The sequence below is a fragment of the Odocoileus virginianus genome, chromosome 33, assembly GCF_023699985.2.
Source record: "Odocoileus virginianus isolate 20LAN1187 ecotype Illinois chromosome 33, Ovbor_1.2, whole genome shotgun sequence".
In the NCBI taxonomy this organism is placed as follows: domain Eukaryota; kingdom Metazoa; phylum Chordata; class Mammalia; order Artiodactyla; family Cervidae; genus Odocoileus; species Odocoileus virginianus.
In genome coordinates this window covers 26,359,986-26,421,086 of record NC_069706.1, presented here as the reverse complement: position 1 = coordinate 26,421,086, position 61,101 = coordinate 26,359,986, and the positions used below count along the sequence as shown (strand labels likewise).

Genomic DNA, 61,101 nt, shown 5'->3' with positions numbered 1-61,101 from the left:
TCCTTTGTCTGTTGCTTCGTTTGCTATTATTTTCTCCCAATCTGAGGGCTGTCTTTTCACCTTGCTTATAGCCAAAGTAACCTCAAATAGCCAAAGTAACCTTGAGAAAGAAGAATGGAACTGGAGGAATCAACCTGCCTGACTTCAGACTATACTACAAAGCCACAGTCATCAAGACAGTATGGTACTGGCACAAAGACAGAAATATAGATCAATGGAACAGAATAGAAAGCCCAGAGATAAATCCACGAACCTATGGTCACCTTATCTTTGACAAAGGAGGCAAGGATATACAATGGAAAAAAAGACAACCTCTTTAACAAGTGGTGCTGGGAAAACTGGTCAACCACCTGTAAAAGAATGAAACTAGAACACTTTCTAACACCATACACAAAAATAAACTCAAAATGGATTAAAGATCTAAATGTAAGACCAGAAACTATAAAACTCCTAGAGGAGAACATGGGCAAAACACTCTCCGACATAAATCACAGCAGGATCCTCTATGACCCACATCCCAGAATTTTAGAAACGAAAGCAAAAATAAACAAATGAGACCTAATGAAACTTAAAAGCTTTTGCACAACAAAGGAAAATGAGTCTTTAAAACGTGAATTGCCTTAATTTAATTCCATTGTACATAGACATAAATAACACTTTCCCTTTTCCCAGTTAGAAGACATGTATCATATACCTATTCAATGTGACTCAACTACCTGTGATGAAGATCAGACAGTATGGTACTGGCACAAAAACAGAAATAAAGATCAATGGAACAGGATAGAAAGCCCAGAGATAAACCCATGCACCTATGGTCACCTGATCAATGACAAAGGAGGCAAGAATATACAACAGAGAGAAGACAGTCTCTTTGTTAGGTAGGTTGAATAGGAAACAGGAGTCCAGAGTGGCGGTGGGGAAAAGACAAGGAAGGGAAAAGCCCTGCGAAAATAGAACAAAGGAAAGTCCAAGGACCAGAGTGAGGACCTCAGGTAGAACAAACAGCACTCCTGGCTGGCCCAATTTACATAGGGCGTCCAGGGGGAAGGAAAAAACATATAAAAAGAGGAGACTAAGGGCCAGGCTTCTTTCTCTCCCGCGCGCTCGCACGCTTTCCCTCTCTTCGCGTCTTTGAGTCTGCATGCCCTCATGCCTCGAGGATGTATTTTCCTGCTATTTTCTAAATAAAATTGAGCTGTAACACTGATCTGTCTAAGAGGTATAACACAGTCTGTCCAAGACCCGAGAGCTATAACACAGTCTGTCCGAGAGCTATGACACGCCGAGGGCTCTAACGTCCATCGCTTCAAATTTTTGTTGAGACGAGACAGAACCAAGGAGAATACACTCGCCTGACATCTTCAATACATGGTACTGGGAAAACTGAGCAGCTACATGTAAAAGAATGAAATTAGAACACTCCCTAATACCATATACAAAAGTAAATTCAAAATGGGTTAAAGACCTAAATATAAGACAGGACACTATAAAACTCTTAAAGGAAAACATACAAAGAATACTCTTTGATATATCAGAGCATGAGATTTTTTTGACCCAGCTTCCTAGAGTAATGAAAATAAAAACAAAAATAAGCAAATGGAACTTGATTAAACTTAAAGGCTTTGGCACACCAAAGCAAGCCATACATAAGATGAAAAGACAATCCTCAGAATGGGAGGTATTTGCAAACAAAGCAACTGACAAGGAATTAATCTTCAAAATATACAGACAGCTCATGCAGCTCAATATAAAAAAAATAAGCAACCTAATAAAAAAATGGGCTGAAGACCTAAGCAGACATTTCTCCAAGGAAGACATACAGATGGCCAAGAGGCACATTGAAAGATGCTTAACATCACTAATTATTATTATAGAAATGCAAATCAAAACTACAATGAGATATCTCCTCGCACTGTCGGAATGGGCCATGATCAAAAAATCTACAAACAGTAAATGCTGGAGAGGGTGTAGAGAAAAGGGAACCCTCTTGCACTGTCAATGGGAATATAACAGTCACTATGGCGAATACTACAAAGGTTCCTTCAAAAACAAGACTAGAGCGATGATATGACCCAGCAATCCCACTACTGGGCAGATATCTTGAGAAAACCATAACTCAAAAAGGCATATGCACCCCAGTGTTCACTGCAGCACTATTTACAATAGCCAGGACATGGAAGCAAACTGAATGCCTACCAACAGAGGAACGGATAAAGAAGATGTGGTACATAAACACAAAGGAATATTACTCAGCCTGCTCCAACAAAAATAGAAAGGAGTTTTATTTTTTTCTTTTCCTCCTAAAAAACATGGAAAACAAAGGGAACAGTGAACAGGCTAGAGAAGAAACAAAAAATGGCCTGAAAGAGCTAACCAATCTTAGTTTTATTTTAACTATTACTAATCTGTAGTGTGTATAACTAGATTTGTCCATCTCAAAGCTTACCTCCTATCACCCCTAATATTATGTAAATTACCTCCTGCACCTGGTATTTCCTCTCCCTCACTCTCTAGCAGATCACCACTTATAGTTGTTTGCCTTTCAGAAAGAAGGTTGCAGGCCAATAAGCCAGAGATGAATGGACCCAATTGCAGGGCTGTTAGACCCAAGTACCAGGCCACCTGATACCAAAAGTGGTTTGTAATAATGCCCACAGAAGAAGAATGCAAAACCTTCACCACCTTTTTCCTTATCACATACCCTGGACTACAAGTTTCCACCTATAAAACCCCATGTAATTCCCCAGGAAGGGGGTCACAGTTCTTGAGGTGCTAACCCATCAAGTTTCCCTTTTGCCGGGCAAACTAAAGCTACTCTCATTTATTTCCTCCAAACTCTATCTACATATTTTTAAATTTGGCCTCAATAGACAAGTAGCCAAGATTTTTGGCAGCAAGCTATCAAAAGAAACAAAATTGGGTCATTTGCAGAGACATAGATGGACCTAGAGACTGTCATTAAGAGTGAAATAAGTCAGAAAGAGAAAAACAAATACCGTATATTAATGCATATGTGTGGAATCTAAAAAAGTGGTACAGATGAACCTATTTACAAAGCAGAAATAGAGACACAGACATACAGAACAAACAGAGACGTACAGTATGGATATTGAGGGGGCTGGGAGGAATTGGGAGATTAGAAATGACAAGTATACACTGCTATGCATGGAATAGATAATTAGTAAGAGACTGCTATATAGTGAGGGGAGCTCTCCTCGATGCTTTGCGGTGATGGGAGGGAAATCCAGAGGGGCGGGGATATGTGTACACACATGGCTGGCTCACGTTGCTTTACTGCAGAAAATAGCACAAGACTGTGAAGCAACTGCACAGCAATAAAAAACGATCCTAGGATGAGTCATGCATCATTTCATTTTTCCCGTTTAATTAATTCACTAGAGTGTGCGGTGCTTAGTTGCTCAGTCGTGTCCGACTCTTTGCGACCCCATGGACTGTAGCCCGCCAGGCCCCTCTGTCCATGGGGATTCTCCAGGCAAGAATACTGGAGTAGGCTGCCATGCCCTCCTCCAGGGGATCTTCCCAACCCAGGGATCAAACCCAGGTCTCCATAATGACATAAAATAAATTGCAAATATTTAAAATATACAGGCAATAAAAGAAGTAGAGGACTTTCTTAGGATGATGTCAATAAGACAACAATAAGGAACTTTCTACCATCTGTCCCCACCCAGAAAGAGCAAATTGATAATTATATAATTAAGATAATGATATCCATAATTATAACTACTCTATATATGTATCTATATAATTTTAGTACATGAAAGAAAATGGCCATACCAATATAGAGGCCCAGATTTATCTGTCATGAAAGGCTTAAAAATGTTGATTTACAATGTTGTGTTAGTTTCAAGTGTACAGAAAAGTGATTCAGTTATACATATACGTGTATATATATATATTTTATTTCAGATTATTTTCTCTTATAAGTTATTACAAAATATTGAGCATAGTTCTCTGTGCTAAACAGTAAGTCTTCATTGGTTATCTATTTAATACATAGGAGTGTGTGTATGTTCGGAGAAGGCAATGGCAACCCACTCCAGTACTCTTGCCTGGAAAATCCCATGGATGGAGGAGCCTGGTGGGCTGCAGTCCATGGGGTCGCTACGAGTCGGACACGCCTGAGCGACTTCACTTTCACTTTCCATTTTCATGCATTGGAGAAGGAAATGGCAACCCACTCCAGTGTTCTTGCCTGGAGAATCCAGGGAGCGGGGAGCCTGGTGGGCTGCCGTCTATGGGGTCGCACAGAGTTGGACACGACTGAAGCGACTTAGTAGCAGCAGCAGCAGTGTGTGTATGTTAATCTCAAACTTCTAATTTATCCCCCACTTTTCCCCTTTGGTAACCGTAAGCTTGTTTTCTATGTCTGTGAGTCTATTTCTGTTCTGTATGGAAGTTCATTTTTCTCATTTTCTTAGATTCCAAATATAAGCGATATTATATGATTTGTCTTTCTCTGTCTGGCTTATTCCACTTAGTGTGAGAGGCTACTGAATTGGGAATTCTGGGTACCATTTCTACATTCTTAGAGACAAGATAATACATTTGGCTGGTGTGAGATGTATTTGTTGTTGTTCAGTTGCCCAGTTGTGTCTGACTTTTTGCGACCCCATGGACTGCAGCACGCCAGGCCTCCCGTTCCTTCACCACCTGACAAGTTTGCCCAAGTTCATGTCCATTGCATCAGTGATGCCATCCAGTCTTCTCATCCTCTGATACCCTTTTATCCTTCGGCCCTCAATCTTTCCCAGCATCAGGGACTTTTCCAATGAGTCAGCTGTTCACCTCTGATGACCAGAATACTGGAGCTTCAGCTTCAGCATCAGTCTTTCCAACGAATATTCAGGGTTGATTTCTCTTAAAATTGACTGGTTTGATCTTCTTGCTGTCCAAGGGACTTTCAGAAGTCTCCAGCACCACATTTCGAAGCCAATTCTTTGGCATTCTGCCTTCTTTATGGTCCAGCTCTCACAACCGTACGTGACCACTGGGAAGACCATAGCCTTGACTATATGGACCTTTGTCTGCAGAGTAATGTCTCTGCCTTTCAACACACTGTCTAGGTTTGTCATAGCTTTCCTGCCAAGAAGCAATCATCTTCTGATTTCTGAACTTCTGGAGTTATATTTACTCCTCACCTAATCAGTAAGCCTGGGAATGGAAAAGGCATGGTAGTAACAGCCCAGAAGACCATGGTTGGATGTGTGCGTGTGTGTTTGGGTGTTTGTGTACCTTGTGGGATGAAAACATCCTTAAAGGCAGAAATGTTGTTGAGTTGCTAAGTCATGTCAGACTCTTTGAGACCCCTGGACTGTAGCTCACCAGGCTGCTCTGTCCATGGGATTTCCCAGGCAAGAATACTGGAGTGGGTTGCCATGTATTTCTCCAGGGGGTCTTCCCGGATTAGGGATTGAACTCGGGTCTCCTGTATGTGGCCTCATAATTCCAAGGTGACTCTTACATTATAGACACCAGAAATAAACCAATAGGTTGTACTAAAGAGGCAATTCAGGGGAGGCCCTTGCAAAAAATTTAAGAGTGTGGAAGAGGACCATAGTGTGGATGAGGGATTCCCTCTGGCTTCCTTTCAGCAGCAGCAGGGAAGCCACCTGGTTCCTCAGATTTTTCTAACACCATCTCTCATTATGCGCCTTCTTGATCACACTTCTCTGACATACCCCATTCCTTTGGAGCCTTGATTTTTCTGAAATGAGCACGTTTCTCAGAGCTGTTGTGCTGGCTATTCCTGCATTGAGGCATACACTTCAGATAACTTCCTGGATCCAACCCTATCTTCTTTGAGATCTGTGTTCAAATGTGGGACCTCCCTGGGGTTCTAGTGGTTGAGACTCAGCGATGCCACTACAGAGGGCACTGGTTCAATCCCTGGTCCGGGAACTAAGATTCCGCATGCCAAGCAGTGTGGCCAAAAAACAAAAAAAAAGTCGCCTTGTTTGCTGATGTTACCTAAACACTCAGTAAAAAAAAAGAAACAAAATCACACTCCTTGTCTACTGTCTCCTTTATAACTGATTTCTTCACCTTGGCAGCACTCACCATCTGACATGTTATATGCAGTGTCTTCAGTTAGTGTGATAATTTCTAGGTCCGTCACATTTCCTTGATTTTTAAATAGCGTTTGTAGGTATGTGCCTCTGCTTTCAGGTTAGAATTCAGGTTACAAATAGAAACTTCCTTAACTAAGCTTTTAAGCCTTCCGTTCTTAACCATTCAACAGGCAGGCTGTTAGAATCCTTTCTTTTGTTTTCCAGAAGGTGGCGCTACAGCCCGTTTGTATTTTCTCCCTTGCCCTGGGCTCCCTCCGTGTCCACTAGGGCTCACTCTGGCAGAGGAGCCGGCCGCAGAGTACAAGGATGTACGGGTTTAGCCCTTGGGGCTCTTGGGGTGCCCACAGTTTGTAGGGGTTTCCTCGGGTGAGGTTCTCCAACCGGTTCATGGGCAGACTTCTCGCGGAAGTACTGGAGGACAGCAGGAAATGAACAATTAATGCCATGTGACAGTCTTAGGTTTCCTTCCATTTTTTCCTCTCTCCCCTCAGTGATGGAGATCCCTCTTCGGAAATCTGGGTCCTGCTGGAGACAAATGGGTTTCTCCAGTTGGAATGTGCGCAACTGGGGATGGGGGGCAGTCACTCACCCCTTGCGCTTCCCACCCACTCTGTGCGAGGGGTCACCGCTTTCCACCTCCTTTGCCTGATGGGGGTCACCCCTGCTGCTGTGAAAAGCTCAACGTTGGTGGAGTCGCCCTGGGAAAACGGGCCACCTTGGCAAGTTCCTTCCTCTCGCCTCCAGACTCATCCTCACCTTGCTCTAAGGACATGCTGAAGTCCCCTCCAGGCAGGCTGGACTTCCACAACGTCTCTATCTCCAGAAGGGTCTCTGGGTCTCTTCCCAGTTTGCCATCTCCAGGCTTCACCCCTCCACCCCCTGCCCCCTTGTGACCAGTGGAGATAGAGGAGATTTGTATCTCCCTTGGATCTGCAGCCCTTACTGAGGTCCTATTCGTTAATTTTCAGATACACAGGTGGGTTAGAAACCTCCTGGGTTCCTTGATGGAGTGTGCAGAGGCACTTTTGTTCCATTATGGATGTCTACTTAGTTGTTTAAAAAGGGAGAAGGGGGACTTCCCTGGTGGTCCAGTGGCTGAGACTCCGAGCTCCCAATGCAGGTGGACTGGATTTGATCACTGGTCAGGGAACTAGATCCTACATGCCACAGCTAAGAGTTTGCATGCTGCAACTTAGACCTGGTGCAGCCAAATAAATAAATCTTTAAAAAAAACAAAAAGGAGGAGGGGGACAGGGAGGGAAAAGAGGAGCAACTTAACCCACCCGCTATATGCCATCATCACACCAAGTCTGTCTGTACTGATATTTCTAACTCCAATCCATTACCACGTAGATTATTCTAACCTCCCCCACACCACTTTGCCTCTCCCTAAATTCCCACTCCAACATTGAGAAACCCAACTCCCGTTATCCACCATGTATTTACACCTATTGTTCAATTCCAATGAGCATGTGCAACAGTATCAGAATTATTAACCCATACTAGGGCACAGTGTTTGTATGCAGTAATTTGTGGCTTAGTCTTAGAGATTCCATCATTTCCACAGTCCGATATGTTAGTGCATTTCATTCCCCAGCCCCCTACAGCGAGGATATCTTGTACTTTTGTCATAGTTTGATTCTCTTGTCACATGCTGCAGTGTAGGGTAAACAAGACTGGGAGATTCCAAAAACTTTCTTCTAGACAGCATGTCACAGGACCGTGCTTTCTGGTGAGCCGCTATCTCCCCCTTTTTGTCCCCTTCCCTGTCCCTCAGCACTTACTCTTTAGACTGTCGGCTGGCCCCTCCTTCAGGCTATTTTAGTACTTCCCGGTGGTTACTTAAGGCTGCAAACCTCTGCTCTAAGAGGTTTGATCTTCAAGACCATATTTAGGAAGCAGGGCTGAGGGAAAACTGTCTCCACGATTCAGGGATCGGAACCAAAGAAAAGCCAAAGAGCCAGGAAGACCATCACAACCAGAACTGGTCTTTATTGAGGTGTCAGGGTGCAGCAACTCCACGAAGGAGCAGAGCCCAAGGACTAGAGCACAGAGGCAGCATTTAAGTGTTTCTTAGACTTGCAGCCTGCGTCTCTGGGCTAGGAGAAAGGCAGCGTGTGAGGGGGTGCTCATGAGGACTTCAGGAAGTTCCTATATTTGTCCAGGAAAGAGGCAGACAGGGTATCGAGCTCTTGCCGAAACTCCTGCAGAGCCTTGTCCTGCTCCTCTTGCTCCCCCGACATCTGCTTCTTGTAATAGTTGATGTAGAAGTTCACCCAGTCGTTCACCACAGTCACCATGGCTTCTTCAGAGACGGCAGGATCACTGAAGACCTGGGGGGTGGGGGGAGGTGAAGGGTGGGATTGGGGTGGGGGGCGATCAGAATTTGGCGAAGGAGACCCGGCTCAGACATGTGGTTCAGGAATATCCACAAACTCTGACATCCATTTTTCTCTGATTTATATTCCTGGTCTCTCATGGTTTCCATCAACTCCACCATTACCCTCCCCGCTCCAAGTTATTCTCCTTTCTCTGTCCTTGCCCACCTCCCAACACTTCAGGCCTGTCCTCTGAAATAGAGCACCAGTCTTACCTGCTGATTCAGCAGGCCGTTGAATTCCTTTATTCCTTTAGAAATGAGATCCTTATTGGTCTGAATAAGGGCCATCTGCTTGGTTAGAGAAAGAGATGAAATTTAAGTATCCTTTTCTCCCAATCTCCTCACTCCCCTCTGAGGATCCCCGGTGCCCTGCAGGGTCACCTCCCCGGCACCACCCTTCTGAGCCTGAACTGCCCTGAGATCACATTTCTTCCCGGCTGGCTCACCTTCAGGTCCAGCGGTGCTGTGTAGGTCTCAGCCACACTTTTCAGTCTCTGGCTGTCCCTCTGTGCCAAGCTAGATGTAGACAAGGGGTTCAGTGTCAGCCAAAGAGGGAAACGCCCTGCATTTCGGTCCTGAGGGAGGGTGATATGTCAACCAGGGGAGGGGAAGGAGGGAGAGGTTCCCCTGAAATTAGGAAGATAGCAAGGCTAAAAGAACAGATAAGTGGAGAGACCCAGAAAACCACACCAGGGACCGCCTTGCCCTCCCTGCCACATCCCAGAAGCCAGGTTCCAAAGCTCACAAAATTAACAGTGACTGATCCCCCATTGCAAGACAAGCACTTTAAAAATCATCCCCCTGCAAGTGATGGCAATTATTCTTCCAGTTCATAGATGATATATTCATAGAAGCTAACATTACAGTTATGCTTTGTGGGAGGCATTGTTTCAAGCAAGTATTAAGGTATTTATTCTTGGGAGTTCCCTGGAGGCCTAGTGGTTGGGATTCAGGGCTTTCAATGCTGTGGCCCAGGTTCAATCCCTGGTCAGGGAACTGAGATTCTGCAAGCCACACAGCATGGCATTAAAAAAAAAAAAAAACTCACAAAGTATGTATTATTATAAAAGCTTCCATTAGGCAAGTTCCAATAACAGTCATTTTTCAGATGAGACATTTATAAGATGGGAGGACTGGACACTTCCAGGCTGAGTTCCACTGGAATGGACACACATTTGTCTTACTCTCTACCATATCATCAGGTACTTGACAAAGCAAAAATACCTTTTTTCATCTTTAAAAATATTTTCCTAATGGTTTCCATTTTAATAGATTTTTTTCAAATTTCTAAATCACCATATACTAATTGAAATAAATGAAACATTATAAAAATACACACTGAAAAAGTGGATCATTTTTCTCCTTCCCCCGACAAACTAGCCAGCATTGAAGAGATATGTATTTTCAGTCACATCTTTCTCCATTCAAAAGCAACGTTCAGGGACTTCCCTGGTGGGCCAGTGGTTAAGACTTTGCCTTCCAATGCAGGGGTTATGAGCTTCATCTCTGGTTCAATTTTTGGTGGGGGAGCTAACATCCCATATGTCTGGAGGCCAAAAAATGAAAACATAAAACAGAAGCAATTCAAAAACAATAACAAATTCAATAAAGATTTAAAAAATAGTCCACATTTTTAAAAAAATCTTTTTTTTAAATCTTAAAAACAAAAACCAATGTTCACTGTCACCTGTGCACTCAGTTTGTTGATATGCTTTTTGTTTATTCCATTATCCTAATTAACATACAGCAAAATTAACTTCCTTTTAGTATACAATGTATGGATTTTAATATGTAGATTCATGTAACTACTACCACAATCAGGATACAGAACATTTCCATCACCCCCAAAACTCCTTCGTGCTACCCCCACTCTGATCCCCGGTGGTGGTTTAGCCGCTAGGTCATGTCCCACTCTTGTGACCCCATGGACTGTAGCCCACCAGGCTCCTCTGTCCATGGGATTTTTCAGGCAAGAATACTGGAGTGGGTTGCCATTTCCTTCTCCAGGGGATCTTCCCAATCCAGGCATCGAACCCAGGTCTCCTGCATTGCAGGCAGATTCTTTACTGACTGAGCTATGTGGTTGTCCCCTCTTATCCCTAAACCCTGCCAGCCACCGATCTGTTTGCCATCACTACAGTTCAGTGTTTTTGAGGACGTCAATGCAGGAGACCAGGGTTAGATCCCTGGGTTGGGAAGATCCACTGGAGAAGGGAATGGCTACCCACTCCAGTACTCTTGCCTGGAGAATCCCCATGGACAGAGGAGCCTGGCAGGCTACAATCCATAGGGTTGCAGAGTTGGACATGACTGAGCGACTAATACACACTATGATGGAATCATACAACATGTAACCTTTGAGACTGTCTCCTTTCACTCAGAATAATGCCCTTAAGCTCCATCCAAGTTGTTGCAAGTAACAGTGAGTTAGTTGTTCCATTCCATTGCTAACTGTGTGCTGCAAGGATGCACTCGATCTTGTTTATTCATTGACCCACTGGAGGATATTTGGATTGTTTGCAGTTATTGGTAAGCATCAATAGAATAGCTATAAATATTTGTGTACAGGTTTTTGTGTGAACGTGTTTTTATTTATTTAGGATAGAAAGTATCTGTTGCCACAAGGAGGAATAGTCACAATGGCACCTGACAAAGAACATGTATACAGAATTTAAAACGAATTCTGATAGTTCGATAATAAGACATAGCAGCTTTTTAAATGGCCAAAAGATTGGAACAGGCACTTCACAAAGAAGATATGCAAATAGCCAAAAAGCACATAAAGAGATATTCAACACTATTACTCACCAGGGAAATGCAAATGAAAGCTACAGAGTGATACCACTACATACCAACTACAATGACTAAAAGTTTAAAAGACTGATTAAGTATTGGTAAGGATCTGAGAGAACTAGAATTCTCATACATTGCAAGTGGGAGTGTACAATGAAAAGTCTGAAAGATAATTTGGCAATTTCTTATAAAGTTCAGCATACACTGACCACATAACCCAGCAATCCCACTCCAAATGGAGTTAGTAAGAAATGACCATACAAGTCTACAAAAATACTTACATGCAAGTGCAAATGTTCATAGCAGCTTTATCACAATAACTCAAAACTGGAAACAACCCAAATGTCTAATAACCAGTGAGTACATATACAGATTGTGGCATATTCATACCATGGAATACTACTCAGCAAGAAAAAGAAACAACAGACTAATCAACAAACTACTCAGCAATAAAAAGAAACGTGTTGTACTCATGACAACATGGATGAATCTCAAAATCATTAGGCTGAGCCAAAGAAGCCAAGCATAGAAGACATATACAGTGGAATTCCATTTCTACAAAATTCTAGAATAAGCAAAAGTAATCTACAGTGGCAGAAAGCACTGTCAGTTGTTATCTGTGGCCAGAATACAAGAGTGGAGCTTAAAATGCAAATGTGCCAAAGGGAAATTTTTTAGATAGAAATACGTATCTTGACTATGATGAGCATTCTCATACACTGTTAGTAGGAGTGTAAGTTGGTAAGGCTTTTTTTCTTTTTGTTTATGCACATGGGCTTAGTAGCTCCAGGGCATGTGGGATCTTTCTGGATCAGGGATCAAAATGTCTCCCGCATTGGCAGCAGATTCTTTACCACTGAGCCACCAGGGGAGCTCCAGTATGGCTTTTTTAGAGGGATAATTTAACAATACTTGTTCAAATTAAAAAACACATAGGGTGGGGAGGGGAGAGTGAGATGAGTTGAAAGGGTATCACTGACATATACACACTACCGTCTGTAAAATAGATAGCTAGTGCGAAGCTGCAGTATAGCACAGAGTGCCCAGCTGAATGCTCTGTGATGGCCTAGATGAGTGGGATGGGGGGTGGGAGGGAGACTCAAGAGGGAGGGGATAAATGTATACCTATAGCTGAGTCACATTGTTGCTCTGCAGAAACTAACACAACGTTGTAAAGTAATTACGGGGACATAGAAACTGGCACATTCATACCAAGGCATACTTGCAACTATTAAAATAATGAGATAGCTACACATGTGCTGATAAGAAAAGGTATCAAAGATGTTAAATTAACTACAGTTAGAGCAGGCTACCTCAGGTCGAAAGTAAGGCAGTGGGCATTAAACATTAAACTAGATTTCTCTCTCTCTCTCAAATGGCAAACAATGTTTACTTCTGGGCATTGACTGGTATTTGTTGAAAATGGAAAGAGGGATAAATGTCAAGGGAGAATTTGACCTTCTCCATCTACATTATCGTTTGAATTAATTTACAGTAAGAATGTATCTTTCCATTTTTATAATACTTAAAAAGAATACAAAGTAGGGAATTCCTTGGCAGTCCAGTGGTTAGGACTCTGCACTTTTACTGCAAACAGCCCAGGTTCCGTCCCTGGTTGCGGAACTATGATCCCATAAGCCATGTGGCCAGCCAAAAAAGAAAAAAGATGATGTAGTTCTAGAACTACTAGCCTCCAGTTGGACTCCCACCTCAGAGCTCAGAAGTATAGCAGCTTCTCACTAAATAACTGTTGAATGACTAGATGAATGAAAACTTGCAGCTTTTCAGCTCTGTCTTCATCTGTTTGATGAAGTCCCATCAAACTCCAGTTTGGGTATGCAAACTCCAGTTTTCTGTTCAAATGAGAAATAAAATAATACCTACAAGGGCTACTGAGAAAATAAATTAATTCATTTCACAAAAAGGTAGTTGGTGCCTGACCCGTGTCAGGCCCTGGGACAAAGACAAAGTTCTTCTCCCCTGGGACTTTATGTTCTAGTGGGGGCAGTGAGACGATGAATCAGTAAAGGGTAAAGTCTGAGCAATGGAGCAGGGCCCAATCTACAGAGCTCTGTGGGCCATGACAAGAAGTTCATATTTTATTTTATTTATTTATTTGGAAGGCTGAAGGGCAGAAAATTTCCAGTGGAGGGTCAGAGACACCAGAAGGAAAACAAATAAACAAAAAAACTCACAAACCAACCAAGAGGGAAGCTTAAGGAGGCCTCAGTGATCATTTGGTTCAAGTTCTCAACATGCATGCATTTATTCATTCATAATGAATAATATGAATAATTATGAATATTCTATCGTTCAGACGCCTACTATGTGTTGGGCACTAGGAATAGGAGTAAAATATAGTCTCTGACCTCACAGCAGAGAAGGCGCCTGAGGCCCAGAGGGGACACTGACTTGCCCAAGGCCACACAGCTAAAAATTCTGTGACTGCACTGGGTAGCAACGCAATTCCCTAGGGACGCCCTCTTCCCTTGTCCCCATAACCGGAAATCGCAGGTCACAGCAAAGCCAGTACCTCCAGGGTCTGGCGAGTCAAAGGGCTCCCGCGGCCCCAGACAAGATGCTATAAAGAACTAGGGCGAGAAACGACCAGCCCCGGGAGGTCGATACAGGGCTGGGAGGCCAGAAGCAGGAGGCCCTTTGGCGGAGGAAGATTGTCCCTCTGCAGCCGCCGTAGTGGAGCCGGAAGTGTCTTGTGGCCACGTTTCTCTTCTTGCAGGACTGAAGGGAGGGTTTCAGGATGGCTGATGTCTTGTGCTCCGAGCAGTTCGGCTCTGGGGCGGCCCGGGGCTGCCGCGCTGCCCCCGACGGGAGCCTGCAGTGGGAGGCCTGGGGGCGCAGCTGGTGGGGATTTTCCGGGGCCTTCACAGCGAAACCCGGAGGTCGAGATGGGGGCGGAGGGGTGGCTCCCGGGACTGCCACCCCACCTCTCTCCCGGCTGTTGGCCGTGTTCCTGCCTCAGGGCTTCCCCGATAGCGTCAGCCCGGACTACCTGCCCTACCAGCTGTGGGATTCCGTGCAGGTCAGCCTGGCCGACTGGGGAAGGGAGAGACACGTAGTCGGGGCAGGGGAGACAGAGCGCCACCCGTCCCTTCCCACTTACAGACTGGACACTGAGACCCAGAGACGAGCTGTGACACGTCCCAGGCCACACACCCCGGTGATGTGCCTGATGATAGATCTCAGCCCTCCATGCACCTGCGTTTACTCCTCACCCCACTTCTTTTCTTCTCCAGGCCTTTGCTTCCAGCCTCTCGGGCTCCCTGGCCACCCACGCAGTCTTGCTGGGCATAGGGGTAGGGGACGCAAAAGCCTCTGTTTCAGCTGCCACGGCCACCTGGCTCGTGAAAGGTGAGCTGGGCCCCTGAAGTCTCACCCCTCGCTCCTCTCAGCCCTGCCATCGTCTCTGTCCTCTTTTTCCTTCGACGGGGAAGCCCAACCCCTCCTTTTCCCTTCTCCCAGTGTTTTGACATCTAACTGAGCTGTGATGAGTATGTTTATGCATTCCTGTCTGATTAAACCCAGGAGCCAAGTCTCCCCGGTTCCTCGAAGAGTGCCTTGTACCGTTAAAAAGCAAAATTCAACTGAGTAAAACATTTGTGTTGTCTTTATTGACAACTGGTGAATAACAGGGCAAGAATACCCTTATCACGCCCACCAGCCTTGCAGCTGCACTTTGTTCCCCATACATGCTGTTCAGTGTCCCTTGATCATCTGGAGCCCAGATCCCTAAGCAAAACGTGCCCCTTCCCTTTACTCCTCATCTATGGAGGACTGCCTACGAGTTCAATAATTGAATAAAACTGCCAATTGCCTGGGGTGTGGGAAAGTAGTTAATTCTAGACAAAAACAATTTTGTAATAGGTCCTGAGTGGCAGAGAGGAAGTTTGGGGAAGAATGAAAGGTGTTTTGGATCCTCTGGGAAAGTAGATGATCTATAAATAATAACAGTAGTAACCATCTGTTGAATATATACTGCTTTTTGAAAAACCATTAGGGGGGCCGGGGAGTGCGCAGAGATACAGTTTGGTACCATGCCCTGTAGAGAGTGAAGCAGAAAAGAAAGGGGGAACTGTTTTCCATCAGGAGGGCCCTGTGGTTGCCTCTTGCATTCTTTGTCTTTCACTCTTGTTCCCAGTGGGGATTTAAATCAGACCCAAAGCTCATTGCTCCTACTGTCTGCCTGGCCACAGCTCTGGTGAGCCTCCCTGGATCTTTTGAAGAATCTGGAGGCTCCTGCTTGTACCCTTAGCATTAACCAAACTGTCCAAATGTGAGTCACCTCTGGAAAGAAGCTCTTTCTCTGAGAGTACATGTCAGTGGAAAAGTGGTGGTGATCTGTGGCTCTTGTTTGAGTTGTCTCTTCTTTTAATAATATTAAAAATAGTTCCTGCACAGTACTTATTATGTACCAGTCTTTGTTTTTTCTTTTTAAATTTTGGCTGTGCTGACTCTTCATTGAGCATGAAGGCTTTCTCTAGTTGCAGAGCACAGGCTCCAGAGCTTGAGGGCTCAGCAGTTGCAGCTCACGGGCTTAGGTATGTGGGATACCAGTTCCCTGACCAGGAATCAAATTTGTGTCGCCTGCATTTGAAGGCAGAATCCTAACTGCTGGACCACCAGGGATGTCTCAGTATAGCAGTCTTTAAATGTATTGATTCAGTGTTCACAATAGCTCTGAGATGGGTGTTGTCATTGTGTCCAATTTGTAGATGGGGAAACTGAGACGGAGAACAGTAACTTGCCCAGGGTCATAGCCAGTAAGTGGTGGGGCTTGGATTTGAACCCAGGAGTTTTAGTTGTATGGTACATTTTCGTACCTCCACACTGTTTAATTTGGATCTTTTCTATTGCACTCCTGTTGCTTAAGTGTTTGGAATGCAGTGGGAGCTGGGGTCAGTAGTTTCGTGTCATTTCTAAGCACTCTAGTCTAATCACCAACATATTTATATATGTCTTCAGCTCAGGCAGGTTATTAAGAAAAAAATTACCATTTTAAGACGAAAAAATATCCACTTACTATAAAGCCTGTTGTTGACATTAAAAGAAGCCCCATTCATTAGAAAGGATGTTACATACTTGTTTCTATCAAACATGAGAAATTTGCATGCAGAGCTTTACATAAAAAACTCCCTTGGAATTTTTTGATGCGGTCATTTTTAGTTACAGGTCTCTTTATGGAACATGGTGTTAACTGTCATAACTAGTGATATTAATACTATAAGCAGCCAGTATTTTGACAGCCTGCTGTGTGCCAGGCATTTTGTACACTGACATACAATATATAGCTTAATCTCTGCAACAGCCATACTGGGTAGATGCTCTTATGAATTCCTTTTCCAGAGGGGAAGCTTAGTCACAGAGAGGTTTAGCAGTTTGCCTGTGGTCACAGGGCCAAGATTTGGACCCACACACTGACTGACTCCTGTGTCCTACATTTTTTTAAAATTTATTTTTTAATTGAAGGATAATTGTTTTATGGAATTTTGTTGTCTTCTGTTGAACATCAACATGAATCAGCCATAGGTATACATATGTCCCCTCCTACTTTTTTTTCTTAGCAACTGTTTAAAAAAAAATTTTTTTTTTAATTTTTAATTTTTGGCTGTGCTGGGCCTTTGCTGCTGTGCAGACTTTTCTCTAGTTTCGGCAAATGGGGGCTACTCTCTACTTCCGTTGCACGAACTTCTCTTGTTGCAGAACATGGACTCTAGACACACAGGCTCAGTAATGGGATCTTTCCAGACCAGGGATCAAACCTATGTCTCCTGCATTGGGAGGTGGTTTCTTTGCCACCGAGCCACCAGGGAAGCCCCTGTGTCCCACTCTTAACCGCCACACTCTTTTGCCAATTAGAGTTTTCAGAGGGAGCCAAGTACAATTCGTGGACAGCTGATCCCTTACTAGGATTCAGAAGTTTGTAGATCCAGCAGCTCAGCCAATTGTAAGTGAGGCAAAAAGGACCAGGTAGGAATTAAGTTTCCTAGAGTGGTGTACAGTGTAGACTTTCAAAGGCAGTAGGGAGGATGTGTGTCATTATTGTATCCTAGTGCCAGCCTCCACATCTGACAAGGGCTTTGCAGATGGCCTCCAGTAGAATAGTCCCCTTGTCACATATGTATGTCCTTCACCATGGTTGCTGTCTCTTTTGAGCCTGGAGCCATGACTTTCTGAATCACTGTGGTCCGCTACACCCTGCCACACACACACACCTCCCAGCCAGACCCTCATTACCTGTCACACAGTGGACAGCCAGTAAGCACTTGCGTAAATGAAAGTCTAGTAGATTCCAGAAATTTCTCTGACTCACCCCAGCCTGAGGAAGCCTCTCCTTCTGCCCTATACTCCCAGCTCTCTTGTCCCCAACCTGCAGTTCAAATCCTTTTCATTTATTTATGTTCTAATGACCGTCTGTGAACCCACTTTCCAGCCTAATAGCTAGAATATCAACAATAACCTCTGAATTTTCCACAGAGGGTTTCCTGCTTTTATTAAAAGAAGTTTTACCATATTGATGTATATACCTCGACACTATGGTGTTTAGTTTCAGTTGTCTTCAAGCTTTATGAAGAGCATTTGTAGTTCAGTCACTAAGTCGTGTCCGACTCTTTGTGATCCCGTAGACTGCAGCGTGCCAGGCCTCCCTGTCCTTCACCATCTCCCAGAGTTTGCTCAGACTCATGCCCATTGAGTCAGTGATGCCATCCAACCATCTCATCCTCTGTTGCCCCCTTCTCCTCCTGCCTTCAGTCTTTCCCAGCATCAGGGTCTTTTCTTTTATGAAAGCATCAGGGATTTTTTTCTTTTATGAACAGCATATTGTGCTGTATGTAGTCTTCATGGTTGACTTTTTCATATAGGATGATGATACTAGGTCATCCATGCTGATGTGAGTAGTTGTGGTCCATTGGATTTTCATAGCTGTCTAATATGCCCCTGAGTAAATGAGCCAGAATTCATTTATACATTCTCTTGTTGGTGAGCATTCGGTGTCCCAGTTTTTTGCTGTTATAAACAGTGCTGCAAAGATTCCTTCTGGTCCATGTCTCTTGGTGTGTGTGGGTACCTAGTTATCTGGGGTACGTACTGAGGGACTACTAAGTCTAGGCACTTCTGACCCCATCGTGCAGCTAGAACGTACTCAACTGGACTAAGCTCCCAAAGGCAGTGACCCAAGATGGAAAGCCATTTTGGTGCCAGGCCCCACAGCATCCAAGGCTCTTGCTTGTTCCTTACCAATGCCTCTTTCCCCCAGATTCAACTGGCATGCTGGGCCGCATCGTCTTTGCCTGGTGGATGGGGTGAGTTTTTCTTCCTGATCCACAGAGTCATGTCTGTCTGATCCCTGGCTGTGTTTTCAGCTCCCCCTCTTTCCTACCCATCTCCAAGGGAGGGGAAATTTAGCAAGTACATCAGAGCTAAGGAGTCTTTAATGAGTACCCAGTACAGATGACTTCCTGGGCTCACCAAGCAGTGAAGCCATAGAGCCACTGCCAGGATGAGGTCTGCCTTTGAGAGCACTGATTGGCCCCTCTGATGCCCATCATGGGAAAAAACAGAGGGAGCCAGGATGCTCTGAGTATCCTTTGCTGGCTTGTTAAAAGAGATGCCTGGGTGGGACAGTGCTCAGCTCAAAAGGAATGACCCTCCTGCAGTGTGGTGGCTTAGACATGTGGTTGAATTGTGGAGAGTGGGCTTGGGGAGGTCATTGGAATCCCTGTCCCACATGGGATACATGTCACCATCTATTCAGAAGGGATTGAGGGCGTTGTGCTGCCTGCTTCCTCTTCTGGTCAGTACTGGAGCACCTCGGGAATGATCTAATATCTGCCGTCAATCGTGGTTGTGAGGTGCAGTGAGCTAGTGTATACAAAGTGCTTAGCACGTAATAAGTGCTCAGTAAACGCCAGCTGTGATTACCAACCCAAACTGGGCCTCACCAGCTCTCTGTGTATCCTCTCTAATCCTTCTAACAACTATGTAGAGTAGGATCGAATGGGTACCTCGTCCAGATGTAAAATAGGCCAGGCTCACAGAGCTTGTAACTGGTGAGATGGGATTTGAACCTAAAGCCTTTGCTTTTTCTGAGGCATCGGAGCCCCCGTGTTCTAGTCCTGCCTTTGTTGTGTATTAGTTCCCTCAGGAGTTCCCCATATGCACCCCATGCCCCACCCAGGAATGCTCTCTTTCTGTCTAGAAGATTTCACATTCAGGGTTAGTGTTAATGCTGCAAAGTCTGAGCTCGCCTGAGGGCTATAGTGTCTCCTGCCACTGGGATCTTGGAGAAGGGGGTCTCTGGGGGTTTGTACAAGGGTCCAGTAGTCACTCCACCTGCAGAGGAGGGAACCATCCATGGTGACGCGAAATAGAGATGTCCTAGGCTGGGTGTCAGAGCCTGGCTCTCTCTCTTGGCAGTTCCATCCCCATCCTCCATGCGATCTGAGGGAAGTTGTACCCCTCTCCAGGCTGGTTGTCTGTAACATGCAGGGTAGCATTTACGCTAAATGTAGTGCTTACAGAATATGCGGGCTTCTTGCTGGGTACCCTCTGAAGCAGGAGGAAGAGAGGAGGGCAGATGGCAGAGGAACCCAGGGATGGCCTCTCTCCCAGGAGGGTCAGGGGATGGGGAGCAGCCACGGGACAATCAGTTTTTTCCTTTGGTGCCTCATGGGTCATGTGAGTGACCACTGAAGGTCCTCCCTGCTGATGGCAGCATTTCAGGCAGCAGTGACAGGGTGTGGGGACAGAAGTCTGGCTAGGGTGTGGGTTCTTCTTCTGAGCCCTTTTGGACCTTCCCAAGTCCTGAGGATGGCCCGCACTGCCCACAGGATGTGTTTTCCCCTTAAATCCAAATTGTTGACCAATATCTTCTCCTCCACAGGAGCAAAATGGACTGTAATGCCAAGCAGTGGAGGTGAGAAGGGGCTGGAACCGAGGAGAGGGGAGTCTTCTACCATGAAAGTCTCTGACCTCTGACCCCTTATCCCTTCTCCAGGCTTTTTGCTGACATCCTCAACGACATTGCCATGTTCCTCGAGATAATGGCTCCCATCTTGCCTTTCTGTTTCACCATAACCGTCTGCATCAGCAACCTGGCCAAGGTACCCATCTTGGGGCACCCCCATACCCAAGATTCCAGCCCTGGTGATGCTTTGTGGGACTCACTTGGAGCCCCGAGGGCAGCCCAGCCTGGGCCCTGTGTTCAAGGCACTTCTAGAAAAGTGAAAAAGTTCAGATGTCTCTTCTCAGACCCAGCGGTGTATTCTGATCCTCCTCTCCAGCCAGATGCCCTCTCGAGTCTGAGATGGTCTAAGGTGGTGTCTGGAGCCGGGGGATGGGTGAGAGGGTGAGAGACCTCTGAGCAAGAGATAGAAGGGGAGATCCATTGTCAACATAGTGGGACCAGCCCTCTGGCCACCTTTCATTCTTTCCATAAAATATTTAGAGTGCCTGCTGCATGTTTGGCATAGAATACAGGCCCTCCCATCTTTGAAAGAAAGCTACACGTAATTAAATGCTTATTGAATGATAGCTATAGGTATTTCAGATGAGAAGTACGGGACTGCAGGAAGGGTCAGCAGGGACTCTGGCCTGCTCAGGGGATGCAGGAAGGTCTTGCCTGAGAGTGGGCCCTGAAGAATGAGTGTGAGCTGCAGGGTGGGCTTTGTGGGCAGAAAGAGCATTGCAGGTCATGGTCCAGTGGCAAGATGGAGTGCAGACCAGACAGCGGGGCTAGAGGGGCAAGTGGGGTGAATCTGGGCTCCTCCTCTCTGCCAGGCTGCTCATCCTGGTGGTTCCTTCAGGTTGGCCTCATCCAAAGACAGAACCTGAGGCCCAGGGTTAAGTACCTGGCGCAGAGTAGAGTCAGGAAGACGCGTAATTGATCTCCCTGGCAATTCAGTGGTTAAGATTCCACGCTTCCACCACAGGAGGCTTGGTGTTCGATCCCTGGTTAGGGAAGTTCTACATGCCTTGTGGTGTGGCAAAAAAAAAAAAAAAAAGACCTAAAACCTATCGCAAAGGCCCAACCATCCCTTCAAAATCTTATATGTTATTCCATGCGGTACAACTGACATTTAGGAGCCAACAGCTCTTTATGGTGGAGGCCGCTGAGCTCCCTGACCCAGAACTGAATGCTGTGGGCATCCCTCCCCCTTGAGGGCAGGAAACCCCAGAGGAAAGAAAGATTGTGACCTCTGCCAAAATGCTGCATTGAGCTCTGCTCTGAGGGCCTCAGTCTCTTCATCTGTCAAATAAGGGACTCCAACATGGCTGTGAACTCCCCCTCCCTGCTTCCCACTCCTCTCCAGAGTTCTAGTCTCCAGTGACCAGCACCTCGATCCCCCAGATGCAACAACCAGAAGCCTGGCTGTCATCCATGCCTTCTCCTCCTCCCCCTGTCGCCTATCACCCTCACCTAAGCCTCCATTCAAGACTGTATTTTCCCCTCTTAAATCTCTCTAGTCCTTTAATGACTGCATCCCCATGTCACCTGGTGGGTCCTTGTTGCTTAAAAAAAAGGTCATTCCGAGGTCATCTCCCTGAATCTATTCTGACCCCACTTCAGTCCTCAGAGCAACCCCATAGTCCTTATTAGAGTGGAAATCAAATCAGGTCACTGCCCTGCCTGTTGCTGTTGGTATAAAGACCTTAATGAGGTGTTTGCAGTTCGTGTGATCAGGTCCCCACCCATCACTGCAGCCTCCTTTCACACCGCATTCCTCTTAACTTTGAACAGATGCTGATCATGTCATCACTGGTTTATTTGTTTACAATCTGATGATTTCTAAGTTTCAGGAGGGCAGCAGTTGTATCTGAAGTCTACCAGAGCACCGAAATGTGTATCTGACATCTGAGAGATGTGATAAATGAGTGAAAGCCTTCAGTGGCCCTAATCAATGAGCTCTCCCATCTCAGAGGGAGAGCCCTAGGAGGTCAGGGCCACTGGTGTGGGTTTTGAACTGGCCTGGAAGGCTTGGCTAGGCCTCGACTGGGGCAGGAAGAGAAAGGAATTAGTTCCAGGCAGGGAGAATGTAAGCGCCAAGTTGTAAGCCAGACTGGGCCTGGGAGCTCCACCAGGGGAAGAGGCAGCTAGAGCAGACGTTGAAGGCTGGGGAAGTTCTGGGTTAAGAATGGCCTTCGTGTCTTCACCTTGGGGGAAGAAAGCGAGTTTCTTGGAGCTGGGTCCACAGGGTGGCATGGCCGGCACACCTTTAGTTTTCTCCTGGAACAAGACAGGGGAGGTGGGCCTAGTGGAAATGTGGGGTGAGAATGGGAGGCCAAGGACAGCGTTCAGGCTTTCAGTGTGGGGTGGCCTGAGGCCTACTTTTTCCAAACTGGTTTGAGCCATTTGTTTGCTCACCCCCAGAAACGCTCATGTCGTTGCAGCTCACAGCCCCTCTGACACTTACTGTCCCTTTCCCCACCCAGTGCCTCGTGGGTGTGGCTGGCGGGGCCACTCGGGCCGCACTGACCATGCATCAGGCCCGGAGAAACAACATGGCCGATGTGTCAGCCAAGGACGGCAGCCAGGTGAACAGCCGGGATTGGAGGGAAGGTGCGGGGCGCACGGGGAATACGGGGGAGGGGCACAGTGTGGGAACGTGAAGTGAGCCGGCTGAGGGCTTCTGGGGGGAGCGCTGGGAGACAGGCGGGAGGAAGTGCCGGTGAGTCTGTGGACGGATCATCAGGCGTGAGGGCTCGGACTCTGTGGCCAGAAGTCCAGGCTGGTCATCTCAGGCCCTGCCCGCTGCCCCTGTGGCCAGGAGTGAGCCCCTGCCCTGGACCTTGTCCTCTTTAAGCAGAGCCTCTCCCTGTGAGGTGCGTGTTCTGACCAGGTGAGGCCCCACGTGTTAAAGCTCCTGGCAGGTTAGAAAGTGAGGTGGCTGAAGTCACTGGCCAGAGGCCTCCCCTTGGCAGTTAAGCAGGCCCTTCCCGCCCAGCCCCTCGCCTGACCAGAGGAGCCTGGAGTTGGGGTGGGAACATTCCTAGGGCCAAACCCTTAAGGAATGGGAACCCTCTGTACCCCCCGTGCTAAGTGCTTCTGTGAATTGTTTAACTCACACTAAGCCTCTAAGATAGATACTATTATTATCTCCATTTTACAGATGTGGAAAGTGAGGCCCAGGGAGGTCACAAGTGTGACACAGTTTTCTTTGACACTGAAGCAATTTAGAAACATTGATTCTCGGGACTCGCCTGGTGGTCCAGTGGTTAAGACTCCGCACCAGTACAGGGGGTGTGGGTTCGATCCCTGGTCAGGGAACTCAGCTCCCACATGCTGGGGTGGGGGTCAGGGGCACGTGGTAGAGTCGGGGGCATGGCCAAAAAACAAAAAAAACCTCTTTTCTCTCCAGTCCTACTTTCTGGCCTTTTCTTATAGGATTCTGTGAAATAGAACTTCATTTTAAAAAAATTAAAAAAAAATTAAAACTCTTTTTCAGTAATATTAATACAAGTTCTTTTTTTTTTTTTTTTTGGCCATGCTGCATGTGGGATCTTAGTTCCCTGACCAGGAATTGAACCTGTGCCCCCTACATTGGGAGCAGAGTCTTAACCACTGGACCACCAAGGAAGTCCCAACACAATTTAATATTTTTTAAGCATTAACCATGTGCCTAGTATTTCATTTGTCTGAATTCATGAAATCCTTACAGTGGATTCATGCAGGGTGTCATTGTCGCCACTCTACAGCTGAGGCAAAAAAGACACGGAAAGGTTGTTTCTCCCTGGGTCCCCCGGGCTTGTCCCTTCTCTCAAGAAATGGTTGGACGAGTTCTTCCCCATTGTCTCTTCCAAGGTTGTTAGGGAGTAAGTACACCAGGCCCTGCTCTTTAGGATCTCCCAGCCCCATGCTTGCTGTCTCACCTGCTCTTTCTAACCTCCAGGCCCATTTTCCAGGGCCCCAGGGCTTCCTCAGTTCACAGAGGCGGTAAGGCCACTGGGGCACCCAAGACCGGTGCTCAGCGCGGGACCAGGCCCCTGCTTTCTGAAGCTGTTGCTTTGCTGCCACTCCATGTGGCTGCTGGAGATGACTGTTCCCACCCCGGGGAGGGCCCTCTGTTCCTGAGCTCCCAAGGCCCCTGACCCCCAGTTTACACTCACAGCTCAGCCCTCTGCACCAGGACCACCTATCCCAGGGACCCCCATAGTCAGGAACCCCAGTCCAGACTTCTCCTCCCTCCTGATGAGTTGGGGGTCATGGCCATGGGTCTTTTCCCCTAAGGTAGGCTCAGTCAGGCCATCTTGGGCCATCAGTGGGGTCTGATAACATTGATTCTCCAGGTAAGTTGGAATTTTGTGCATTTCTTCCTAGGTGGTTCGTTGACCCCTTTGCAGAAGTGTCTGCCTGTTATTGCATACCAAGGGGCTGGGGGGATCGGCCTCTTTTTTTTGTTGGCCACACCATGAGGCATGTAGATTCTTAGTTCCCTGACCATGGCCCCTGCAGTGTTAAGTGTGGGGTCCTAACCACTGGACCGCCAGGGAAGTCCCAGATTGGCCTTTTTAAACCACCAAATAAAGTTGTTCTACTCTGTGGACACTTACTTGCCTGAGTGTAGGGCTACACAAGTGATGCTTGCAAAACAAAGAAATGTTCCACAGGCATTGCAGCTAGCTGGGCAGAGAAGCAGATGTATCTTACATGATTGCTCACTCATCAAAAACATTAAAAATTTCTTAGGCACCCATATCAGTGTAGGGAGCGTCTGGGGTTAGGGAGGACTGTGGTGAAAGGCACTCAGGGATGTCTGGCCTGGAGGGGAGCCTCTAGCTCCCAACCCCTCTGCCATTTTCCAGGAGACGCTGGTAAACCTGGCAGGGCTCCTGGTCAGCCTCTTGATGCTGCCCCTGGTGTCTGATAGCCCCAGGTAAGCCGGGATCCAAGGCAGGGAGGAGGCGCCCAGCTGGGCCTCTGCTCCCACGGACCAGCTCACCCTCTCGCCCCAGCTTAAGCCTTGGCTGTTTCTTCTTCCTCACTGCCCTCCACATCTACGCCAACTACCGAGCCATCCGGGCCCTTGTCATAGAGACCTTGAATGAACAGCGGCTCTGGCTGGTCCTGAGGCACTTCCTCCAGCAGGGAGAGGTACTTGGCCCCACATCAGCCAATCGGATGGAGCCACTGTGGACAGGTGACCCAACCCCTTGGGCTCAAGTCTTATGTCTCCTAGCTCCTTCCTCTGCCCGGGCATCCTGACTCCAGCTTCCCACAGGTTTCTGGTCATCTGTGTCTCTATCCTTGGGGGCCCCCCTACACTGCGTGATGTCCAGGTGAGTGGCCCAACATCTCCCACCCATCACTGCTATCACCCTCCCCCCACTATGTGCTCCTTGTTCTTTAATAAGTTATTTGTTTATTTATTTTTGGGTTTTTTGGTCGTTGCTGCAAGGGCTTTTCCCTAGTTGCAGAGAGCAGGGGCTACTCTCTAGTCGCAGTGCAGGGGCTCCTCTTGTTGCAGAGCACGGACTCTAAGACCCGAGGGCATCAGTAGTTGCATCACTTGGGCTCAGCAGTTGCAGCTCCCAGAGCACAGGCTCAATAGCTATGGCGCACAGGCTTAGCGGCCCCGTGGCATGTGGGATCTTCCTGGATCAGGGATCGAACCCATGTCTCCTGCATTGGCAGGTGGATTCTTTACCACAGGGAAGCCCGCGCTCCTTGTTCTGATTGTCGCTGGCCTCCCCTGACCAAGCCCTACCTCTCTGGTTCTTCATTTCCATGGGGGGTGGGGGGCATGTCACTGTGGGTACTTGAGGGCAGGTGGTGTACACCATGATTATGTGGGATCTTAGATCCCTGACCAGGGATTGAACCTATGCTGCTTGTAGTAGGAGCACTAGAGAAATCCCAGACTGGCCTTTCTGAACCACCAAATAAAGTACTTCTGCTCTGTGGATGTTTACTTGCCTGAGTGTAGGGCTACTCAAGTGACTTGTAAGACAAAGAAGACATGTTTGTTGATGTGTTTGTTGGATGCAGGAAGAAAGGAAGGGTTGATGGGGGGGAGGGTAACAGCTGAGGAGCGGATGGGAAAGAGGTGCAAGACAGCTTGGGTTAACGACTAGGTGGCTGTGCAGTGAATGCATGGTCACGCCTGCCTTGTCTTCTCCCCGCCCCCGACCGACTGCACACTCTTGTTTCCTTCAGTGTCTCTGAGCTGCAGCAGCTGCTTGAGGGGCACCGAGAACCCTACCTCCTTCGCTGGGACCAGTCACGAAGTAAGTGTGCCGTGTTCTCCCAGCTTCAGACTCACCCTCCTGGGCTCAGCCTCTCATTCCTCCAGCCCCAGGGCCCCAAGCTCTGGCACACGCTGGACAGTTTGGAGTCTGCCTGCTGTCCTCAGGGGAGCTTGAAGCTGAGATCGAATCCATTCAGATTATATAGCTGCATGCCCCTGTAAAGTTCCCTTGACCACTCTGTTAAGTGGAGCTAATAATACCTGCCTTATTATCTTCAGGGTTTTTGTGAGGATCAAAGAAGGTGATTATGTAAAAGCACTTTTACATTGTAGCACACACAAATGAGATTGTGGCCTCTGGTTCTCCCTGAGGAACCACTTTTGTCTCCTGTTCAGGTCACCTCTTGAGCAAACAGGCACTAAAGTTTAATGGTCTGCTGGTCATGTGTTAAAAGATGCTTATTCTCACTAGCTATTAAAGACATGCAAAATAAGCCCACCTCAGAGAGCTGCTTTGAAGTTGTATCTTGGAAATTGGGCATTTTAGCTTGGCCAGAGCATTGGGGAGCGACAGATGAAGTTGGAAAGGAAAGGGTGGGAGCTGGCCTTTCATGCCAGGCCAAGGCCTTTGGGCCAGATAGGGATGAAGTAGGCTGGTAGGCCTGAGAGAGTTTCAGAGTTGGCCCTTCCCTGGTACCAGTCTGTCCCTGGGTCTCTCCAGACCAGGTACAGGTTGTCCTGAGTCAGATGGCAGGACCTGAGGCCATTCTAAAGGCTGCCACTCACGGGCTGGTGCTTGGAGCCCTGCGGGGAGATGGACCCCTCCCAGGAGAGCTGGAGGAACTGAGGAACCGAGTATGGGCAGGTAAATGCCTTGCTGTCTAGGCTGCTGCTGACCAAAGCAGGGTGGAGAGGGGAAGGAGCCTGTTCGGCTTGGGACACCTGGGAGCTTCTGGTTCTTCACCCCTGTCCAGGTCCTGAGAAAGAGAGCTGGATTGTTGTCAGGGAGACACACCAAGTGCTGGACAAGCTCTTCCCAAAGTTCTTGAAAGGTAACATCCTTCTGCTCCATGGCTCCTGGACCTTCTCCCCAGAGGCCCTGCCTAGCTCCATCCCTACCCCTCTGTCTGGGAGGTGGAAGACCTGGATTTCTCTCTGTGATCTCAAGTCTGGGTCTCGGTTTCCCTGTCTGCAGGATGGGGAGGTTAGGATGGCCTGTGAGGCACTCAGTGTTGACAGACTGTGGAAGCCCAGTTGGCACTGGAGAAGAGGAGTGGGGTGGGGGCTTCGGGGGGAGGGGGAAGGCTCACAAATTACTGATGATGAGCTTTCATTTAGGCCCTACTCCATTCTAGCCCTTTTCCCTGTGCTGCTTAATGAATTCATATGGCAACCAGATGAGGTTTTAGCCTCATTTTACACCAGAGATCACCCCACAGAGGCAAGGGGAGCCTGAGCAGTACACCCAGCCTGTGCTGCACCTTACCCCTCTCCCCAAGGTTAGCCTAGGGTCTCCCCCACAGCACCACCCCTCTGCCCTCTCCCCAGGTCTACAGGATGCGGGCTGGAGCACTGAGAAGCACCAGCTAGAGGTGGATGAGTGGAGGGCCACGTGGCTTCTGTGCCCAGAAAAGAAGGTCTTGTGAGCAGCTCCACCGGAGGCCCAGGTCTCAGACAGGGTCCTGGAACAAGGACACTCTGGCTGCAGCAGGACCTAGGCAAGGCAGCTTTATTTGTTCTTAGGGGAACCACAGTGGCCAACTGGCCAAGGCCTCATAGGATGTGGCTACTAGTCAAATGGACTGGGCCCCAGGCAGAAACAAGGCAGACAGTAGGGATCCCGGGGCCTCCCTGCTACTCTCTGGCCCCAGGCCCTTCTCACCGCTGCGGGCTCCCCACCCCGACTCATTTCAAGGCTGTGGCTCAGGGTGTCCGACACAGTGGGCCTCAGGCATAAAAGCCCCAGAGGAACGTGGCCACGGCCATCATGAGCAGGGCGTTGAGGTTGACGATGCGGGCCCAGTGTGGGTCCTCACTGATGTCCTCCAGCCTCCTGGCTGCGGCATCTGTCTCCTCCTGGGTAGGGCGTGGGGGGCTGCCCGCCCCACCCCTGCTCACACCACAGAACCAGAGCAGGCATTGCCGCAAGAGGCCTGGCCTTGGGGGTGGGGGCGCTGGGAGAAATTGAGGCCTGACAGTGAGTCTGAGGACACTCGGCTCCCCCAGCTCCCCGGCCCCAAGTCCTGGGGGCAGTTCCTTACCCTCCATCTCCACTGCGTGCTCAGGGTGCCCGTTCTGCACGGGGGCTGTGGTCGGACCTTCTAGCTCCTCAGCATCCAGGTCCTCCCTCTCCTCCTTGCTGTGCCGGAGACTGAAAACCAGGCGGTGGAGCTGGGGCAGGGGGGAGCACAGGCCGAGTGGGAGTGCTGCCCCCCCACCCCGCCCCAGAGCAGGAGGTCTCCCGTCCACACCAGCACTTCCTCATGTCTCTTTGTCCAGCCTGCACAGCAGCCCAAGACCACCTTCCATGGCTGCCCTCAGGCTAAACCCGAGCTCCTCAACTGAGTGTTTAAAAACTCTTCGCCCTGCTCTGCCCTCGGCTTCATCACCCCCATGTCCCCCGTCTACACTCACAATTCAATTCTAGTGCTTTAGTCTTCCAGTCCTGCCAACGCGGCATTCCTCCCTGTGGGTGTTTGCTACCAGGGCTTCCTCTTGCTGCCTTTGCCCCTTCTGCCCCTGTGGAGTCCTGCCCCTCCTGGGCCCTAGCTCTTGTGTCCTGCCCCCCAGTCAGCTCTGTCCTGGGGCACCCACCTTCCGCAGCACAAGACCAAGCCCTCTGGGGACTTTCAGGATAGTACCAGGTCCCTCCCGGCCACCACTCAGGCCAAGACTCTGGGGGGCTTTCACCTCCCCCATGATCTTCAGGCCACCTCCAAACCACCGCAAATAAATGTGATTTAAATCAAAACATTGTGGTTGCTTTGCAAGTGAAGCTTCAAACTGGACTTCTTGGTCTGTCCTCACCAAACCCTACAGACGTTCAGGTCCTCCGCACTGGGAGTCGTGGGAAGCAGACTGCAGCCTCGGGGTGGAGAGGGGCCACACCCGCCCACGTTAGTGCCCCCACGGGAGGCCTGCACTTACGTGCTTGCGCGGGATGGGCGGTGTGCACAGCGAGACCACGAGGGTGAGGAGGCCGGAGCAGACGAAGAGCAGGATGGCGAAGTAGAGGTAGTGGACGCGGCAGAGGAGCGCGGGGCACGCGGAGGGGCGCACGCAGCTGCCGGAGCCAAAGGAGAACTCGGGAACCAGGCGTGCCAGACCCATCAGCAGGCCCCCGATCAGTCCCCAGAAGGCGCCCTGCGGGCCCCAAGAGCGCGTCAGCCTCCTCGGGCGTCCAAGTCCGGCCCCAGCGCCCAGTGTGCACACAGGCTCACCTTCTCGTTGACACGGGGCACGAAGAGCGCCAACACGAAGACGGCAGACACCGGCGGCGCCAGGTAGCTGGAGACTGACTGGATATAATCGAAAAGCTGCCCGCCCTGCGCCGCCTGCACCACGGGCAGCCAGGCCACCGACACGGCCACGATGAACACCACCCAGAGCCTGCGGTGGGCGGCCAACGGGAGGTTTCACCCAGGATCCGGTCTCCCCCTGTCCCTACTCTCCCTCCCCCGGGGCCGAGTCGTAGGGCCGGAGATGGAAAACCCAGGCCCACCGTCCTACTAGTAGCAGCTCGCGGTCGCCCGCGCGGGGCCGCAGGCGCGTGTAGATGTCCATGGTGAAGAGTGTGCTGCTGCTGTTGAAGATGGAGGCCAGCGAGGACATGAGCGCCGCCAGCATGACCGCCAGCATGAGTCCGCGCAGACCTGCGGGCGGACTGCAGCCGTGAGCCTGCGGCCGCGAGGGGGCGCCCGGAGGGTGCGGGCCGGGCGAGGGGTGACGCCTCGTACAGGCGCCTGTGGGCATGACGGGCAACCCGGGGACCGCCCTCACCATTGGGCATGAGCTTCACGACGAGCCGCGGGTAGGCGATGTTGGAGCAGCCCACCTCAGTGCCGCACACGCGCTTACACACCTCGGGCACCACGCACGCCACCTCGTCTGCGGGAAGGAGGGCGCCACGGGGCTAGGGCGGGGCCGGGTCTGGAACTTCGGATCGCCGAAGTGGGGACCGGGAATCCCAGTGGAGAAATGGGATCCCCAGGTGGGAGGCGGGACTGGGTGGCCCAAATCTTCGAAACGGGAACGGAAATGGGAGACGGGCACTTGTATCCTCCACTGAGAAAGGGGCTGGATGGGGCTCAGGATTCGGGGTCGGGGCGGGGTTGCAGACCTTACCCGGGTAAAGAACGCGGCTGATCATGCCCGGCATGACCATGAGGAACATGGGCATCAGCTTCAAGTAGCCGCACAGGATGCAGCCCGCCTTGATGTGGGTGAGGTTTTTCCCAGCCAGGCAGCGCTGCACTATGACCTGCGACGAGGTGCTTTCAAACTACCTGCGTCCAGTCCCAGGTAACTCGCCGTCTCTCTGGCCTTACCCCAAGTCGCCTCCTCTAATCCGGGCCCCGCCGCTGGCCCCTCGAGGCGGACAATTCAGTTCCAAGAGCAGACCTCGACCCTTGGAACCGCCTCCATCTGGGTAGGTCTATTTGGCAGGCCTCCCGCCCGCCCCCCACCTCGGACCACGCCTTCCACCTGGGTTCCCAGGTGGGTTCAGGCTCTACCCATCTCAGCTCCGCACCCCCGCAGGTTCTACCCCGGCCTCGCATCCCGCGGCAGCCCCGACCCCTCACCTGGTCGCTGCACCAGTACCAGCTGGACACGATAGTAAGCCCCAGAAGCAGCGCGGGCCATGGCAGGTCCCCCGTCACAGGGTCCCGGAGCAGGTGGTAGGAGTCCGGCCGGGGTCGATAGCAGGAGCTGGAGATGTTGCCCACGGCCGGATCCTCGGATACCGTCAGGGACGTCACTGCCCGCAAGTATTTGTCGAAAAGCCCCGAATACCCGCCCACCTCGTGGAAGGCTGTGAGGGCAAGGCCGTCAGGGGACCCGGCGCCCGCGACAAGGCCCTCCCTCGGACCACCCCGACCCAGACGCGTGATGTCCCTGCTCCCAGGTGGAGAGCTCTGCGACCTGCGACCTCCGCGCCCCTCCCCCATGGGCTGAGCCCATACCGTAACCCATGAGGACGAAGGCCCCCGCGAGAATGACGAAGGTCTGCACCGTGTCCGTGTACATCAGCGCCGCCAGCCCTCCTGCAAGCGGCCTGGGTCAGGGGGCACAGCCCAGACAGGCTGCCTCTAGTACATAGATTGTCTTTGCGCGAATTGGAAAAGGGCTCCCCTTTTCCAATTAATTTTCCTGGAGGGCAAATTTCAAAATGATGGCCCATTCTCCGAGCTCCTGCACTCCGGCATCAGGAGGCAACAGTGGGGCTGAGTTTGGGGCTCCACGGATGCCAGATGCCCCCCGTGTAGGACCTCCACTACAGGCCCTTCTCTAAGTCCAGGCCCTTCTGTGTAACAGAAGGAGGTGATCCTGTAAGGTCCAGTTTTCAGTTCCATCCCATCCCGAGGGGCCGGACCGTACAATAGGCCTTGGCACCAGGCCCCGCCCACTCTGGTCCAGCGTCAGGCCTCAGAACCCACTCCCTTCTCCCCGGACCTGCACTGGGATTGGTGAGCTATCCTGGAGTCTGGCCAAGTCCACTCTCCCCTCTCAGACGTTAATAAAAACTTAAGTCTTCCTTGTTGTCCAGGCCCAAGAGGGGCTCGGAGCTATGAATTTCCGGACCAATCTGCTTTCCAAAGAATTAGATCCTTCTGCTCACATCACACTTAACTTCTCCAGCGCTCTTTACCTTTGGTGAGTCCTCTAAGCCCCGCCCACACGCCACACCCCTAGTACGGGTCTTCCCTAAGCGCCGCCCCCCCCAGTCCACGCCCCTAGCACGGCTCCCTTCCGTAAGACCCCGCCCCCGCCACCTGTCACAGTGTAGATCATGGTGATGCCCAGGAGCGCGATGACGGAGGCATAGATGTTCCAGCCCAGAGCCTGTTGAATGAATACTGCCCCGGAGAACATGTCCACCTTGGGGGAAGGAGCGAGCGCGCAGGTCAGGATCCAGGGGCCAGGGTGGGAACCCAGGTCCACCTCCTGCCCAGAATCACGACCCAACGTGGCCACACCTCAAAAGTGCCCTCATTTTTTGATGCCTCCCACTACGGCTGTAGTCCCAGAAACCGATTCCTTCCAGGCCCTGCCTCCATTAGGGTTGTTACAGCGATTTGGTTCCTTAGTTGTGCTCCCTCGGGGGCTTTCTAGAGACCGCCACTGGGTGGTCCCACCCTTCCAGGGGCCCGTTCCGCCCACCACGCGTGCTTACCGAAATCTTGGTGAAGACGTACAGAAAAAGCGAGAGGACGGACAAGTAGAGGCGGATACGACGGCCGCCGAAGCGCTTGCGCAGGTACTGCGGCATGGTGATGACGCCCGCCGTCAGGTACACCGGCACGAAGAGCCAGCCAAGTAGCAGGACCACGAACAACGCCTGCCGACACAGCGCGACATCGGAGGGTGACTCCCCGCCCCAGATCCTGCTCTGAGCTCGTCCTTACCGTCTACGGGTCTGAAGAACCTTCCTCTCTTGGACAACATGCTACTCCAAGGCAAGGTTGCACCAGGGCCCCAGAGGACACAAATGCAGACGATGACCTTGGGCTCTGGGCTTTCTGGACAAGGTCTTGATACTTCACTGGGCCCTTAACTACAGCCCTTCTTGCCTTCCCAGGCCATGACCCCTGGCCATCTCTCCCAAGATGACCCCTAGACTCCACCTCCTCCCACCTCCAGCACCTGAATCCAAGTACAGACCCTTCCGCCCAACCCCAGCCTCTGCCTCCCCTCTCCTCTCTACCCACCCAAACCTTCTGTCCTTCAAGGCTCAGCTCGAGGCCTCCTCCTCCAGGAAGCCCTGAGCTCAAAGCCCTGATCTCCCGAAGTCTCCAAGGCAAGACTCAGTCCCAGAGCTTCCTCTCCTGCCCTTTTCTGCGAGGGGCTTTCATTTGGCCTAAAGATGCTCATAGGCCACCTCTTCGAAGAGTGTCCGAAGAAGCACTGTACCAACTTTGAGACTGTTCACCCCATTTCAGAGAGGAGTAAATTGAGGCCAATGAGGGTGTGGCTAGTTTAGGCTCACATAGTAATAGCAAATCAGACCACCTGCCATATCACAGTATCGAACACTATTATTTGTGTGATCAGTTTTATTTACAGCCATACTATGATCAACTTTGTTATTAAAACACTGCTTACTAACAGACTCCTTCCTATAAATTCAAGCATCTACCCCCAATGCTGATATGATCAGCTAATACACCTCCTCTGGACCTACCCTTGCCCTGATCCTGGAATCTCCCACCCGTTTCTGCCTCCAAGCTGGCTGCCTAAGCATCACTCGAAGCCCAGCCTCATGACACAGTTGGGAAGTCCCAACTCTGGTCTCACACCTCCACCTGGAGCCTCTCCAGGTGTGACCCTTCCAGGGGGGTGGTGGGGGTTATTGGCCAAAAGGAGGGACTCACATTCCACTCAAATCCAGCCACTGCCAGGCCACTCGCCGCACCAGTCCCTGCCAGGCCCACAAAGTGGCCACTGCCGATGTTGCTGGCGAAGAGAGAGGCCCCGACCTGGGTGGCCAGAGGTGGGGGTGAGCCATGCTGTTTCTCCAGGCCTCCTCCCGCTCCACAGCCCCGCCTCTCTCACCGGCCACCACACCATGTTCCGTCCCGCCAGGAAGTAGCCGCCGACGGTGCCTCTGTTGGTTCTGCACATGGACTGGGGGATGGGAGTGGGGAGAGGCCTGGGTTCGGGGCACATCTTTGGACCTCATTAGCCTCCTCAACACATTCCTCAGCCTTGTTCCAGGCTGAATATTAACCAGCGTGCGGCTCCCCTGATGATTCCCCCACCGGACTCCACCCCCAGCCTCCTCCCAGCACACAAATCCATCCAGGCCCTAATCCAGCATCCAGCTTCCCAAGCCCGAGTGTGGCTAGATGGGGCCTGACTTTCCTGTGGGCCCTGGATATGGGTTTCTGCTCAGCTAGCTGTTATGCAGACAGGGGAACAGAGACCTCATTTAGAATGCTGTCCCGATGAAAAGCCACTGACCCCTTAAAACTAGTCCAGCCCCAAAGTGGGCAGACAAGGCATGAATGAGTGTGGGCTGGGCCACCCTGAAACTATCAAAAGAAGAATTACTTGTCCCACACCGGGTTTCTCTCTCAAAGATCCAGGCATCCTTCCCCTACCACACATAGGGCTCCCTGAGACTCCCCCCCAGGCTCCAGAAGCAGGGCCCTAGCAGCATCTCCCAGCTTCTCACCCACAAGCCGACACCAATGACCAGCAGGAAATAAGCCGCGATGACTAGGATGTCAGCAGGATTGTCAATTAGAGCCTTCTGTTCCCCCAGCACTGGTGCTGAGCCTGCCTCTGTGTGCTGCTCCATGCTGCCCATGATCTGCCTCTCAGGGCACTAGCCCCTGGACTCCCCCCGGGAAGGATTAATGGTTACCCCGGGGGCAGTGAGTCAACAAGTTCTCCCACTCCCCGGCTTTGTTTAGCTGAATCAGGCCTCACAGAGGCTGAAGGCTGTGGTCCTGGGGAGCTGGACACTTTCAAATTCAAGGGTATTCCCCTTCCTGGGCCTTAAGACCCATCTATTCTCCAGAGACTTGGGCTCAAAATGATTTCTTTCATCGGCTAAAAATGCCTATCCTTCAGCTTTGACCTAGGGAACCTGGCTGAGCTAGTCCCCAGTTCAAACTAATCCAGAGGAATCATTTTCTTTCTTTTTTTAAAATTGTTTAAAAATAATTTTATTTATTTTTAGCTGTGCTGGGTCTTCGTTGCTGTGCAGGCTTTTCTCTAGTTGCAGCGAGCGAGGGCTTCTCTTTGTTGCAGGCTTCGCCTTCCGGCGGCTTCTCTTGTTGCAGACCATGGGCTCCAGGGTACCTGAGCTTTGGTAGTTGCGGTGTGTGGGCTCACTAATTGCAGCTCCCAGGCTCTAGAGTGCAGGCTCAGTAATGGTGGCACATAGGCTTAGTTGCTCCATGGCATGTGGGATCTTCCTGGACCAGGGATCGAACCTGTGTCTCCTGCATTGGCAGGCAGATTCTTTACCACTGAGCCTTTTTCTTTCTTTTTGAAATATTTATTTATTTGGTTGTGTCGTGGATCTTCCTTGCGGCATGTAGGATCTTCAGTTACAGCATTCGGGATCTAGTTCCTTGACCAGGGATCAAACCTGAGCCCCGAGTCCTGCCCCACTGGACTGTGAAGAAAGTCCCAAGGAATTGTTTTTGGATTCAGATCTGACAGCGTCACTCCCCTGCTCAGGAAACCTCCAGAGCTCTCCATCACACCCAGGAGGAGGCAGGAGCCTCTCATCCTGAGGTTTAAGGCCTGCCGTGCCCCGACCCCTGCCCACCCTTCCCCTCGCTCCTCCACACCAAACCAAGGATGAGATCACATTTCCTTCCCATGCCCGTGCCTCCCCAGCCCCTGGATTCTCAGAGCCTCCGAACTCTTCTATAAGCTGTGCCTTCTGCCTGGAACGCCCCCTGCCTCCGAAATGGCCAGCTCCTACTCAGCCTTCAGTGCCCAGCCCATGGCATCTCTTCGGGAAAGACTTCTCTGACTTTCCCGACACAGTTCTGAGCACATTGTGTGGGCCTTGCCTGGGTCCAGTTCTGCCTCCCCAATAAACCAGCGACTCCCCCAAGAGCAGGGGATGATTGGATTCATCCCTGGAGTTCCATTGCTCTGCATAGGGCTGGACGTGAGAAGGGAATAGCTTGATAAATAGATACCCGCTCCTCTATCTTTCTAGAAGAACTGACCAGGCTTGGGTGTCTGATTATGGTAGTTGGCTTCATGGTGGAAATGAGAACAGAGAACAATATTTTAGGGGAAGGTGATGAGCTGTTTAAGGAATGCCTTCATTATGGTCCCTTCAAAAACAGACTCTAAGATGGGAATTGGGGTGCAAGAACTGTACTGGGGAGCTAATCACAGTCAGGGCTGTGAAGGAATGAGGAAGAGAGATGAAGAAAGGAGAAAAGCCAATAACGGTGTATTGATGAAAAGGTTACCACTGTGGGACTTCCCCGGTGGTCCAGTGGCCAAGACTCTGAGCTCCCAATGCAGAGGACCTGGGGTTTGCTTCCTGGTCAGGAAACTAGATCCCGCATGCCACAACTAAGACCCAGGGCAGCCAAATAAATAAATAAATAATAAATAAAATATTTTTTAAAGAAGTTACCACTTTGACAATCCCAGTGGGGACCTCTGAGACACTGAGGGGAACTCACCTCAGAATTGATCCCCAGGAACCAGAGAGCTAGGATAGTTATTCACCAATCCCTATCTCTAACTGGTTGGAGGTTCTGAGGTTACAGAATCCCACCCATTCACCCCGGCCCTCCTCCAGACAGAAACTCAGGGAGCATCTAGGGACACCGAGGGTCTGGGAAGTGTCTGCATATGACTTCCCAGATGGGTCAGGTGGATACAGGCAGGGCACCCACAGCATCTGCTTCAGCGGGTGATGAATTTGAAGTGTCTGGCCGAGTGGTCCAGTGGTTAAGAATCCACCTTGCAATGCAGAGGACTCAGGTTCCATTCCTGGTCAAGATCCCACCTGGTCGGGTGGCATAAGATCCCACATGCCATGGGACACCAAAGCCCGAGCACCACAACTAGAGAGAAGCTCATGCGCCACAACTGTGTCAGGTGACCCGACACAGCCAAATAAAATAATTTTTAAAAATGAAGGGTCAGGAAGAAATCTAGAGGTAAGTATCAGAGGACACACTGGGGTTGCAGGCACTTAAAATCAGATCTCTGTGGCTTCCTTGGTGGCTCAGAGGTAAAGAATCCACCGGCAATGCAGGAGCCACTGGAGATGTGAGTTCGGTCCCTGGGTAGGGAAGATCCCCTGGAGGAGGGCATGGCAATCCATGCCAGGATGCTTGCCAGGAGAACCCCATGGACAGAGGAGCCTGGAAGGCTATAGTCCATGGGGTCGCAAAGAGTCACACACGACTGAAGTGACTTAGCATGCACACACCTGCCCTCATCAGAGCCGGCAGAGCACTGCGTGATGTGGCACCTTGTTTCTCTTTGACCGCATCTCCTATGACTCTCCCCTGCTCGCTCTAATCAACCACATCAGCCTTCTTTCCTTCCTTCCAATACACCAAGCTCGTTCCTACCTCCTGGCCTTTGCACTTGCTCTTTCCTCTGCCTGGGGTGCTCTCCTCGCGCTCTTTGCCTAGCGGGCTCTTCCCTCAACCTTCAGTCTCAATGGAGATTATCAGTCTCAATGGAGATATTACATATTCACAGAGGCTTTCTCTGATGCTCTGGTTCATGTACCTCCTTCCCCATCTTCTCTTAGTTCTTATTTTTTTTCCTTCTCGCCTTTCCTCCTCCCCTTCCTTCTTCATTCATTCCTTCATTAGCAAACATTTTTGGAGCACTTACCACCTGCTAGACAGCAACTTGGACACTGGACAGATAACAGCAAAACAAATGTGTCGTTTGACAGACAAACTCCCAAGAGCTTGCCTTCATTTCAGAAATAAACAAGCATGGGACTTCTCTGGTGGCTCAGTGCTTGAGAATCCACCTTCCAAGTCAGGGGACAAGGATTCGATCCCTGGTCGGGGAACTAAGAGCCCACATGCCTAGGAGCACCTAAGCCCACTTGCCGCAACTACAGAGGCCAGTAAAAAAAAAAAAAACCAAAACATAAATGAACAAGCAACAAATACCTGTTTGCAAAAGTGATAAGTGAGGGACTAGGGAGGTGCTATGGGTGGAAACTAGGGAGAAGAACCAGCTTTACCTAGGCCATCAGGGGAGTTTGTTACTTTATCACACTTGTCATTGCGGTTTTGTTTCTTGTTTTTCTTTTTTTTTTCCATCTGTCTCTCCTATGAGACCAGGAATCCAAGGAACGTGTTTCTCAGCACCCAGCATGGACCTAGCACAATATGTAGTCAATGAATTCTTGGGAAATGAATGGCTCAAGACTGGGAGGCAGTTACAAGCCAAGGGATGGACAGCACTCTCCAGGGAGGATTTGTGAAAGAGGAAGAGCCAGAGGCTTAGGAAGACCCAGGAGGGGAGCTTCAGAGAGGAAAGAATCTGGGGAAGGTGGTTTGCCCGAAGCCAAGGCAAAGAACCTCACCTTTGGCTCTTGCCCACACCACAGCTGTTCTCCTTGGCTGTTAGCCCCTCTTTGAGCTGGAAGGGCCTTTGGGGATCCATTGTTTCCAGCCTCAGAGGTCCCTGTAGTTAGAGCAGGAATCTAGGCCCCCTTCCTAGGGAACTGGGCTTACAAAGACCCCTGGGGTTTGGGGATTCAGATGCAGCCTGAACCTCTCTGTACCTAAGAACCCCTGGTCTCACCCTTCTCACAGGGGCTTGGCTCCTGTGTCACCTCCTCCAGGAAGCCCTCCTTGACTTCCAAGCTGAATTAAAGCCTCTTTCTAGTTCGTACAGCTCCCAGTTTTCCTCAGTCAGTGCCCTGACCACCCTAAGTGCCATCTTCTGCTTAAAGGAGATGTTATAAGTCAATACTAGTATGAGAGAAGCTGAAATTTAATGCTCAGATCCAAAGGGTGGGAATAAATTGGCACTTTCAAATGGAGCCCCATCTCTGAGGGTCTTTTAAGAAAGGGGGTGGGACTGCCTTGGTGGTCAGGTGATTAAAACGGCACTTCCAATGCAGGGGGTGCAAGTTCGATCCCTGGTGGGGGAGAGAAGACCCCACATGCTGTGCAGTGTGGCCAAAAAGTAAAAAATTAAAAAAAAATATTAGAGGGGGAAAATCTGGAGACCAAACAGGTGGCAAGGGTGAAGGGAGTGGGTACAGATTAAGTGCTTATTTCGAGAATATAAGGAACTGATGGGTCGGGGGTTGGCGACAGGAAGGTTTGATGGGGCTCCGCTTAAATTCCCGTCCCGGCTGGCCGCCAGCTATACAATCCTGCGCACGTGGCCGGCCTTTCCGGCCTCAGGCTCATCTGAAGGGCTGAGGCTGCAGGCCCGGCTCCCGCCACAAGGCGGCGGCCTAGAGCCCGCGGCGGCCATAGCAGTACAAGGGGCGGGACGTCGCGAAGCGAGCCACTCCCGCGCAGAGACACAGCACCGACGTGACGTGGAATGTGTGTTTATGTAGGTAGAAAAAAGTGCACAGAACAGTGAGGGGCGGGGAGAGGGACGTCTTGGCCTGGCCTCGGATTCGTGGGAATTGCAAGGGCCATCCTCCAGTCGGGGGGCTCCCTCAAGGCTGGGAACAAAGTGAGGGGCTCACGTGGGATCGGTCAGTGTACGGACCCACTTCGGGAGGCGTGTGGCCGTAAGGGTTTGTAGGGCCTTTTCTGAACTCGCCCACGAAGAACGTACAGTACCTTCGGGGCCGGTTCCTCCAGTGGGGTGGGACCTCAAGAAGTCGGGCTGGTGGAGCCCCAAGCTCCAACAGCCAGGCCTTGAGGTCTGGAGAACCCGATCTTTTGTGAGGGGAGGGCGAGGTCTTTGGGGCTGCGCTCTCCCGGAGGGGCGACCCCGGCAGGCGGTCAGCCGAAGAGCTTGAGGAAGCAGGGCTGGCAGTAGGGCTTGCCCGCGCGCTCCTGGAAGGAGCCCTTGGTGAGTGGGCGCAGGCAGAAGGTGCAGGTGAAGTGGTCCGGGTGGAAGCGGCGGCCCAGGGCCGACACGCATCGGCCGGTCACCGGGAGGCCACACGTGGCGCACAGAGACCCGCGCCGCGCGTGGAAATGGTTCTCGCAGAGCGGACGGCCCTCGTGCTCGAAAAAGCTGCCTCCCGAGAAGGGCGCGAAACATTCCTGGGGAAGGGCAACCGCGAAAGGATGGGTCAGCGCCAACCTCCAAACCAAATAACTCCCTTTTGGAGTTGAATAACCAACCCCAGAGACTCCCGCAGCCCCTCGCACCGCCAGCAAGCGTGAAACTCCGCCTCCCCAGGGGTCCCGCTCTGAAAAGTCCCGCCCGATTCCTAGTCCCGCCCCCCCATTGGCCCCTCCCTCCAAGGCCCCGCCCCCCACAGTTGCGCACCCTGCAGACGAAACAGTCCGGGTGCCAGAGCGCGCTGAGCGCCGAGATGTAGTTGTCCAGAATGGGGCCTTGGCAACCCTGGCAGCGCGGCGCGAACAGCTGCAGGAAGTCCCGGCGGCAGTAGGGGCGGCCCTCCCGCTCGTGGAAACCTAGGAGCGGGAACAGAGTAAGGAGGAAGGAAAAGGGTGCGAGGTGGCCCCGGGAGCCCACAAAGATTGGAGACTGGGGGGGCCGGAAGCGGCGCGGTGAGAGGACGCAGTCGGTGGAGAGGGACAGGGTCTGGGTGGGGGCAGAGTGGGAGAGAGTGGGATGGGAATCCACAGGTGGGATAGGCCGGGGCCAGGAGAGAGCAGGAGAAAATTCAGGCCCCTGAGGATTTCGGAAGTCCTAGTAGGCGGGCCCAAAGGGAGCGGGGCTGGATGTCGAGCGGACACGCGACTTTCAAGATGGGGGTCAAGCTCTCACCTTCATCTCCGAAGGGCTCCCCGCAACTAACGCAGCAGAAATGCTCCGGGTGCCAGTGGGTGCCCAAGGCAGTAACCATCTTCTGCGGGGAATGAAAGGGAACACTCAGCGTGCCTCCCCGCCCATTTCCTCTCCCCTCCCACCCTGAACCGATAAATGAGTGGCTTGAAGTATGAGTTGAAGCTGCGGGAGACCTAAGCAGGAACTTGGGAATCAAAGAGCGCAGAGTCCGAAGAGCTGAGGAAGAGAACCCTGGAAGCAGCTGGGTTGGGGATGGAAATGCGTAAGTGGATGAAGCTCTTTGGGTGAAACAGAGGCGGGGCTTGTGGTCCAGGCGGGGCTCACGTGTCGGATGGGTTGATTGCAGAGGCCACATCGCGGAGAGAAGCGCTCGAAGTAGCACTCAGGACAGAAGGGAGCTCCATCCTTCTCGAAGAAGCTGCTGCCTCCCAGGGCGGTGGAACAGCCACCGCAAACGAAGTGCTCAGGATGCCAAGCACGGCCAAGCGCCGTCACGACCTGTGAGTTGGGGTTGAGGCGTGAGTCAGAGTGGCCCTCGGGCTGCCAGATGCCCAGTGAGCCAAGGTTTACGTGGCACTTTTCACATCTTATCTTTGAGAAGTCAGGATGAAGTATCGAATGTCCAAGTCACTCAATCCCAAAGCGATGGAGATTTAAGCCGGTTTCCAGCACAGTACCTTGGGCCCATCATACTTTTTGTAGGTCACAAACATGTTATAATTTCTTTTAAAATTAGAAGAAAAAAATGAGCTAGAAGAAAATTACTTAATATATAATATTAATGTATTCATCTTCACTCCAACAGTCATAAAATGCAATTTATATATTTTTTAATGGAGGAAGGGGCCCATGAAGGTGAAAGTGCTTAGAAAATTCATAATGTCACCCTGCTTTGCTGAGATTGGAAATTCTCAGCAAAATGGATGGCGGTAGGGCACTTTATCTAGCAGGAGGATCTAGATCAACCACTAGGCACAGTTGCTGATAACATCTGCTCAGTCAATAAGCCAAGAACTGGAGCTCCCAAACCAGACTGGTGGAGGAGAAACAGTCTTTGTGGGTCCTGAAGAGATGGTGGGTGGAGCCAATGAGGCTTTTGTGAAGATTAAATGAGATAGGGGACTTCCCCGGTGGTGCAGTGGATAACAATCTGCCTGCCAATGTAGGGGACACAGGTTTGATCCCTGCTCCAGGAAGATCCCACATACCTTGGAGCAGCTAAGCCTGAGCACCACAGTGACTGAGCACGTGCTCTAAAGCCTATGAGCCTCAACTACCGAGCCCATGGGCTGCAACTACTGTAGTTCTTGTGCCTAGAGTTCTGCAACAAGAGAAGCCCCTGCAATAAGAAGCTTGTGCACCACAACTAGACAGTAGCCTGAATCTCTGCAAGGAGAGAAAGCCCACGCACAGCAATGAAGACCCAGTACAACCAGAAATGAAATAAATTGATCAATTAAAAAAATTACATGGGGGTTTGTAAAGGAGCTAGCATAATGCCTGGCACACAATAGGACTAGAATAAATAAAACCTGGGTTGGAATTCTTACTCTGCCACTCACTTGCTGTCTGACTCGGAGCTTCAATTTCCTCATCCACGAAATATGAATAACAATAATACCTACTGGCTCCAAGTGAAATAGGTCTATAGGTCTCTGGGCTTCCCATGTGGCGCTAGTGGTAAAGAACTTGTCTGCCAAAGCAGGAGATATAAGAGATGCAGGTTCAATTCCTGGGTGGGGAAGATCCCCTGGAGGAGGGCATGGCAACTCACTCCAGTACACTTGCTTGGAGAATCCCATGGACAGAGGAGCCTAGTGGGCTACAGTCCATAGGATCGCTAAGAGTTGGACATGACTGAAGTGACTTGGCATGCATGGGTCTCTACCCCCTTACTCGCAGAGCTTCACTTACTTGCCCAGCAATGGGTTTATTGCAGGAGCCACAGAGGCCCTTGGCCTGGGTGGGAACGCCACGGCGGCTGAGGTCAGACTGAAGTAGCCCCAGCATGGTGTCCAGGCTGCCTTTGCTGGTGGGCCCTGGTGGGGAGGGGGCGTCCTCATTCACAGAGCTTGGCACTGGTGGCGGGGTTGGCCCTGAGGCTGGAAGCTGCAGTAGTGAGGACAGGAGAGCTGAGTCAGCAAGGCAGCACAGGTGAGAAGGTCTCAGATGGGTTGAGAGCCATGAATCCACAGTGGTCCACCCCCACTCCTTGAGTGACTCACATGGTTCTGGACACGGAAGTCAGAGAGTGAGGCCATCAGTCTATCTAGCTCCAGGGTGGCTGAGGTGGCTGAAGGCTTTGGGAGAACAGGGGAGGGGCTGGGAGGGCTGTGAAGAACACAGCTTGTGTCAGCTCAGAGTCTCAGGGTGACACTTCATTACTGAAGTGATGCTCCAGTAACTCCAGCATCCAGAACTGACCACCTTTTCCCCAACCCCGCCAGCTGCGCCAGACTCACGGGCTGGGCCTTTTCTTGTCCTCAGGCTGGTCCTCCTTCTGCTCCCCTGCTGTCTCCTTGCTGGATGGGAACTGAGACATTATTTCATCTGCAGAGAGGGGAGAAGGGCACTGGGCCTGGGGCCATGCACTAGCCTCCTTCCCAGTTAAGGCTTACATCCCTTTAGCTGCTACGCTGGGAAGTCTATGCGCTTCCTTAGTGACTTGGAAAGTAAAGAATCTGCCTGCAAGGCGGGAGACCCCGGTTCAATCCTTGGGTTGGGAATATCCCCTGGGAGAAGGGAATGGCTACCCCCCTTAGTCTCTGCCCAGCCCTGCCTTGCCCCCCATCCCATCAAGGCCTGTCCCAGTAACCCTGGTACCTGTTATGTTGAACTGAGTAGCATTAAGTTCCTGAAGCAACCTGTCTAGCTCACAGAGCCCCGTGCCCAAGACACCGCAGGAAGAGGAGAATGGAGGGGTGGCAGGGGCTGCAGGCTTCGGGGACCGAGGCTTGCATACCGTGCTGGGAAAGAGGGTGGGAGCTTGGGTTCAGGGGTGGGGAATACAAGCCCGAGTCTCAATTGGCCATCCCATCCCCCCATACCCAGTCTTCTCACCTATACAGATGGTCCTTGTCCCCAGAGGCTCCTGAAGATTCCCCAGGCCCCATCTATAGAGAAGGACATGTGTGTGGGATGATACGCCTGTACTCTGCCCTACTCAGGCCTGGGTTTCCTTTCCTCTCACCAAACCTGGCCCGAGTGGTTGTCCCTCTCCCCAGCATCTGAGCTCACCTGTGTCAGAGGAGACGTGAGGGGCTCTGGGGGCCGCTCTTTTAGAGCCCCTGACCTTGGCATGTGTGAGGTTGTGGTCTCCAGGTCAGAAAGCAGGGCATCTGCAGGGAGAGGCCGTCAAGGTGAGAGGCTGAGAAGTCAAGGTTAAGGCAGAGACAGGGCCTTAAGAGATCAGAGAATAAGCGTTCTAAGTGGGCAGTACTTGAGGACAGAAGCCACTATTAAGAGTAGAGGTCAAGAATCAGAAGAAATACAAGGCAGACCATGGCAGAGATGTGGAAGGGCAGCAAGGACTATTTACGGACACAACATCCCACGTGGCTCTTCCTGAGAGTCATTTACAAACTCATCTACCTGACTCTTTAATTCTCTGAATCTTCGGTAATGCAGTCAAAATTGGCTCTTCCCTGGAGGCAAATTTGGCTCCACCCCAAATTGCTCAATTGGCTGTATGCCTGACATCTGCTTTCTGATTGGATGCTCTTTCTGCCACACCCCCTACACCTAAACAGGCCCCTCCCAGCCCTGGCCCACCTCCAGATGCCACTGGGCTCCGCCCTATGCACCTCATTGGTGAGTCTGGTGGGACCTGCTTTCTGATTGGTTTATTCTTCAGTACCAGTGCCCGTTACTCATTCTGAGCAGCACCCCCTACTGCAGGGTGCTGGAACGCCTTCTATCCCACGGAGCGCACAGCCTTCGTGCCCCAGTTCCAAAGGACAGGGAGGATGAGATGCGTGAATCCTCCTCTCTGCCCCAAGTCGGAGGGACAGACAGCACCACCCCCCAAAACACACAACCCAGCTTCCCCCTTCTCCATCCCCAGATCCAGAACCTTTGAACTCTTCACCTTCCAGATTTAAAGTCCCTGCCCCTTTACTCTGCATCCCTGAGCGCCTGATGGAATCCTTGACCTCTCCCTGGCAGCTCAGCACCCATCTATTATCTTTCCTTTCTGCCCCAAGGACCTGACCCTACCATACTAAAGGGCCCTTAACTCTTTCCTTCCCCAAACCCTAGGGCAAGCCCATTTTCTTCTCCAGAACTTACTGTCATAGTCTCCCTTCCCGACTATTTTCCCAGTCCCTGGACCCAAGGTCCTTTTAACTCCTCCCTTCCCAGAGCTCCTGAGCCCAGGCGTCCGCAGGCGCTGCACCTCCCTGCCCATCCGTTTGCAGCCAGCGACGGGGGAGCGAAGTGAAGGAAGAAGGGAGGGAGCGACCAGTCTGGCAAAGGCAGGAAGGGAGCGGCAGGAAGAGGGACGTGGAGTCGGAAAGGAGGCACCGGCAGAGACCAGAAGCCAGAAGACCGGGAGGCAGGGATGGAGCGATGCCGGGAGTGCGAGGGGGCCCCAGGATGGGGAAGCGGGTCCAGGCAGTGGTGAGGGGCTTGGGGACAAGGGGACCCGGACCCCACTCACCCAGGTCCTCCATGACGGGGCGCGGGCAGACCGCGCGGGGCGAGCAGGGCGGGGGCCGTGTCCGGTGGGGGCGGGGGGCGGGGGACGTCCGGGAGCTGGAGGCCCAGCCGTGACCATGTAAGGAAGCCGGGACCCGCTGGGATAAGGCTGTTGTGGGGGGGGGGGGGGGGGGGGAACGGGAGAACCCGGGGTGGGGGCCTGTAAGGGAGGGAGGGCCCCGGCCCACCCAGGCCCAGCCCGCCTGCCTGCTGCGCAGACGGCCACACCCCAGCCTTGGCCTCAGCTGCAGGGAGCCCCAGGCGGCCAGAGTCAGAGTAAGAGAAGTGGCTCCTCCAGAAAAAGCCCGGGATCCTCTGCTCAGGGAGACTCTTAGACTCAGACTGAGGCACCCAAGCCCACCTGCCCCCATCCCCAAAGTTAGTACCTTGAGTCCTAGACAGAGCTTGTCTCCTAGACAGAGCTTGTCTCCCACCCCCTGCTATTCCCGGAGGATTTCTCTAGACAGAATTTTGGAGTTGGAGGCGGTGGTGATGTTCTAAGGATCTGTCAGTTCCCAGGTTCAGAAATCTTCCCTAAGAGACTGTGACAATGACATAAACAGAGGTCCCCAAAGGCACACAAACTGGATACAAAGAAATCTCTGAGAGACAGAGATGATAATCCCATCCATAGACTGTAAGGCATAGTTGGAAACAGACATACAGACACAGCTAAACAGAACCTGAGGCCCAAGTCCCACGCAGACTCAGGAGAAATGCTTCCAGGCAGCTAGACCTCAGCCAACTCTTCCCTGCACCGAGATGACCCAGACCTGTCCCCCAAGAGCCCTTTCCCAACATACTGGTGAATATAAAGAAAGCAAGACACAGATTCTGGCCACAAAGGAACAAGAGGCTTCCCCTTGACCGAGAAATCAAGTTGGAAATGAGAAACTCTAGAGATAGGTGTGGGAGGACACAGCAGTGCTGCAGACAGACTGTGGGTCTCAACTCAGACACGGGTCGAGAAGTGAGCACTGGAATGGCAACTCAGGGGCCTTTTAAAAAATACTGATGCAGGGGGAGGGGGCTCCGCTGGGAAGGAGAGGACATATGTATCCTTATGGCTGATAAGCATTGTTATACAGCAGAAACCAACACAGCATTGTAAAGCAATTATCCACTAATTAAAAATAAATTTAAAAAATACTGATGCCTAAGGCACTCTCCCCTCAGTCCAATTCAGTCAGAAAGGGCCTGGGCATCAGTACTTTTAAAAAAGTTTCCTGGGGAATTCCCTGGGGGTCCAGTGGTTGTAAAGGACATCCTGAGAACAGAGACCTGGATACTCTCAGAGGCAGCAAGGGGTCCCCTTGGCTTCCCAGAAGTTAGTGGACGGCCCCAGTCCAGGCCCTGTCCTCACAGTCAGGCTGCCACCTAAGTGGTCAATGATCTGGGAGCCAGGCTTCTGGAGACCATGCCGGGGCAACCAAAGCAATATCAGCCTAGGGCTCCAGCTCCCTCTGGGCGTGACCAGTGGCCTCAGGGACTTGAAGAACACAATAGTCTTCTCTCAGAAAAACAGCAGGACACTTGGTCCAAGAGATGAAAATGGACCCAGAGACAGAAGGTCCATGATGGGTGATGGGTGATGAAACAATAGTGCCAAGGTCTTGGACATCCATCCCCACCCACACATCCCCTCAGCCCAGATCAGGGTCTGTATCCAGCTGGGTGGCTGCCTGAGCAATGAAGTAGCCTGAGCAGGAAGCAGGCTTCCCTTGGGGCCCAAAACCACATCCTCAGGAGCAGCCTGGCAACTGCAGCATATCCAGGGGCTCCAGGAACCTGCACATTGTTACTTATTAAACTCCTGAACACCAAGGTTGGCCTGTACTGAGACACAGTTGTTGTTTAATTGCTAAGTCATGTCCAACTCTACAAGCTCCACCAGGGTTCTCTGTCCATGGGATTTCCCAGGCAAGAATACTGGAGTGGGTTCTCATTTCCTTCTCCAGGGGATCTTCCAGACCCCAGGATTGAACCTGTGTCTCCTGCATGAGCAGGCAGGTTCTTTACCCCTGAGCCACCAGGGAAGCCCACTGAGATAGATACCTGGACACAACCCTGCTGCATGGGTTAAGAGGTGCGGGTACTCCCACAGGAAAGGAAGCAGAGACACCACACAACAGGGGAGCCGACTCCAAAGCTTTTAATTCCAGCTCCATAAAGCTGGGCCAGGCCAGGTTCCTGGGGCCCTGGGCTGTTCTCCATCTCGAGGGCCCCATGCCCAGACCCTGGCCTTGGCTTCTCACTCCTGAGTCTTCAGACCATCACCCAGGGCTCCAGGTCCATCCTTTCATGGGCCCTCGACGGTGAGTCCTTCTGCTCAGCCTCCTCCCATTGAGAGACCTTCTCCTAGCTAACTCATCCCTGGGTCTCCTCCCAGGATACATCAACAGTCTAGGCTGGGACCCTTGCCCCCGGACTCCACCCCCATCACCACAGCCAGTAAGGCCTCGGTCAGGGGCCCGGCCTCCTCACCAGCTGCTTCCACAAGCCCCACCAGAGCCAAGGCCCGCTTCCGGGGGCACTGCTCCGGCCCCAGGGTCCAGCGCGCGCAGTGGGCAGCCAGCCGCGGCCGGCCCAGGCGGAACACCTCCCCCACAGACTCCGGGCCACCCTGGGGTCCCAGGTGGATGCGGCCCACGGCTTCTTCCAGCTCCTCCTCCAGCCCTGGCAGCAGGAAACGGCCAGCAGCCTCCAGGGCCTCCTCAGCCTCGGAGCCCAGCAGGGGCTGACCCGGCGGAGGGACAGGCCCCAGGGCGGCCCCACAGCCCCGGCAGCCATGCAGGTGATGCAGGATGGGCCAGGCTGCGCTGGGTGACAGGCCTCGGAGGGGCACTAGGTCCATCTGGGCTTCGGCAAAGCTGCCAGCCAGCAGGGCCCGGAAGAAGGGGGAGGCGGTGGCTGAGGCAGCTCGCTGAGCAGGGAGCCGGAGGCCTGAGTCCAGCAGGAAGTGGAGGTCGGGGGCTGGCACGGGGGCTGGGCCCAGCAGAGGTTCATAGAGGCAAGGGGAGGGCGCGTCTAGGTCCAAGGGGATTGCAGGTAGGAAGGCTGGGCTCCCTGTGGGAGACACCAGGCCTTGGAGGCAGGAAAGGGAGTCTGCGGCGAAAAAGAGGAAGAGCGGGTGTGGAGCAGGCCGGGTGAGCGCCGAGAGGAGCAGCCGGAGGCCGCCCTGGTCCAGAAGTAGCCGGCGCCACAGAGAGGGCTTCCTTTGAGGGGAAAAGAGAACCTTTCAGAAGGTGGAAAAGGGCGGGGCTGGAGAACAGCAATCTTGCGCCCGCCCCCGCGAGGTACCCACGTCTCCCTCACCGACAGATGAAGGGCAGGGTCAGGGCACAGGCCACACGGTCCTCCGGGCTCCCAGAGAGCAGCAGGTGGGTGAGGGCCCCCACTCCGAAGGGCGACTCGGCTTGCACTGTTAGGTTCTGCAGCAGCATCTCACCTGCAGGGGTGGGCGGAGCAGGTCAGGTTGGGAGCTGGAGTGGGGCTGGGGGTGGGCAAGAGAGGCCCCTGGGAAGAAGGAGGGGGTGACCCCAGGGCAAGGCAGAGGATGATGACCGCAGGCCCCAGAGGGTTGGCAACCCAACACCAGGAACTGGAAGGTTAAGGGCCAGAATAGGAAGTGGGATGGTCAGGGAATGACTCTGGGCCCTCGGGGGCTAAAACAGGGCACAGAAGACTGGGCAGTCCCTGGCAGGGTTGGAAGGGGGCTTTGGGAGGATGTGAGCCTGGGAGGATGAGACGCCTGAGACGCAGTTCACATCAGTGTTCCCAGTGGAGTCAAGGACAGTGCAGAAGTTAGGAATACGGGGGAAATGAGAAGAGACTGGGGAAGGAGAGGCAGATTCTAAGCTGTTCAGGCCAAACCTGGTGCTGCGGTCCCTGGGCCCCAAGACACAGTCAGAGGTTGAAGAACTGTGTGTGAGGACAATGGAGGAGAAGGGAGTCCTTCCGGGCCACCAGCTGGTGGCTGAGGTTCGCAGGGATGGCGGTGAGAGAGCGGGCGAGGCGCAGTGGGAGGGGAAGGGTGAGGGGGCGCGGGACCCACCCAGCTCTCGGTGCTGGTGCTGGCTGCGGCGAGCCTGCCGGCTGCGCAGCGCGGGCCAGTCGTCGGGGGCGACGCCGAGCACCAGCCAGGCACGCAGCAGCGCTGCCCCGTAGCTGCGCACGAAGGCCTCGAGGCAGGCGGGGTTGCAGGTGAGCCGCGCCAGGATGCGCAGTGCGCGGGGGCTCGGCGGGCCCGGCGCGCCCGTCACGTAGGCCAGTAGGCCGCACAAGGCCGGGCCGGTCACCAGCGCCCCGCTGGGGTCGGGAGCCTGGGAGAAGCGCGACAGCAGCAGCAGCGCCGGCCCCTCGCGGCCCCAGGGCTCCTCGGCTGCAGAGGCGGTGGGGCTGCGGCCAGGCGGGCGCACGGCGCGGGGCGTCCGCAGCGAGGTGGGGCTGGTCAGATCGGCCGGTTCTGGCGGCGGCGGACAGCACTCCGGGGACCAGTCGGGAGAGATGTCTCCCGGGCCTGCGGCATAGCCCTCGGAGATCAGCCAGGACCTGCAGAGGGGAGAAAGGACATGGAACCCGGAGCAGAGGGGAGGGAGCAGGTCAAAAGATGGGTCCTCCGAGAGGTGACTGAGGCAAAAAGAGACAGCCTGAGGGGGACAGGGGAAAAAGGGAGGGAATCCCAACACCCACCCACCCCCATTCAGCAATTCCCCACTGCCTATTGCCTAGTGCATGCTAAGGGCGTTTCAGGTACTACAGAAAAGCATCAGCAAAAAAGGTCATGACCTTCTAGAGTTTCTATTCCTCGATGTGAAGTGATACTTGTGGACAAAAATAAAAGGGAACAGAAACACGGAGGGGTGGGGGAGGGGAAGGTGGTAAGGAAAGAGCTGACATTTTAAATCAAGTCCCCATGAAAGTAAGATCTAATCAAGGCATCTCAGAGGAGGAGTGCCCTGGGCACAGGGAACAGTAACCAGAGGCTCTGCATGCACACACGCACGCAGGCTAAGTCCCTTCAGTCGTGTCTGACTCTGCGACACTATGGGCCATAGCCTGCCAGGTTACTCCGAACATGGGATTCTCCAGGCGAGAATACTGGAGTGGGTGGCCATGCCCTCCTCCAGGGGATCTTCCTGACCTGGGGATTGAAGCGGATGTCTCTTGCATCTCTTGCATTGGCAGGTGGGTTGTTTACCACTGTGCCACCAGCAAAGAGCCAAGGTCAAACAAAGGTGGCTCCAAGAAAGAAAAGGTGTATTTGGAGTCCTGAAGGTGGTCATGTTCAGTGAGAACAAGGAACTAGGAGTCAGAATCAAAGTCTTACGAAGACAGAATGGGTGGGGGTCGGGTGAGTGAGGGTAGTGAAGAGGCCCCACCCCACAGCATTAACTCACTGGAGGCTTCGGAAGCTTCCGGCCTCTGCCCGCTCAGGGGTCCTCTCCTCAGGGAAGTCCCAGGAAGCAGCTTCTCTTCCCTCTTCTTCCTCATCGCCAGCCTCACCACACAGCTGCCCGGCCAGGAGAGGTACCAATCCCAGAGCCTGAAGCCGGCCCAGAGCCCCTGTGTCATACAGGAAGCCCACGAGGGCAGCCACCACACGAGGGTGCCAGGCGCTGGCACGGGGATCCCGCAGCAAGCCCATCAGCAGCTCCAAGCCCCCGGCATCTCGCAGCCGGGCCCGGTTGATCGCCTCCCGGCACAGCAGACACACGGCCCGCACCAGGGGCTGCTGGGAGGCTGGGCTTGCTCCGTTGAGGCCCCGGCGCCGCCGGAGTTCACCCAACAGCACCTCCACGCCCCCAGCATTGCCCAGGGCAGGCCGCACCAGGCCCTGGGCACACAGGTTGGCGAGGATCAAGATGGTGGCCTCACGCACGGCTCTTTTGGGATGGGAGGCCAGGCCAACCAGTGGGCCGAGTCCCCCACCCAGACTGAGCTGCTCAGCACAGGCCCGGGAGCAGCCTCGACTCAGCTCCAGGAGGGCACGGACCAAGGCCAAGGTCAGCGCGGGATCTGGTGCTGCAGCCAGAAGTTCAGCCAGTGGGCGCACTGCTCCCTGCTGGGCCAGGGCCAGGCGGTGCTGGGGTGAGTCCGCCAGGTTGCGGAGGGCGCGGACCACACTCTGGCGGCACTGGGAGTCCTGGCAGGCCGTCAGGCTCTCCACAAGCAGGGGAACAGCACCTAGGGGTGGGGGTGGGGGGAGATGGAGGGTGAGGGAGGACAGACCCCAGCCCCCCTCCATCCCTTCTTTCATCCCCAAGCCCTAGCTGGCTCCACCCTCAAAGCCCACTCACCAGCAGAGTGGATGTCCCCGCAGCTCTCAGGTTCCATGGCTAAGTTCCCCAGAGCACGGGCAGTTCGGTTCTGGATGCTGTCTGTCTTCACACACTGAAGAATAGTCACTGCAAGAGAGTTTGGCCTCTTGAGGGTTCTACCCCTTCTTGTCTCTCTCGTTAATCACCTCAAGAGTGGCCTCAGGACAGGGCGCTCAGGGCCTGGGATGACCCTGAGGGATGGGACGGGGAGGGAGGTGGGAGGAGAGTTCAGGATGGGGGACGAATGTACATCCATGGCTGATTCATGTCAATGTATGGCAAAAGCCACTACAATACTGTAAAGTAATGAGCCTCCAATTAAAATTATAAAAAAAAAAGAACGTGGCCTCAGAGAGTCAGGGAAGGCCTCCAGAATAGGCCTAACACTTGCAGGATCTGGAAGGTTCAGTAGGTAGGTGTTTGCTAGGTGGATGGTGGATGGGAGTGTTACAGGGCATTTCGGGTTTGGTAGCACCCCTTGCAAAGGCCCGGAAGTGAGATCTAGTGTTTATGCTATGACTTCACGAAGGGCCTTATAAGGTCAAGAGATGAAGACTTGAATGTGAGGGCACTGGGAGCCATACAGGGTTCTAAGAATGGACATGACATGATATAGATTGGCAGTCACGAGGAGAATGGATTACAGGGGAAAACAGTAAGGCAGAGGGAGCAACCCAGAAGCTGTCACAATAGTAAGAAGATGGGTTGACCCAGATACCAGCACAGCCCAGCACAGTCTCTGAGCACATGATGGAAAAAGGCAAAGCAGCGGGATGGATTCAGGAGATATTTAAAGTACAGAACAGTGAATGAATGATGGGAGTTATACACTAACAACAAAACTTATATATTTTGAGGACTTAATGTGCCAGGCCTCTTGTAAAATACATTATGGTCCAGATATATTTTATGAAAACTGAAAATAATGTTTTATGTTATCAAAAAAATAAAAGATTTCACAAAAATAGGCCTAAGTTTATAGCTAGCAGGCAATGAAGAACGCTGTGTTCACAATGTTGCCACTAGAAGGCGCCAATTTAGCTAGTAAACAGAAAAGCTTGCTATCTTGAGTTTGTTCTCACTTGAAAAACTGAAATGTAGACAATGCACAATATTATATAAGTTTCGTGATCTGTTGCTCAATCATGTCTGACTCCTTGACCCCAGGGACTGCAGCCTGCCAGGCTCCTCTGTGCATGGGATTTTCCAGCCAAGAATACTGGAGTGGGTTGCCATTTCCTCCTCCAGGGGATCTTTCAGGCCTAGGGATTGAACACACATCTCCTGCATTGGCAGGCAGATTCTTTACCACTGACCCACCTGAGAAGTACCATTGTATAAGTTACAGATGTACAGTATAGTGATTCCCAAATTTTAAAGGTTACATTCCATTTTTAGTTATAACACTGGCTTAGGGTTTGTTCTAGTTTTTTTGGCTGTGCCTGGAGGCTTGCAGTTCCCTGACCAGGTATGGAACCTGGGTTCCAGCAGTGAAAGCACCAAGTCCTAACCATTAGACCACCAGGGATTTCCCAAAATTTGTTCTTATTTTGCTAGTTTTTAATAACTGGGAGTACCCAGTTCATACTTTGAGTATCTGTGCTCCTTCTTTGTATTTTATTTTCTCCCTATTCCAATTTTTTAAGGCAGTTATTATTACCTCATTTTGCAATCCTCTGACGGGTCTAGCTGACTGCAGAGCCCACTTTCTGAAGCACTACACCTAACATCTGGCTCATCCAGTGGGGTTTCAGAGCTCTGCACAAGGCCAGACACTGCAGGCACTGAGCGCCTGCTCTGAACGTAAATGAAGACCAAGAATCATTTCAAAGTCACCAAATAACCCTCTGGCCTCCACCCTGGTGGCTCAGAGGGTAAAGCGTCTGTCTGCAATGCAGGAGACCCGGGTTCGATCCCTGGGTTGGGAAGATCCCCTTGAGAAGGAAATGGCAACCCACTCCAGTACCCTTGCCTGGAAAATCCCATGGATGGAGAAGCCTGGTAGGCTACAGTCCATGGGGTCGCAAAGAGTCGGACACGACTGAGCGATTTCACTTCACCAGCCCAGATGCGAGAGAGGTGATCCTCAATCAATACCCAGGTAATTAGCTGTAATTATCGGATCTAGGAAGGCTAGCATATCATTTCTAGAAAGAAAAGTGACGTCACGGGTCTCGAAAACAAGAAAACTGAGGGCGCTGCGCCTTCCTAAAACACAGTCGTCCAGGTTGCAGCACAAAGAACTTGAGACTCCGCCCAGGCCCACACAGAGATATGGGTGGAAACCTAGGAAGTGAGGGTGGAGCACTTACCCAACGGGAGAATGCCTCCGAGTCTGCGCACTTCAGCCCGGCACGCCCCTTCCGTACAGCAGTTGGCCAGGATGCTGATCGCCAAGTCCAGCGTCTTGCGCAGGCGCGCTGGTGGCGCGGGTGTCGCTGGCGACGCAGCAGAGGGGGCGGAGCCCGGCGAAGGGGAGGGGCCAGAAGAAGCCGCTGACTCGACCGACGAGGGGGCGGAGCCTGCTCCAGCCTGGGACGGGGCGGGACCCGCTGCAGCCGCTCGCCGTAGCAGCGCGAGAAGGGGGCGGAGCCCGCCGCGTGCCCGGAAGCGCTCTATTCCCCCGGCTGCCTTGACGTGGCGCGTACGGAGGGCTAAGAGCGCACGGCCCAAGGGTGTCTCGTTGGTAGCTGTGTCCTTTCCCCCACCTAGACCCTCCCCGGCCGCCGCCGTGAGCTGCGCGAGGCAGAACGAGAGCGAGTCCGTGGGGGTTGACTTCGCAGCCGCCATCTTGGCTCAGGCCTAAGGCTCCGCCCCTCTCCTCGCCGCTCATCCAAGGGAGCGGAACTGGAAAAGAGGGGCGTGGCCAGCACCGCCTCTCTGACGCTTTTTAAATAGCGCCGCCGCTGTTCTGCAGGTCGGAAGTTGTAGTTCTCGATCCTGGTGCTCTGACTTGCAGAGTCGCAGAAAAAATGTTGAGAGTAGTGGTTATCTAATCATTGTGAGAGCCCTAGAGGCGCGTGCGGTGCATACTGGGATATGTAGTCTGCGCCAAGTTTAACACGCCTAGCTTAGGATGGATGGGAAACTCTAAAGGGCCTCAGGTGGACCGGTACCTCCGACCTTGGAGTCTCGGTAGGGTGCTACTCCAGGTGACGTGTCTACTCCGCCCCCAGCGTGTTCTTGGCAACGACAGCTCGCTTTGTCGCCCCCTAGCGGTGGCCGGGGCACTGAAGTCTGCGCTGATGGACTCAGAACCTCGAGCCGAGGAAAATGTCAAGTGATAGCGGCTGCAGATAGGAGCATTTGCTCCGCCAGGTGAACGAGAGGGTTAAACCCACAAAGACCGTTCGCTGCCACTTCCTAGAATGGCACGAGCTAGTGGACATTTCCGTTTCCGGTGCTGGATTCCTAGGTCCCGAGTCTTCAGCTCTGGTTGTGCTTGTGAGTTGAGTGGTTGGTATCTAGGAAACGGGACGCTCTTCCGGCTATGGAGTCGCGGGCTCCAGAAACGGCAAGGGAGGACTCCGACGGCGCCGAGCAGCGGGGGAACCGGTTGTCTGGATCCCAGGAAATCCCAAGACCCGCCTTTGTTTGCGGAGTAGTTTCACACAAGAGGCCCTTGGTGTCGTCGGAGCAGCCGGCCGCCTGGGAAATGATGCTGGGCCTGGGTACCTATGTAGGTCAGTCTCTGGCCCTGGGGAGGGAGAAACTCCTGCCAAGACCAACTCTCCTGCGGTCCCTGGAGCCTTCGAGTGCCAGCAGTGTGGATTGACTGCAGCCTACCTCCCCGATCTCAATCATCACCAAAGCAGCCACGGTGGTGGCAAACCCTACTGCTGTTCCCAGTGTAGCAAAAACTTCCGACGGGGCTCAGATCTGGTTAAGCAGCACGGGGTAGAAACTGGCGAGCAACCGTCCCCCTGTCCCCAGTGTGACTGTTGCTTCAGCCTGAGCTCTAACCTCATGAGACACCGTCGTTCTCACTCAGGCCTCCGACCTCACAAGTGTCTGGAGTGCTAGGAGCCTGTTATTGGCCGCAGCTCGGACACCGGCGGGGACACATGGGCAAGAAGCCTGACTCTTGTGCCGAGTGTGGCAAGACTTCTTGTGTTAGCTTCAGCCTGATCCAGCACCAGCGCACGCGCACGGGGGAGAAGCCCTACAGCGGTGGGGGACTGTGGCAAGCGCTTCAGCCTCAGCTCCAACCTGGCGCAGCACCAGCGCTCCCACACCCGTGAGAAGCCCCACCTCTGTGTCTGGTGTGGTGACCGCTTTGGGTGCAGCTCTTATCTGCTCAAGCACCAGCGATCGCACGCGGAGGAGGAGCAAGAACTTCACCCACAGCTCCGACTGCCTAAAACACCAACTCACCCACAGTGGAGAGTGACCCTTCAAGTGTCCTGAGTGTGGCTGTGGCTTTAAGGAGCGCACCCAGTTCACCAAGCACCAGCAAGTCCACGTGGGCGAATGACCCCACGCCTGCCCAGAATGTGACAAAACCTCCTTAAACACAGTGCTCGCACACAGGCAAGAAATAAGTGCACCAAACTCAGCTGCAGCAAGAGTTTTGTAGACAGTTCAAATCTGCTGCGGCACTAACACTCCCGGGCCAGAAACCTTAGGCTTTGAGCCAGCGTGACAGGAGCTTCCGCCAGAGCTCTCACCTGTTCATTCACCAGGGGGCGCACCGCGGAGAGAAGCCCGCCGTCTGCCGGCAGAGTGGCAAGGCCTTTGCCCCCAGCTCCCGACCTGGGCCAGCACCAGCGGACACACCGGGGTGGCAGCCCCTGCCGACACCCCTGGCTTAAGTTGCAGCCCAAACTTCAGCTCTTACTTTGGTGCACTCCTTCAGGAGACTGAGGGGACCAGAATTTCTCAGCGGGGCTGCTGATTTGTGGGCTGAATCGGGGAAGCCCAGGCTGGAGGAATTGGGACAGAAAAATGGGGTTGGGCATGTTCTCAGAGGCCCTGGAAATGGGACTCCAGCTGGAGGGAGAGTTTGGGGATGGAATAAACTGGCTAGGTTGCTTTAAGATGCAAAGCACCTTTGGCAGCTGCTGATCAGATCCCTTCACAGGTTCAGGGAGTGAGGGGGGTGCATCACACAGGAGCTGTGGCTTCCTCAGCCCAGGAGAATGGGGCCAGATGCCAGGCAAACCCCCATGAGGAAGACAGTGGAGAAGAAGGAGGTCGGGGAGGGCCTCACCTCCAGAGGGCACTATAAGGAAAGGTGTGACCTAGCACATGGCTCAGAGAGGTTGAACTGGGGACCACTAGGTGAGATCTGGGGTATATGATCTCTTTGAAAGAACTGTCTACAAGGTGAAGCTGCTGGGACCCAGGACCAAAGCAACAGACCAGGAAGCCTGGTGGCATTTCTAGGCGGGGGCAAAAGACCAGAGGTTGGTCATCTGTCCCTTCCTCTCCTTTAGCCTTTTCCCTCGAAGGTTTCCCAGGTTCTTTCTCTGATCCCTCAAAGAGGAGATGATGGTGACAATTTAGAGTGCCCAGACACTGGGGACTGGACAGAGCATTGTAGTCTGACCACCATGGGTGGGCTGCCGATGTAAACAAACCTGGTTCTGTTGGTAAAAACAGTCTATGGGAGCCTGAGGGAGGCTTCTTGAAGCACAGCACAATGTGTGCCCAGAGCAGAGGCTAAGCTGTGAGTCTCTGCTCTCCCTGTAGCCGGCTGTGTTCCTGGGAGGGGCACAGAATGTAGCCCTTTTGAGGTTGGGGGAGGCCTAGTGCCTGCCCCAAGGAATCATGAGACCCACGCCTCTGGTGACTTGTCCTGAAATCTTGCCTCTTACCAGCTTGGTGCATCTAGAACTGTACCGCAGAGAATAAGGGCCAAAGAGAAGGGATGTGAGCTTCTAGCACAGAGTATCTCTTCCTAACTGCATGACCTTGGACAGGTCTGCCTCTTCTGAGCTTCAGTTTCTTCATCCGTAAAAGCGAGGATGATGGTTGCCTCCCAGGATGGTAGTAAGCTCCCATGGGATCACCGACTTGAAACACCTGGGTCAAGGAGGTGACTCGGCTGCCAACTCTGCTTCCAGCCGAGCACCCTGTCACTGGGGGTGTCAGTCTGCAGGCATCACACCAGTGCATTTTTTGCCTCCTCCCGAAGGTTACAGAAATGAGTGAGACAGCCCCAGCCCCGGGTAGCATGGTGTCATGAAGGAGATGGATCAAACCCAGTGCCGATGCTGGAGAAAGGGCGTCACCTGCATCGAGTCTAAGAGGTTTCATGAAGGTGCATCTAATGGATGCCACTTGTCTCAATCTGGGTCTGTGATGAAGGGAAGGGTTCTGGAATGTTCCCCGTTGTCGACAGCATTTCAAAGAGCACAAGCCAGGGTTTGAGCGGGAGTCCTGAGCCGGGCACATCCATAGTAAGCACTCAATAAATGTATGTTATGATCAGCTCCTGTTTATACTCTTACTTGTGACCTTGGGGCCTCAGCTTCCTCAAAGCTGGATTCTGTTCTCTGCAAAATTGTAGGTGCAGATGGTCGTGAGGTTCACGGTGGAGATGGGCACGGGAGGGGGGTCTGTTTGCAAAATCCTTTTCCGTCAACTGAAGCTGGTTCTCACCTTAATGTAAGTAGCCCTGCACTCCATCTCCTTTCAGTTGTAGAAACAGATTTTGCCTGGAGCAGGGAGGCAAACCCGACCTTGGAAACAGGAACTGGGGTTTATTCAGCATTCACTGTGCCCTGAGCTGGGAGGGAGGCAGTGTCACTGCCCAGGCGTGTGACCAGTGTTCAGGCCAGAGGTGGCAAACACGTTAGTTTTGGTCTTCAGTGTGTGTGTGTATGTGTGTAAACTATTGAACCAACTTTGTGTGTGTGTGTACATGTGTGTGCACACTTGTGCAGCTTGAGGGATCTTAGTTCCCTGACCAGGGATCAAACCCATGCCCTCAGCAGGGAAAGCAGGAAGTCCTAATCATTGGACTGCCAGGGAATCCCCATGAGCCAACATTTAAATTGGGAGATTTAAATCACAATCTAGATTTCTGGTTTGGGATTTGGGGAGAGGGGAGAGGATCAGAAAATTGAGCAACACTGATTCTCTCCAGCAACAGCTATTGACAGGGCCAGGTATGGACAGTCCACACTGCTCCGTGCTGTATCCCTGAATCAGTGTGTTTCACTTGTATTGCCTAACTGCTGCAGAAATGCATTTGGGGGTGACCATCCCCACCCTACACTTTCATGAGTGACCAAGACTCTTCATGCAGTGGAGGCAGTTTCTCTTTTCTGTCACCCCTTGCCCCCTCCCCCAGTCATTTTTTCTCCTCTTCCCTCCTCCCCTGAATCCTCTGTCTCCCCATCTGAGGTATCACCCTCCAATATTGAAACTCCTTTCCGTATCTGTGAGGGAGTAGGGACAGAGCTTACAGATTAGGCAAGGCAAGGCAAACCAGTGTGCCTGGGTCAGAGGGCAAGTATTGGACCCTGTGAGCCTGGGGGGGGGGGGGGGGGATCGCCCCTGGCAGACATCCCTGGAAGGGCTATTTGGGGAAGCAAGCAAGCGTGGAGACACCCAGTGGGCTCAGAGGGACGGGGAGTCAGTAATACCATTTCCCCTGGGCTGGCTTTGCTTCTGCCTAGTTCTGGACATGAGCTTGGACTCCATCCAGTTCTGTCTCTGATCTCATCCAGGCCTGGGACCTGGGTTCCACCTCTGAGCCTGGTGGGTGGTACAGAGGCTGCTGCTATGTACTGGGTGTACCATAGGCTGGCGTCTAGAGTCCCGCCCTCCTAGAAGCTCAACAGTGACTGGGAAGTGCTGTGGACGTGCACTGGGGATGGGGAAACAGCACTGCAGCCCCAAGCCACAACCCCTCCCTCCTCCCTTTGCTAGTCACACTCAGACAGGACAGGAACTCCATGTCTGCTGAGTCCCCCGCATCCCACGTGGGACAGGGGCAGATCAACTTTAGGAAGGTTGGTTCACTGCCCGGGTGATTTGCTGATTCTCTTCCGTAGGATTCAGGATACCCTGGCCCTGTGTCTTATTTCCTCCCAGTTCAAAATGCTAACATCGCTCTATATTCCCAAATAATGTATATTTTATAAAAACAAGGACATTATCAAAGTCAGGAAATTATCGATGCTCCAGTACTATCATCTAATGAACGGACCTTATTACATCAGTAACAGACTGTATAGCAAATGAAACAAAAGCGCGCGATTGGGACGCCCAGGAGAGCGAGCCCTGGCCAAGGTGATCTGGCTTAACGTGGTGCGGTGACATCTAAAAATCTCTCGCTTGAGGAAAGATCGCTCCTAGCCGTTTCCTCTCACATTCTAATTAGGGACTGGGATGCCACTCATTGCTCTGACCGTTTCAGCCTGTCTTGGGAAGGTTGGGGGACAGGTGGGGCGGTTTGCGGGGAGGTGCTAAGCAAGCAGGGCGGCCGTAGATGGAGCGCCCCCTGCCGGAGGCTGAGTAAGGATGCCCGAGTCCATCCTCATCCGGGTCTCGGGGTCTTTGGGGCTAGAAGGTCAACGCACCTCCTTTTCTCAGGGCAGCTTGCGGTGACTACATTTCCCAGCAGGCCCGGCGTAGGCTGCCGGCCTGGGAGAGTTGGCGGCGTCCCTCGCAGCTTCGCAGCCGGCTCCCCTCCGGATTCTGCCATCTGGAGTGGGGCCCCTTGCCACGCAGCGGGTGGCTTTCCTTGAGCTGGGGTCTGGCCCTTTCCGGAGAGTGGGGGCGAGCAACCCTGGCTCGTTGCACCCTCGGGTGTCATGCAGGAGACTCGTGGGTGCGGGGACTCCGTGGTTAAGAGCTGGCGACGGGCAGCCGCCTCTTCCCAGAGCAGGGCGGAGGTAGGGGTGGGGGTGGGGGTGCGATTCTGAACACTCGCTTCCGCGGAGCCCCGTTGATGCGGCAAGCCGTGAGCCCCGAAAGCACATGGGTGTTATCATGGGCGGGACGAGAACCTCTACGGCCCTTTTCAGCTT

The 61,101-nt window shown here is 52.4% G+C and overlaps 5 protein-coding genes and 1 long non-coding RNA gene across 13 annotated transcripts; 2 read left to right on the top strand and 4 right to left on the bottom strand.

Annotated features, from left to right (window-relative positions):
* Positions 1-8,059: 8,059 nt before the first annotated feature.
* AHSP (alpha hemoglobin stabilizing protein) lies at positions 8,060-9,088 on the bottom strand. The gene is made up of 3 exons (XM_020893738.2): positions 8,919-9,088; positions 8,686-8,760; positions 8,060-8,425 (listed from the first exon to the last, which is right to left on the bottom strand). Exons 2-3 carry the CDS (start codon positions 8,758-8,760, stop codon positions 8,222-8,224), a joined length of 279 nt encoding a protein of 92 aa, XP_020749397.1. The 5' UTR covers positions 8,919-9,088; the 3' UTR covers positions 8,060-8,221.
* Positions 9,089-13,862: 4,774 nt separating this feature from the next.
* On the top strand, positions 13,863-29,436 carry RUSF1 (RUS family member 1). Of its 4 annotated transcripts, XR_011485520.1 has the most exons (14): positions 13,863-14,305; positions 14,520-14,634; positions 18,539-18,584; positions 20,165-20,197; positions 20,279-20,384; positions 22,672-22,815; positions 25,084-25,154; positions 25,234-25,418; positions 25,500-25,557; positions 26,435-26,505; positions 27,187-27,330; positions 27,440-27,517; positions 28,014-28,183; positions 28,751-29,436. XR_011485520.1 is itself a non-coding variant. In XM_070461242.1 (13 exons), exons 1-13 carry the CDS (start codon positions 14,024-14,026, stop codon positions 28,109-28,111), a joined length of 1,431 nt encoding a protein of 476 aa, XP_070317343.1. In that variant the 5' UTR covers positions 13,864-14,023; the 3' UTR covers positions 28,112-29,436. The 4 variants fall into 4 exon arrangements, 3 of the variants coding, with proteins under 3 accessions (XP_070317343.1, XP_070317344.1, XP_020749396.2); XM_070461242.1 differs by having other exon boundaries at positions 13,864-14,305; positions 28,014-29,436; XM_020893737.2 differs by having other exon boundaries at positions 13,952-14,305; positions 22,714-22,815; positions 28,014-29,436.
* SLC5A2 (solute carrier family 5 member 2) lies at positions 28,178-35,939 on the bottom strand. Its single transcript, XM_070461244.1, has 13 exons — positions 34,861-35,939; positions 34,239-34,310; positions 34,058-34,162; positions 32,860-33,024; positions 32,459-32,564; positions 31,649-31,729; positions 31,268-31,497; positions 30,810-30,945; positions 30,465-30,572; positions 30,187-30,337; positions 29,906-30,074; positions 29,613-29,828; positions 28,178-28,856 (listed from the first exon to the last, which is right to left on the bottom strand). Exons 1-13 carry the CDS (start codon positions 34,993-34,995, stop codon positions 28,413-28,415), a joined length of 2,118 nt encoding a protein of 705 aa, XP_070317345.1. The 5' UTR covers positions 34,996-35,939; the 3' UTR covers positions 28,178-28,412.
* A 3,762-nt stretch (positions 35,940-39,701) lies between these two features.
* TGFB1I1 (transforming growth factor beta 1 induced transcript 1) lies at positions 39,702-45,865 on the bottom strand. 3 transcript variants are annotated; one of them, XM_020893741.2, is made up of 11 exons: positions 45,763-45,865; positions 44,343-44,443; positions 44,166-44,218; positions 43,929-44,071; positions 43,568-43,655; positions 43,331-43,436; positions 43,020-43,214; positions 41,430-41,603; positions 41,085-41,166; positions 40,620-40,768; positions 39,702-40,390 (listed from the first exon to the last, which is right to left on the bottom strand). In XM_020893741.2, the coding sequence occupies exons 1-11, from the start codon at positions 45,773-45,775 to the stop codon at positions 40,124-40,126; spliced, it is 1,371 nt and encodes a 456-aa protein (XP_020749400.2). In that variant the 5' UTR covers positions 45,776-45,865; the 3' UTR covers positions 39,702-40,123. The 3 variants fall into 3 exon arrangements, with proteins under 3 accessions (XP_020749400.2, XP_070317342.1, XP_020749399.2); XM_070461241.1 differs by having other exon boundaries at positions 44,343-44,504; positions 45,763-45,855; XM_020893740.2 differs by lacking the exon at positions 45,763-45,865 and adding an exon at positions 45,393-45,667.
* On the top strand, positions 40,697-42,666 carry LOC139032884 (uncharacterized). 2 transcript variants are annotated; one of them, XR_011485519.1, is made up of 2 exons: positions 40,697-40,785; positions 41,452-42,666. It is a non-coding gene; the product is annotated as an uncharacterized lncRNA (long non-coding RNA). The 2 variants fall into 2 exon arrangements; XR_011485518.1 differs by having other exon boundaries at positions 40,774-40,864.
* A 2,071-nt stretch (positions 45,866-47,936) lies between the features above and the next one.
* Positions 47,937-56,750, bottom strand: ARMC5 (armadillo repeat containing 5). 2 transcript variants are annotated; one of them, XM_070461239.1, is made up of 6 exons: positions 54,433-56,750; positions 52,100-52,207; positions 51,200-51,986; positions 49,855-50,351; positions 49,116-49,248; positions 47,937-49,015 (listed from the first exon to the last, which is right to left on the bottom strand). In XM_070461239.1, the coding sequence occupies exons 1-6, from the start codon at positions 54,908-54,910 to the stop codon at positions 48,196-48,198; spliced, it is 2,823 nt and encodes a 940-aa protein (XP_070317340.1). In that variant the 5' UTR covers positions 54,911-56,750; the 3' UTR covers positions 47,937-48,195. The 2 variants fall into 2 exon arrangements, with proteins under 2 accessions (XP_070317340.1, XP_070317341.1); XM_070461240.1 differs by lacking the exon at positions 54,433-56,750 and adding an exon at positions 53,781-54,372.
* Between the last annotated feature and the right edge of the window lie 4,351 nt (positions 56,751-61,101).

Coding starts and splice junctions, on each gene's coding strand:
- AHSP (XM_020893738.2), bottom strand. CDS start 8,760: ATGGCCCTTATTCAGACCAATAAGGATCTCATTTCTAAAGGAATAAAG. Junction 8,426..8,685: donor ACGGCCTGCTGAATCAGCAG/GTAAGACTGGTG, acceptor CCCACCCCCCAG/GTCTTCAGTGATCCTGCCGT.
- RUSF1 (XM_070461242.1), top strand. CDS start 14,024: ATGGCTGATGTCTTGTGCTCCGAGCAGTTCGGCTCTGGGGCGGCCCGG. Junction 14,635..18,538: donor GGCCACCTGGCTCGTGAAAG/GTGAGCTGGGCC, acceptor TCTTTCCCCCAG/ATTCAACTGGCATGCTGGGC. Junction 25,558..26,434: donor CTACACTGCGTGATGTCCAG/GTGAGTGGCCCA, acceptor TGTTTCCTTCAG/TGTCTCTGAGCTGCAGCAGC.
- SLC5A2 (XM_070461244.1), bottom strand. CDS start 34,995: ATGGGCAGCATGGAGCAGCACACAGAGGCAGGCTCAGCACCAGTGCTG. Junction 32,565..32,859: donor ACGTCTTCACCAAGATTTCG/GTAAGCACGCGT, acceptor CCTTCCCCCAAG/GTGGACATGTTCTCCGGGGC. Junction 31,498..31,648: donor CTTCGTCCTCATGGGTTACG/GTATGGGCTCAG, acceptor TTGCCCTCACAG/CCTTCCACGAGGTGGGCGGG.
- TGFB1I1 (XM_020893740.2), bottom strand. CDS start 45,510: ATGGGCAGGGAGGTGCAGCGCCTGCGGACGCCTGGGCTCAGGAGCTCT. Junction 43,656..43,928: donor TACTCAGTTCAACATAACAG/GTACCAGGGTTA, acceptor CCCTCTCTGCAG/ATGAAATAATGTCTCAGTTC. Junction 43,215..43,330: donor ACTTCCGTGTCCAGAACCAT/GTGAGTCACTCA, acceptor TCACTACTGCAG/CTTCCAGCCTCAGGGCCAAC.
- ARMC5 (XM_070461239.1), bottom strand. CDS start 54,910: ATGGCGGCTGCGAAGTCAACCCCCACGGACTCGCTCTCGTTCTGCCTC. Junction 52,208..54,432: donor CGGAGGCATTCTCCCGTTGG/GTAAGTGCTCCA, acceptor ACTCTCTTGCAG/TGACTATTCTTCAGTGTGTG. Junction 51,987..52,099: donor CGGGGACATCCACTCTGCTG/GTGAGTGGGCTT, acceptor CCCCACCCCTAG/GTGCTGTTCCCCTGCTTGTG.